The 71435-nt window shown below is 47.7% G+C and overlaps 1 protein-coding gene and 1 long non-coding RNA gene across 3 annotated transcripts; both read right to left on the reverse strand.

Moving 5' to 3' along the window:
- Nucleotides 1-7601: 7601 nt before the first annotated feature.
- CD83 (CD83 molecule) lies at nt 7602-26551 on the reverse strand. Of its 2 annotated transcripts, none has more exons than XM_045497340.1 (5): nt 26371-26551; nt 26148-26263; nt 12713-12926; nt 10046-10152; nt 7602-8732 (listed from the first exon to the last, which is right to left on the reverse strand). In XM_045497340.1, exons 1-5 carry the CDS (start codon nt 26405-26407, stop codon nt 8607-8609), a joined length of 600 nt encoding a protein of 199 aa, XP_045353296.1. In that variant the 5' UTR covers nt 26408-26551; the 3' UTR covers nt 7602-8606. The 2 variants fall into 2 exon arrangements, with proteins under 2 accessions (XP_045353296.1, XP_045353294.1); XM_045497338.1 differs by having other exon boundaries at nt 7602-8735; nt 26371-26548.
- Nucleotides 26552-32338: 5787 nt separating this feature from the next.
- Nucleotides 32339-34003, reverse strand: LOC123609688. Its single transcript, XR_006717900.1, has 3 exons — nt 33840-34003; nt 33025-33188; nt 32339-32737 (listed from the first exon to the last, which is right to left on the reverse strand). It is a non-coding gene; the product is annotated as an uncharacterized LOC123609688 (long non-coding RNA).
- Between the last annotated feature and the right edge of the window lie 37432 nt (nt 34004-71435).

The following is a 71435-nucleotide window of genomic DNA, read 5'->3' on the forward strand; positions in this document are numbered from 1 at the left end:
CATGCTGTCTCAAGAGGGGTCAGACAGCAAGGGTGGGGAACTTCACTAAGCTGAGTTTATAGGATGCTTGCTCAAACGGGATTCTGCAAGAATAGAGAGGGAAGCCAAGGCCTGGCCTAGACCAGCAGAAGTTTCCGAGAAGCCTAACTAAGGTTTGGTCGAAGGAGAAAGTCTTTGTCAAGTTCCTGGGCCCTACTGTGGGTTTTAGCTCATCGCAGGGAGACAAGATGCCTCTGAACATAGCACTGCAGTGGTGCAGTGAAAGGTGTTTCAAGAAGTTAACTTATTTAGGGAGCTTTTATGGGCAAGAGGGGCCTCTCCAGCTTTCCTGGGCTCAACAGCAGCGAGAACAGCCTCAAAGAGCCCCCGTCGACCTCTGAAAGGTAAGCCGCCCCAATGGGGGATGCAGTTGCCGAGCAAGTCCACTAGGTGGCAGAGCGAGAGTCGCATCGCCACGCAAGGGGAAAACATGGTGGTGGCCAAGGGCAATGGTGAGCCACTCAGGACCCACCAGGAATTGGGTCTACGTTTGGAATACCAGCCATTTTGGGTGGGGGACACTCGACATTAAAGATACTTTTATTGTTTTTAAGGCTGACACCGATGCCTTCGGAAGTATAGACCTCGGGGGAGAAGAAGAAGTTATACTCAAAACTTGTTAGCATTTGTAATGAATGAATGAATGAATGAATGATATAATGAGCCACTTGGCAGAGATTGTTTCGGTTTAGGTGAATTAGAGCTGACGACACATTTAATCGGGTCCCGGAGATCACCATCCAAGGAGGTAAGATTATTGGTTTCTCCCTTGGTCCCGTCTGATGGAAGCAACTTCTACTTTTTTTCTTTGCACCCCTTGGCTCCCAGCCCGTGAAAAGGATTCCACTGACCGTTGGACCTGCCTCCAGTGGCCCGCCATCTCCAGCTTCTCAGACGTGGGCCCTGCCTCAGAGGGCAAAGGCAGACAAGGAAGCAGCCCCATTGCCCACGGCTGGCCCCGTATGGGCAGGGTCCTGCTCTCACTGCCGGCAGCTCTGGGGGACCCTAGACGAGGAGGAAAGAAGAATCCTGGGAACAGGGTTAACCCGAGGCCAAGTGGACAAGGAAGCAACTTCTCAAACCACCGTCCCATGGCAGACTCAGATATGCGGGAGCGGTCAACAGGGCCCTCTTCCCCCAGTGTCCCCCTCTGCTTCTCCCCAGCCTGCCCTCCCCCTTCATCCATTCTCCATGGGAAAGACAGCCAATTCTCGAGCGGTAGCAAACATTGCTAGGAGTATAGTAACACTCACACTCTACCGCAGGTTTTGGAACAAATATCAACTCATTTAATTCGTTACACTCACTTAGCAGATAAGCAATTCGAGGCACCAAGAGGCTGCCTGACTTGCCTGATACCACAGAGCTAGTAAATGACAGAGCCTGGATTCCAAATCACATCTGACTCCGAAGACCGTTTTCTTTCCAGAAGAGTGTGTAGGCTGGCGTTATTGTATCGCTTTCCGTGTTGCCCCTCCCAGGACTGTTGGCGTTTAAAAAAATTTTAAAAAGGAGGAGCCCAAAAGGGGCAACACTGAAGCTGAATATAGCCGATGATCTCTTGCCCCACACGTCAACAACCTCACCCAAGCCGCACTGGGTTTCCCAGTTTGGATCTTAATTCCTATAGATTATTTTTCCTTCTTGCTACACTCGATCTGGCTTCTGCATCTGGCTAGATGCATTCCTTGGCTTTCTTTCTATTTCATTAGAGGGATTAAGAAATGGGATGCATTGGGGCGCCTGGGTGGCGCAGTCGGTTAAGCGTCCGACTTCAGCCAGGTCACGATCTCACGGTCCGTGAGTTCGAGCCCCGCGTCAGGCTCTGGGTTGATGGCTCAGAGCCTGGAGCCTGCTTCCGATTCTGTGTCTCCCTCTCTCTCTGCCCCTCCCCCGTTCATGCTCTGTCTCTCTCTGTCTCAAAAATAAATTTAAAAAAAACGTTAAAAAAAATTAAAAAAGAAAAAAAAAGAAATGGGATGCATTAAATATAGTTGCACAATTGCAATTCAACAAATTGTAAGAGGACTTACCTGCCAAGACATCTAAGTGTCTGAGAACCATCGGCGTGTGCCATGTCAGAGGACACGGAGATGTCACTGTCACTGACATTACAATGTGCCCACCTTATCCTCGCCTCCACTGTCAGGACCCCATCTCTCCAGGAAACCTTCCTTCACTTATTACAATGGTGGAATGAGTTTTCAAATGAACACCCTAAGTAAATGACCATTTTATGATCCTACATTTGGAACTTCCAATGTTTAGACTCTTTTTATTTTTTAAGGTTTATTTATTTTTGAGAGAGAGAGACACAGAGTGCGAGCAGGCAAGGGGCAGAGAGAGGGGAAGACACAGAATCTGAAGCAGGCTCCAAGCTGTCAGCACAGAGCACACGGGGCTCAAACCCACCAACCGTGAGATCATGACCTGAGCTGAAGTCGGCCGCTTAACCAACTGAGCCACCCTGGCGCCCCAATGTTTACACTCTTGTGTTAATTTCTAAGGGCTGCTGTCACAAAGCACCACGAACTGGGTTGCTTAAAAACGATAGAAATTGATTCTCTCACAGCTCTGGAGGCTGATAGTCTGAAACCAAAGGGTTGCAGGACCACACTCCCTCCGAAGGCTCGAGAGGAGAACCCTTCCTTGCCTCTTCTAGCTCTGGCGGTTTCCAGCAATCCTGGTCATTCCTGGGCTCATAGACTCATCACCCCAACCTCAGCCTCCGTCCTACGGCCTTCTCCTCTGTGTCTGGGTCCAAATTTCCTTTTTCTTGTGGACCCCGTCATTGGATTTAGGGCCCACTCCAATCCAATGTGACCGCATCCTAACTCGATTACATCTACAAAGGCTCTCTTTCCAAATAAGGTCACATGCACAGGTACTGGGGGTTAGGAATTCAATGTATCTTTGGGATGGTGGCGGGGGGTGGGGGGGGGGGACAACTCCACCCACAACTACCTTTTCCCACATGCAGGGCAGGTACCAATCACCGATCATGGGATTTTCTGCTGGGCAGAGGAGACATCACCATCCTGCTTCACACAGCTGTCCTGGCTGAAACTCAAGGGGATCGGAGCCAGCACCTCTGGTGACCCCGACTTGCCGTCATGCGTGCCACTCAAGGGATGACTCGTGGTGACGAGCGCGTACCGGCCGCACCTTCCGAGCCCAGGGCAGGTGGGTCACCTATCCACTTTCTGCATACGGTGCTCCTCGAGGCCGGCCCAGCAGGTACCACGGCCCGTGACCCTAGCCTTGGCTGCACAGGGGACGAGGTCCTGTTGTTATTTCTGACCCCACGGTCCACGTGCACCATAGCATGGCTTGGTTCCAACCTCACTCGGGGCGCACGTCTCTCCTCCCTCCGCCCCCAGCAAACTGGCAATAGTGATACGCGACCATCTCACGGGGCTGCGGGGCAATTTAATTAATGTCTCCCAAGCACTCTGAGGTCTTCGGATGAAAACCGCTGTGTAAGAGCAAAATTATTATTAGTTCTCAGCCTCCTGTCCCTTGACTTCTGACACGGGCTTTTGTTGCTCCTGAGTAGGAGCCGTTTATGGGCTGCCCAGCCGGCTCTTTTCGGGTACGTAGGCAAATACGTACGCGTTTGCAGATTTTTTTCCCCCCTTTAAAAAAAGCATTCCAGCCCTGTGGGATGTCTTGAAGCTTTTCAGTGCCTGAATTTCTCTCTCCTTGTCTCTCCTAAGTACCGTACTCTGCAAGAGTAGCTCATAAACAGGCTACTTCGGAAAAGAGTGTGGGGGGAAAACGGTCAATTTGAAGAAATAGCCCCTCTTGCAATGAAGAATGAAACAATATCTTCTTCTCATGCAGAATCTAAATGAACCACTAAGTGAGGTCTGTCTCCCTTGCCCAGAGGGATTCTGTACGTGTTTATGCATGGAAAGGAGAAAAGAACAGAAGACTTGCTTGCAGGGCCCAAGTTTTGCCTCCTCCCTTCACCCTAACTTCTCAGGAACCATGGAAACAAATACACCCCTCCTAGATGATGTTTCCCTGATAGTCCTTTGTTACCTAACCGTGCGCCTGCCTGGGATCCCATGGGGAGAATGAAAGGAAGAAGTGGAAAAGAAAAAGTATGTCTGCAATGAAATGCCTGGTCTCTGAAAACAGAATGGGGCTCGTGTGTAATTTATCAAGCTCTGGGGCAACAATGTTCCGGGGCACCATTTTCCTTTTCCCTGAGACAGGGTCACTCCTCCCCATCTCACGCTAGCCACACACAACCTGTGAGGCTCCCTCAAATGTATCCTTTGGTTCATCATAACGCTTGGTTGGCAGGGTCTGTTAGTCACCCAACGGCCAGAAGACCGTATTTGTAAAATTTGCTGAGGAGCAATTATGTAACCTGTAATCAGCCGGACCAAAGTCTAAGGGCTCAGAACCAATGAAAGAAGCAAATGTTCGTTGTGTGGCTGTAAACGCAGGAAAACATAAACACAGAGAGCTCGGATGATGCCCTCCATGTTTCCTGAATCAACCAACCGTGGACCAAATGTTGTACCAGATTCTATAAGGGAAAAACCCAGGAATATTCGGCTCGGACAGGGAAACTGAGGCAGGAGTCAGAACAAAGATGCATGAAACCAGCTTTCCCCATGCTGAGGACAGAACCAGAGTCCTCTTAGCTACCTCAACGGCTGGGACACATGAGGGCCTTTTCTGCGCTCTAAGATGACTAAAGTTCAACCTGTTACAGAGCGATCAAAGGGATAGCTTCTTTGTTCCCATTCTGCTATTTTAAAAAAAGGAAAGCAGATCTAATTCCAAAAGAAATATGTACAAGGGCACCTGGCTGGCTCAGTCAGTTGAGCGATCAACTTCAGCTCAGGTTCATGATCTCATGGTCTGTGAGTTCGAGCCCCGCATCAGACTCCGTGCTGACAGCTCAGAGCCCAGAGCCTGCTTCGGATTCTGTGTCTCCCTCTCTCTCTGCCCCTTCCCCGCTCATTCTCTCTCTCTCTCCCCAAAAAATAAACATTCAAAAAATAAAAAAAATTTTTAAAAGGCTCCAACCAAAGAACTGATGGATATTTTACCAATCAAGCAGATCACATCAGGCTCTGCAAACGCTCAGTTGTAAAACTATGAGGGATAATTGCTGTTGAATTAAGGAAACAGCTCCTGTTCTAGGAGTTTTAAGGTGTGGGCTATTTTACAAAGGAAAGATGGAGTACCAAACAATCAGCCGTTTAATCCAGCCAAAGAAAGTTGCCAATGAGGAAAGGGCAGGGGAACCATACAGAATGATTCTGAGACTCCCACTGTCTTTCAGCTGTGGGGTCAAACACATAAGACTCACACACTCAATGTCTACAGGCTGTTACTGGATCCCTCCTCCTACAACTCCAGCAAATAATCAGACTTTGTTGGGTTCTGTGAGCACAACTTTTTTTATGTTTTCTATGATGAAACCCGCTAAGAATTTTTATGAAAACAAAAACCATCGGCCTTCTTTTGGAAAGATGTGGAGCTGATATTCATGTCTGTATTTGTGTCTTGGGGTATCCCAAGGTAAAATTTTTTTTAAGTTTATTTATTTATTTTGAGAGAGAGAGAGAGACGGAGGGAGGGAGAGAGAGACAGAGAGCATAAGTGGGGGAGGGGCAGAGAGAGAGGGAGAGAAAGAATCCCAAGTAGGCTTCTTCTCACTGTTAGCACGGAGCCCGACGGGGGGCTCAAACTCACCAACCGTGAGATCAAGACCTGAGCTGAAATCAAGAGTCGGCCACTTAACCAATTAAGCCACCCAGGAGCCCCTGAAGATGAAATTGCTTTAACTGCGGAGCTGACTCCATAGACAAAGGAGCGCCCTGAGAATAAAGCTTTCCACGGCAGTGGTGAAAAAGAACAAATATGGTCCGTGATCATCTACTTTCTTCAACGAAGGCAGTTCACTCTCCTTGATGAATTCTGCCCCACCCACCTTACCCTTCTCTTTTTCACACACACACACACACACACACACACACACACACACCCCTTTTCTCATGCCAAAGACTAGGTGCGAAATGTCAAGTTGGATTTCAAATCTGCATTATGTTTTTAACTTGTCAGTTCAAGCTAATGAAAGGCGGCCCCCTCCCTGGTCTTTCCTGAACTATAACCTTAATGGCCATGAAAAATTTGGTTTCATTGGGTATTAATCCTTTGAAAGCAACGTAACTCCCCCACCAATTCAATTCCTTCCTGTTAACAAAACCACTTTGTCTGTTCAAGATTCATGGTCACTGGCACCTTCTGTGTTGCCTCTTTGCTCTTTCTTGTTCCAAGATTATTCAACGGCTTACTATTTGCCAGATATCAGGCTCAGCCTTTAGATATATTATCTCATTTAATCTTCACAACAAACCTATTAGGCAGATACTGTCCTTATTCTTATTCTAAACATCTGCCAACTGAGGCTTAGAGAGGTCTGTCTCCTGCCCAGAGTGGCAAAAACTTGAGTGATGAATCTAGGCTTCAAACCTGGCTGAGTATGAACTCTGAGCTCTTAATGGCCATGCCAATGGTCTCCCCAGCACTTCTGGTAAAGCATTTGAGAACGGAGTTAATTCCACTGAAGGGGAATCTACAGCTTTTACAGAAATTTTATAAGCATTCATCTTCATAAAGAGCCATTTTCCAAAGAGGATTCATCTATGATGAAAAAAAGGATCTATGATACTTTTATAACTATTATAAACCACTTGTCCTGGATTGTTCTTATCATTTTGAGGCTAATGGACCTATTTGAGAATCTTGAGTGAAACCCCACGAATCCCAGGTACAGGGACCCTGATTGTACACATCCTTCTGAAGTCACAACCCTCCCTCTTTCCACCCCCTTCTCCACCCCCGTGACCGGCAGTCACACATGTGGCCAAGCTAATCATGTACTACCCAGTGGCATGATGCAGGGGCATCCTTGGGCAGAAGGGGGCGCTGTTTCATAGAGGTCTACCTGCCATAAGGACTCAGCCAATGTTACACCTCTAGAACTTCACCTTGGGTTCTGGTTCTCAAACTACTTTACAGACATCCTAGCGCTTATCCCAAAGTTCTATGAGTAGTTTTAAATATAAAAAAGAAAAACACCCCTATTCACATCCAGCCCCTTAATGGCATGAAGGCTATGACAAAAAAGCAAGAACACTGAAGCATCTTGCCCTTTCTTTCCCTCTCTAGTATCAGTGTGGACCATGCACACACTACCAACAGGATAAAATTGCTTTAGAAAACAAGTAGGGAAAGGGCCCAGTTTGAGAAGAGTTACCCAACAACTGTCAAAATGTCAATGGAACATCCTGTGGACTCTCTTCTCCCCAGGGCCCCGTGATTCCTGTGTGTCCATATCTTGGAGTACTTTTGGCTTGGTACTTCGCTGACCTGGTCTCCTCACTTCCCCAAAAGAACTCCTAGAAGACTACGGAAAGGTCTTATGTCTGGCCTTCTTTGTTTGGAATAATGGTAAACAGAGAATGAATGAAAAGCATTCTCTCATGCCCAGAACACCTCTGTAAGAATAAGGACAGTGACCCAATGGAGCTTCCAATTTTTAGGGTGCTTTATGCTTTTTCAAAGCATTTTCACATACACTGTCACAATCAACTCATACAACCACCTTCTGGTTTACGACTGAGAAAAGAGAAATCACAAAGACCCTGCTCAAGATCATACGGCTTGGCAGTGGGCCACCTGGGGTTGGAACCCAGATGGCATGATTTGCCCGGCATTTTCGTCAGGGCATCAAATAGCTCACACTCCTGGGGTCATCCTCTCTGACTTCGTTCTTTCCATACTGAGGTTACTTGTGCTGTGAGCCTTGATATCTAACCGTAGACACAGATTTCAAAAGGAGGGAAAAAAACCAGTCCTTCTTTGGCAGGAATCTACGGACATCAAAACAAATGTGGCATCTTCTTTATTGCTTCTTTATGTGGGTCTTTCCGGATGAAAAGGCTCCAGTGGGGAACAGCTCATCAACTTGTTACTTCTAGGTACACACAATACTCCTTAGTAATAGCAGGGCCTTCACACCGGGACATGATTCGCTAAATATCCCCCGCTGTCTCACGGTTTGGCCCGTCAACTTCTCCCAGACATAAAACATCTGGGCTAGCACAAGACAACACGGCCAACTCAAAGAGAGATGTTTCCCAGATGTGAAGAAGACCACGGTCCTCAAGAGTCGGTCACAGGGCCGGCTCTGGGCGTCTGTATTTCCCAAGACCCTCTTTCAGCTGCGTCTCACCATAGCTTGTGTGGGACTAAAAAGAGCTCCGGGGGGTTGACCAGGTAGCTGAAGAAAATGCTAAGAAGTTAGCTGTGAGGAAGCAGAGAGCTTCCCTGCAGGCGGCCCCATGCTTCGTGGTCCTGTACCGGTTCCCAAAGTCCTGCTCACAAAGAGCGGGCTGTGACCTGCAGTTTCCGGAAGGACCTCCCGGGAAGGACGCCCTCTTCGGTGTGGGGCTCACTCCGCTTTTGTCCAGCGTGACATCCGGGCACACCGCTGAGCTTTCTTCGACTTTAGAGAAAACCACCTGCAGAAATCCTGCTCACACCAGTTCCGTCTTGTGAAGAGTCGCTGGCTCCAAATGCTTATTTGGGGAGACGACTGGGAGGAAAGCTCGTGGCGTGCCCGGTTTAGAAAAATCTGGAAAAATACTCTGTTGTTGTGCAAACTTCTGAAAAATAAAAGAAGTTGAGACATGAACGATCGGGAAAATGCAACGGTGGACACCTCGATTGCAGCTCCACTCGCTAACAGCGGGCTGCACAGCTCGTTCGGGAAGCCCTTGTCAGCCTAGTAGCTTCGCTCGCTCGACAAGTGGGCTTGTACTATTTCACCGGCAGCCCCAAACTGTGACCAGGAGACGCACGGACTACAGACTGGGGCCATTTCCAGCCCCTACTGTTAGCTACCTGCATGGAAAATCAGTGCCCCCTGAAACAGGCATTTGCCAGCAAGAAACTCAAGTCATTCATTTTTGAAATTTACCCTCCAGTAACTCTAATCATCTTGTGTGCAAATGACCCTAATGACCCCAAATCGTAAGCGGATGCCTTATGTCCTCCACCGTGCCTAGCTTAATGCCTGTGCCCAGTAGGTGCTCACTGGAGTCTTTTTGACCGGCGTCCAAAACAGCAACTAGAGAGATGAGTCCACGGCCAGAGAGGCAAGGAAGCGAATACAGGGGGCCAGTGAGTGACAAGGCCCCGGGATAGCTCTTGGGTGAGATCTGTCCTGGCCCCTAAGTAGCCAGTCCTTCCTGATAGTATCGAGACATATGGGACAGATCACTTCCTAGGGGGTCAGGCCCAAAGCTGGCCTCGCTCCCGATAACTTTGGTCTACCCAGGTAAGCAGCCATGCACAAAGAGGCTCAGGGTCTGTAAGCTGGAGCCTGCTACCAACAGTTCAAGGGCTACGGTCAAGGCCACTTCAGCACCGGCCGGCCATCTTCCACCCTACGACGCTGCCTGTATACCCCACTCCTCTGGCTTCTCAGGGCTAATTCCCAGGGAGTGGAGGCAAGTGCCAAAACTCTTAGAGGAGACCCCCCCCAGGAGGAAAGGGTTCAAGGTCAAGAGAAGGAGACTGATCTACCACCGTGTGGTGGGGCTGCGTCACTCGCCTACAGGCAGAGTCGTGCCTTTGCCCCAGGATGATGGCAAGTCAGAGCCACACTTGCCACCACTGTCACCACCAGGGCCTCTGGCGCCCTGGAAGGATCCTGGGGCAGGTCTCGAACTTCCTTCACACACCCTACTTCGTCTTCTCTCGGCAGCTCTCTGTGCAGGGCAACCCGACTCAAAACAAGCCGGGCGCTTCCCGCACCGATCCTCACAGCGCGGACGCCTCAGCAGGTGCCCGGTTCACAGAAGAACATCTCTCGCCAGCATTACGGATTCACGCTATCTACCAAATATATTCGGATTGGCGCCCCCGGGCGATCTTTTAATCATAATACGTGTTTTTTTACGAAGATACTTACACAAGTGAAAATAATGAGTGTTAAGTAGAAAACGACCAGAGCCAACAGCAGTACAATCTCGGCTCTGTATTTCTGAAAAGTGTCTTCTCTGCGTTCCTTAGGGCATCCTTAAAAAAAAAGAGAGAGAGAGAGTAAAAATATGAAGCTGTTTAACAGAACTTTCCTACCGTGATAAAAAGCTAAGAATGCTTTGCTCTGGCTTTTCTTTTTTTTCCCCCAAGTCCTTCTTGTCTCCCCTGCCTAACCGCACACGTCTGTGCATTCGGGAAGAACAATGCTAGTGACAGCGGTGACGGCGGTGGCCGGTGCTCACTCGCACCTGAGCCTGGCTGTGTGCGATGGGCCCGGCATACGGCGTCTCGCTCAGGCTCTATTTCCTGGCTTTTCTGGTGCCTTCGCATCAGATGACACGCCATTTGTTGAAGCGTGAGCCTGCTTCATCTGTGCTGTGTAGAATGCTGGGTGTTCTCACCTCAGGAGGACTGGGGGGACGAAGGAACCGGGCAGGTGAGATGCCCGGCTATTACTGAATGAGTCAACACGTTTTTGTAGAATCGTGAAATCTCCACCAAGGCTGGCGGCAAAGGTGGGCTAAGGGGCTCCCCGAGGGGCCGTCGAGGGCTGTGGCTGCGGCACTTGGGGACGCAAAGGCAGGAAGAGACATGGAAGGGGACAGCCTCTTCTCACTCAGACATGACATCCGACGTGCGCTGTCTGGGATAGCCAGGTTGCTAAGCCTGCTTGAAGGCCCAGGCAGGGGCAGGTGGAGTGCAGGTGACTGGGGGGGGGGGGGGGGGGGGCGATCCCCTGGGGCCACGAATGGTCCTTGAGAGAGCTGGCAACCTCTAAAGCTCGATTCAACATTTCACAAGTAGTATAGGGATGGGTTCTCAGTAGGGTCTGTGACTCGAGAAAGGGAAGGTTGAGGGCCTAACATTTATCCAGCACTCCGTGTACCTCAGGCACCGAACTAAGCATTTCAGTGCAATATCCCATTTAGCCTTCACGCGAGCCCATGCTGGAGAGGTTATCGCCCCCATTTTAGAGATGAGAGAACTGAGGTTTAGAGGCTGTGAGAGATGTGCCCAAGGGCACACACTAATGAGCCGCAGAGCTCTTAAGTGAACCAGATCCAGGGGACTCTGGAGGAGTCTAACCACTGAACTTGTAGGCAACCTTGTCCTCAGCAGAGGAAAGGAAACCAGCCATACTCTGTTCCTCTCCTCTCTGCTCTTCCCTGCAAGGTTGCTCTCATTTGTCAATCACCTCGATGCGGATGCTGATTGACAGCCTGCTGTGTGCCAGCTAGAGCGGAGAATAAAACAGATGCCAGGTCTGGGAGGTGCATGCAGACAGACAAAGCAGCATTAGGGGCTAGAGACTGAGAGGGGTGTAAGGTGTCTGTGTGTGTGTGTGTGTGTGTGTGTGTGTGTGTGTGTGTGTAACAGTGAACCAGATCCAAACACTGAGCTCTAAACAGTGATCGTGTTCTTGTGAAAAAAGGAATATTATCCTAAGTCAGATTCCCTTCAGATTCCCAACAAAAGGAGAAAATATTCCTGGTATAAACATCAGGAACTGTGTGACAACAACATGTTTGTCATTTCAAGCCCCAGCCACTAATGAGCGCTGGGCAAAAGTCAAATGCAAGGCATATTTTAAGCTACATAAAGAAAAATTCTGGGGAAAAACCCGAAGAGATAATCCTCCCCTTGGAGCTCAATTCTTGCGATTACTGCATAGAGCAAAAATGTGTATTCTGTCACTGGAACATTATTTTCTTGCTGTGCCCTTTTTCTTCGGCCTGAGTTGAGGCATCGGGCAATGGAGCCATCGCAAATGGGAGGGAAATGCTGCGGCTCATCAGTTAAAAAGGTGGAAACATGATGCGGCCCCTCCTGGGCCAGATTAGAAAGATCCAAGGAGCAGAGTATCATGGTCACCTGAGGTATTCAGGACTACACAGTTTCTCTGTCCTCCGAAAATTCATCTCGGATACTTCCTATTCTTTGTAAATTTTTTTAAAATCTTTATTTATTTTTGATAAAGAGACGAGTGTGCACAGGGGAAGAGCAGACAAAGAGGGAGACGCAGAATCCGAAGCAGGCTCCAGGCCCCAAGCTGTCAGCACAGAGCCCCACGCAGGGCTCAAACCCACGAACCATGAGATGATAACCTGAGCCGAAGTCAGACGCTCAACCGACTGAGCCACCCGGGCGCCCCTTGGATACTTCCTATTTGCTTCAAAGGACTCTTGTATGAATAAACAACACCCAGATTGGTGGTTTGGCTACATCTGGCATCTACACAACTAGGGTGGATCTGTCTTTATTGGGAAGGAAGGAAGGAAGGAAGGAAGGAAGGAAGGAAGGAAGGAAGAAGGAGGGAGAGAGGAAGGAAGGAAGGAAGGAAGGGAGGAAGGAAGAGGGAGGGAGGAAGAGAGGAAGGAAGGAAGGAAGGAAAAAGGAGGGAGAGAGGAAGGAAGGAAGGAAGGAAGGAAGGAAGGAAGGAGCAGAAAAAGTCATGACATTCTTCTAGGAGAATTTAGCTTTTAGCCACACGATCCTAAGCTTCCAGTTGGACTCCAATCGAGAGGACGGAGCTTAGAGCCTATGCAAGTGCACACGCATCTTGCAAGAAGGAAACAGGTGCAGCAGATCACCTCACCTGTCACTTTCAAGGTCACAGTGCCGCTTTGGTTTCTCCGCCCTTCTGGCTCCTCCAGGATGCACCTGTATGTCCCTGAGTCGACACTGGTAGTGTTTTCAATCTTCAGGGAGTACAGCCTTTCACCGGAGGCTTCTAAGGAGCCATCCTTCTGCTGGTGGTACCACAGACCCTCCGGGGGCATCTCTATCCTTTCCTCGCCGTCGTCTGTAAGCTGTTGAAAAAGCATCACGCTGCATCAGGTTCCACTAACAGGACTTGGAAACACCGTCCTCACCCGCATCAAGGTTCTGCCTCTTGTTTTCATAACATCCGTCCTCAACTTTTTTTTTTTTTTAAACAAAACAGTATGTGTATGTGCGACCTTCAGGGGAGGAGAAAATGTATGAAAATTCTGTAAGGCTGTATCTTTTCTGGCATAAGATCAGGCCTGCACTTTACGATTCGGCGTATCCCAGCTTCCACCCCCTAATAAAGGACAGAGTGCTGTTGCTGCTGACAATAATGATGCGTCGATGAGGATTTGCGTGAATCACTTTGCGTCATATGTTGCTGCTGGTTGTGCTGTATTAAATGTCCTCTTGTTTTCTGCAGATACCCACTCACCCCCTGAATGATTCTTAGTTTTGTATCTCAGCCTCCCAACTCGAAGACCACTGCCAGACGACTCGGCAAAAAGCACAGACATGCATGAGCAAATGCCTCCTGTAAACGGTCACCTTGTTCTTACAAAACAGGGTGTCTGTGGGGCCACCCATGATGTCACAGGGTGACCACACTGACGCCCTAGCAGGGCAAGAAGACAGGCGACGGTGGTGCCCCGGGGAGACTTTTTGTGCCACATCACGCGGCAGTCACACCAAGATGCACACAGAAGGACCGCGACCGCTTAAATCTTTGGACCCGGGACAGACCAGCCCGACTGGGGCAGATGCGCGATTCAGCCAACCGCCCCCCTGGCGGGGGTTCTCTGCCTGCACTATCTTCTTTGTTACGTGGGTGGGGTCTCTCCCTCACCTCTTACTTGACAGATTAGGCCACACCCCGCATTCCCCATCAGTTTTTTTCCCCCCAGATATATTTTTAATCTGCCCAATTAGCTCGCCTGTGCATCCTCCACCGAAATGTTTTCAAGCGTCCAAACCGGATTGACACAAAGGGAAGGCAAATCATCATTCGTTCTCGTTCTCGGCGCTCAGCCCTCGCCCTTTGCTTGGATGGCCGGGACGCCAGGGAGCCTGGGACCCGGCCGCATCCCTCACCTGCCCCCAGAATGTGAGGGCGCCAAGGAGCCACCTCAGGGAATGACCCAGCGATCAGCAGGATTCCCTGTCGCTGCAGAATGTCATCTCCTGTCCTGGGAGCCGCCAGCTCCTCTCCCACTTTCCAGGCGAATCAGGGCAGGGGACGCCCAGGGAGGCCGAGGCAGCTCAGGCAGGGGCGTGCACACACGCACACACACCGCACGTGTATTGTGCACGCGCACACACACTGCACACAAGCGCTATACACACACAACACGCTACACGCACACTCCGTGGCTTCCCCTTCATTTACTACGCGAGGGAAGCGCGGAGCCCACAGCAGGCCGGCTGGGCCCCGGGCACTCGCGGACTCGGCGGAAGGACGGACGGACGGGCTGCAGAGACACCTGGCGGCGGAGCCACCACCGCTCCCGCACGAGCCCCGCTCCGTCCCCGCCGCCACACGGCGCCCCGGCGGGCGAGCGGCTTTTCTCCCGCACCGCCTAGGAGAGTGGATCCCATTGCTGGACGGTTCTTCTGGTGTCGAAAGGTCCTTTCCTAAATAATCAAGGATCTACAGCCTCGGGGCTTCAGGGCTTCAAAAATGGAGCAGAGAAACAAGGAGCGGCGAGGAGGCCGAGAAAGAGCTAGAGGCATCCAATGGGCGCCAGAACGCATCTCCTTTAGCCCGGGGTTCTCCCTTCAGGCCTAATTACACCGCGAACTGCAGCCTCCCGGCGCGCTCCCGTCCGCCCCTCCCCACCCCTCCCCTCCCCTGGCCGGGGCGGTTCGGCTCCCCCTACGGGGCTGGTGGGGGGCTGGTGGGGGGCGGGCGGCCGGGACCCTCGGGGCGCCCGCTCGGCCCTCACCCCGCCACGAGGCCTCTCCTCCAGCCTTTCTTTTCAGAATTAACCTCTAAATATGTCAATTGCAGAGTTATTTCTAACACAGTTCACCGGACTCTGTCTTGCTAGAACTCCTGCGTCCGAAAGCGCAGAAACTTGGTGGCCGCAATCATTCTGAGATTACCTATCTCCGGTTTTCTCCTTGGGGGCCTCTGGTCGCGTTCAGCGATCCCTCCCTCAACTCGGAAAGATCCCATCTTGAAAGTCAAGATCAAAACCGCAGACCCTTCGGGAGGGGGTGGGAACAGAACCTGTGGTCCCGTTATCCTGCTGGCTGCCAAGCTGGCCGAAGCCAGCGTGCAGGTGATCAGAACCTGCGGGCGGTGGCCGCCTGTCTTTTGGCCGAAAAGAATTTCACTTTAACATTCAGTGGTAAGGAGTGCCTAGGTGGCTCAGTCCGTTAAGCGGCTGGCTTCCGCTCAGGCCATGATCTCACAGTTCGTGAGTTCGAGCCCTGCACTGATAGCTCCAAGCCTGCTCATGATTCTGTCTCCTTCTCTCTTTCTGAAAAATAAACATTTTTTTTAAAAAAAATCAGTAGTAACAGCGAGAAGTAGTTTATTTGGTGGTCAGATTTCCGTGGGCCTCTGGCAAAACCTCCAGTGGGTCTCCAGGTACTTTTCAAATAGAAAAACAAAGGCAGAGCGAGGTCATGAGAAAGACAGAGATAGAAGTAGGGGAAGGAAAGGCAAAACAAAGGACCCCAAAGCAACCTGCAGAATTGTGATTTACTGACCCATCACAGCCATCAGCGGGATCATGGCAAAACACCTCAAATGTCGTGGGGCCATCTTCCAATGGCCTCTTCCTGGGTCTTCCTGAAAGACCCAGAACACTGGGAGAACTACTCGCTGAACTTGGGAACTCTTGCCTAAGTAATGAGCATGGCCTTTGCCGATGACTAACTATAGCAAAAGGAACCTTCTGTGAATTCACACCGTGCACCCGGAAATATTTCAGAACGCCCCCTCCTGGCTTCAAGTTGTAGATGCAGACACAATGCCTATTCCCCCCTCTCTATGCCATTTCAAGATAGATCTTGTCATGTGACTCCATCTGGGCAGTGTGGGATTTGCCTACAGCTGCAAAAATAGTTGTAGTTTTTATGTTAATGTAGCATGCTCAAAATGCAAGCAGGCATTAGCAGTACCAGGAGACTTTTTACGCAAAAGTTCAAATCATTAACTTCAGTTCTGGGGCCCGGCAGCTAGCACACCGCGGGATCAAGGGGAGTCCCTGGTGGCAAAAGCAGCACCGTTCAAGAACCAAAGGAGAATTCCAGAAAGAGGTAAACTGACCAGCCAGCAAATGGGCCATCCTCAACTGTGTTTCATGAGTTCTTGTAAGCATTTGAGCTGGCTCGAAATCAACCACTGGCAAAGAACAGCTCTTTAAACATTCCAAAGCTGAAAGTGTTTCATTGCCTCTCTGCGAAGGCATTTTAGGAAATAGTAATTTATAACAAAAGGAACCCTCGGATTCATTCACAGCCAAGCATAATTGATGGGAACTATTTAATGCGCACTTTCCAAAGCTAATATTGTAGTGTGCTAAACCACAACACGATTTGCGCAAATTAATTCCTCAAAAGAGTCATCCCAATTATGTTTTAAAAATCCACGCTCCGTGCATTAACTCTGATGCGGACAATTCTATAGTTTTGATTGGATTAGAGAAGGGTAAAATATAGGACATCTCATTTTCAGAAAACCTAGGGACTTTTGATTTGCCTCAAGGCCTTCAATGTGACTAAACAATTTAAGTAACCCATTCTTTCCCTAAAATGGAGATTTGACCTTAAGGCAACCACAAGCCCCAAATTAAATAAACTCTTTAATTTGCTGAATACTAAAGCAAGCAAATACAAGTATGTACTAATTTTAAGGGCATGTGAATTAAAGTTTGTTGTTGTTTTTTTTAAATGACGGACAAATTGGAACTAGAACAAAAGAAATGAAATAATTAATATGTTTGAACTGATATTTCTGTCAAAAACCCTTCTGTGGAAAATGATGTTTTTTAATTTAAATAATTTGATCCAAATATATGCTCACCTTCTAGATTGCCATATTTGAATATAAGAGAGCCAACAGTTCCGGGGGTGCCTGGGTGGCTCAGTTGGTCAAGCATCCGACTCTTGATGTCGGCTCAGGTCATGATCTCCTAGTTTGTGAGTTCGAGCCCCGCATGGGGCTTTATACTGACAGTGTGGAGCCTGCTTGAGATTCTCTCTCCCTCTCTCCCCCTCTCTCTCTCCTCCCTCTCTCCCTCTACCCCTCTCTCCAGCTCATACGCATGCACTCTCTCTAAAATAAAATTAAAAAAAAAAAAGTTTTTAAAAAGGAAGAGATTTTCTTGAGGGGCAAAATGTGTGTGTATATATATATGCATATATATATATTTAATCCAACAGTTTGATTAAACATATTTAAAGGTATGGACCTTATGTATTTAAAGGTGGTATGAAAGTAATCTGATATATTCCAATCACATTGAACAGCTTTTTCTTTATTGCATTTCTCATGCACTAACTTTCATGTACCTTGGTTTCTAACTCAATTAAAGTGCCAATATAATCCCCATTCATCATAAAAACAGCTCTTTATAACGTGCAAAATAGTTTGGCTCGGAGGTTGATGTCATAATGAGGGTAGAATGTATGCGCATTAACATCGTTTTTTTCTAAGTGTAGTTTTATTGGAAAAATGATTTTCCACTTTGAAATTTACTGGGTCTAACAGACAGAGTTGAATTTATGGCTGCTAAGAGAGTTATGAGTACGGCAGAGGCAACATAATTAAGAGCGCAGGCTTTGGAGTCGATCAGACCTGGAAGCAAACCCCAGCCTCGCCACGGCTAAGATCTGCTCTTGGCCAACCGACCGAACAGCTCTCGGGCTTCCGTCTGCTCCACAGACACGGGGTGGGGGGGGGGGGGAGTGGGGGGAATCGTATCCCCCAAGGGGGGTGAGAAAACACGCATGATGAGGGGCGTGGATAGTACAAAACAGTGTCTGTCGATCGCACAGAGAGCCCTAAATGTCTTACTCTTCTCTCTCAGGTTCCCAGCCCAGGTTTCACTCAGCTTCTAAAGAGTTCCCAGCACACTGGGATTATTCAAAAAGCATTTGCTGAGTGAATGAGTGAATTAAAAAAAAAAAAAAAAATGAGAGTTATAAGGGCACTGGCTTTGGAATCAAAGGCGTAAAGTCCTTCAATTTGTGGTCCATTAGCTGGGTCACCCGTGGTAAGCCACCCGCTCTCTGGGTCTTGTTTCCACACCTGTAACTTTCTCACTTGCTCCGTGGAGCGATTTAAAGTGCCAAAGGAGAGAATATATGAAAGCACGTTACAAATGGTAGTGTGGGTAACGGAAGTTGTTATTATACCTGAGAGTTTTCCACTCGTCCATGCTCTCATTCTTTACCGCTGATACGTCCCGTCTCCTCCCTGGCAAAATTGTTCTAGGAGCCCCAACATCTGCTCTAGAGAGGAATGATTTTTCTAGCCCCCGTGTGTCCACAAAATATCCACAACACTCCGAATTGTCTCCAGCATCGTGACAATAAATGCGGCAACACCCTTCGGCATTGGGATTTGACCAGTGTCCGTGCCGAGCGTCCTTCATCCACGTGCGTCCTGTGGGTCCCGCTGGGCCTGGAAGAGGCCCTCTTAGGAGCTCCGACTCACATCGTACACAGGGATGGCATCTGGTTCTACAGGAGGCACGCGTGACTCAGGCGTGACTCCCGTGACCGGAGAGACTGGCTCTGACCACCACATGACCCCACCAAAGCCACTTAAATATAACCAGACATTCGTTGAGCTATTAGAAGAGAGGCACAATCTTGTCCTTCGCCCATGACCCTGAGAGGGTACACAGGACTGCCGTTACTGGCTACTATCTCACTGCCGTGGGGAGGCTGACGAGAAAGCCAGTATGAAGAAAGGAAGAGTTGAGGGACAGAAAGACACCATGTCCCGGGGATATTTAAGGACCCCTAAATCCAGCTGTCTTTGCTTCTTATGCTGCCGAAACAAAGCACCCCAAACCGAGGGACTTAAAGTAACAGGATCTTTTCGGAACCTTCCTGCACTGCTGGTGGGAATGCAAACTGGTGCAGCCACTGTGGAAAACAGTGTGGCGGTACCTCGAAAAGTTAAAAATAGAAAGATCACATGCGTCAGTAATTCTACTGCTGGGTATTTACGTGGAGAATGCCACAATGCCAATTGGAAGAGACTGATGCGCCCCCGTGTTTATTGCACCATTATTTACAGCAGCCAAATGACAGAAGCAGCCCAAGTATCCCTCGATAGATGCATGGATAAAGCAGATAGGATATAGATACACAATGGAATATTATCAGCCATAAAGAAGAAGGAGATCTTGCCACTTGCAGCGACACGGATGGATCTGGAGGGTATAATGCCAAGTGAAATAAGTCAGTCAGAGAAAGACAGAAGACCATGTGATTTCACTCCTATGTGGAGTTTAAGAAACAACATGAACGAACAAAGAAAAAAAGAGACAGACAAAAGAGCCGACTCTTAACCATAGAGAACAAACTGATGGTTACCAGAGGGGAGGGGGGTAAAACAGGGGTAAAATGGGTAAAATAGAGGAAGGGGATTAAGGGTACCCTCATCATGAGGAGCACTGAGTCATGTACAGACCTGTTGAATCATTCTATTACACACCTGAAATTGATATGACACTGTAGGATAACTAGACGGGAATTGGAAATTTTTTAATAAAATTATAAAAATAAACAACTGTATTCTCTCACAGTTCTAGAGGCCAAAAGCCGACAAGCAAGGATGCTGACAGGGCTGTGCTCCCTCTGAAGGCTCTAGGGAAGAATCTGTTTCATGCCTCGTTCCTGAAGCTTCTGGCATTGCTGGCCATCCTTGTCATTCCTTGGCTTGTGGACACACGCACTCGTTTCTGCCTGCACCCTCACGTGGTGTCCTCCCTGGGTGTCTCTATCTGTCTATCCGTTTTCTCTTCTTCTAAGGACACCAGTCACTGGATTAGTGACATCAGTCACTTAGCCAGTGTGACCTCACTTTAAATTGCTTGCATCTGCAAAGACCCTATTTCCCTATAAGGTCACCTTCACAAATACCAAGGATAATCTTTCTGTGGGATGCAATTCTACCCACAGTACCAGACGTAACTGGAGTGTGAATTATCATTTTAAAGCTTTTTCCATTTCAATTATATAAACCAATATCTTCCCTTTATATGAAGCTAGATTTTTTCATATCGTTGATTTTTATTTGTTTATTCTGAGAGAGTGACTCAGACAGCATGAGTCAGGGAGGAACAGAGAGAAAGGAAGAGAGAGAATTCCAAGCAGACTCCTTGGGGTCAGCAAGGAGCCCGGCGCGGGGCTCGAACTGACGAACCGTGAGATCGTGACCTGAGTCGACATCCAGAGTCAGGTGCTCAACCAATTGAGCCACCCAGGTGGCTACTCGAAGCTACCTTTGACGGGATTACAAGGCTTTGCAAGTAAAGAGTCCTACCTGGTAGGGGCACTGTGAACCACCCCATAAATAAATGTGGCAGGGAGGGCACTGTCTCCACACGGCTCCAGCCTGTAGACCAGTCCTACTTGCCTCTTGGGCTCAGATGCTCCCCACGCCCCCGGGAATGAGACATCCAGGACTAATCTGATTCAGAGCCTTTGCGCCCCAGAACTGACCCAGCGTGATCCAACGTGATTACGAATTGTTTATGGCCACTGGCCTCCCTCTTTCCCCGTCGGTGTTCCCCACCTGGACCTATAATCCCAAACAACTACCCGCTCTTCTGGAATCTCTCATCTCTTAGAGAACTGGGACAAGAACAGACTGGGTGATGCTCCACAAAAACATGAAGTTTATTAAAAGCCTTGGGCTCCCAATTTTGTACTACTCCTACAGGACCCCACAGGAACGTTAGCCAACGGCATCCCAGTGCAAGAACAAAAACCCAAGGTAGGTTTGTGGGTGTTCTTTCCATCTCAGGGAAGTCCTCATGTCTAGCGCTGGTTTGAGCTAGGGCTTTTGGTAGAAAATCTGCGGTTATCACGGGAGTAGCCAGGAAAAGATTATGCAAACAATTTTAGACGGAGAAACCCTTTTTTAGGTAGAATCTCTTTTTAGCTCTGCCTCCCCTTTTCGCTAAGACCTTCCCTTACATCACTGCGACCTTCTCCTCACTTCCTCTTTTTTGTGTAGTGACATAACCAAATACAGAACTAAGAAAATGTGGTTCTCACATGACCTAAATCCCCCTTTTATTCATGGAAAACAAGTGTTTGATTTCATTCCATTCCACTCCCAGCTGCCTTCTTCCTCTCTACTCTCCTGCACACTGAAAGATTTGAGCAACTTCTCTCTGATTCATCATTGTCCCAAAGTCTCGACGAGGAACCAATCCCAGTGGGCTGAGGCTTCTATGGCCCCTATGAGGTGGCCACGTGCTGGGCTGCCCAGTCCTCTGTAGAACCACGGGGACACGACTGGTGACCACGAATGAAGGGAAGGGACGTCTCAGAAATGCGTTGAAGTCTCGGCTGAGTGTCCCTGATTGTCTTTTGCAATCGAGCGAGAAAACGCCTCCCTCGGAGACCCATCTTCGAGGATGAATCACAGCCTGTGTTTCCCCACAAGAAATAATCTTTTCTCTACAAATGCGTGCCATTACATCACCCGCTTTGCTTAAAAACTTTCAGTGACGCCTTGCTGCTGAAAGGAGTTCAAGGCATTGTAACTGGGCATTCAAGGTCCTTCACCATCAGTTCCAAGCCTTCTCTGTAACATCTGCCAGTCCTCTTTTATATAACTCTCCCTTCCAGATCACTGGTCACCCCACTGGCTCCCCCAAAATGCTTGTGGATTCCTTTTCCATGCCTTTGCTCAAGACGGTCCTTTGGCCAAAGTCCCATGTTGATTAGGATGGGCCAGCATGAGGCCCAGGACTTGGAACGCACTTGGGACCCAGAAATCTTTACTAATGAAACTGTACATGTAAGGGCCATCTGAAAACCAACTTTAGGTCTTTCACGGTTTGGCCGAGGGTAAAGGCCATCGAAGTGAGTCAGCCAGGTCAACTGGTGTAGGTGCCCATGTGGGCAGCATGATTTTTCTGTGACCCTGACACACTGCTTTCACGTTTCAATGTTTCAGTGCTTCTGTGTTTACTATAGGAATGTTTCCTTCTCCTCCCAAAGACACGCTCTTAAATCTCATCTTACAGCAGATAAAATTCTAGAATCAAGGAACTGTGGTGAGCGGCACACCCTGGCTCCTTCACGGGTCCATCCGCATTTGTTGGCTGCACGGGTTACATCCGCCCAGACCACTCATCCGCTCCAGCCCCCACCAAGGGACCCCGGTTTCCTCAGCGCCTCCTGGCTTTGTGGTTCACTATCACACAAGCCGGCAGAGACACAAAATACAAATACACTGAATGGGAAGTCAGCAACCTACACGGACGGCAGCTTCATCACAAAACAAGGACAAGCAAGATGTGCGTGGTGACTAGCCTGGAACTTTGGAAGTAGCCTCACACAAGCCATTCACCTGCTCTCTGCCAGCTCCCTGGGTTCAGGGGATAACCCATGATCCCTTCTCACTCTTACGAACCCAAGACCGACTTCTGAAATCCGTCCTACTTCCCCTTTCTCCCTTCCTTTGGAAATCATCTGAAAAGGGCATGTGTCTTGTGACACATCTCTGTCTCCACCCCCGCAGTGTCACCCAAGGTTGACACTATATATCCTCTTTCGTTATGCATCAGCGTAGGTCATCAGGGCTCCCGGCAGGACTCCAGATGGTACTACATCTCCCTGATAAATAACCACTCGCTATTATCAGTTGCGAACATCACCCAGCCCAAACACTGCGTCCAGGGGCATCCTCTCCCTGCAAACCTAGTGCAGCCTCATTAAAGAGAGTGTGAATCCACTTGTGCTCGGCGTGAAGCACAGAGGTAGCCCTTTCATGGATGCTACTCTTACTCCTGGAAGACATGGGATGGTGCCACGCCCTCTTACACAAGACACTCAACAGCCAGCGGGAGAGAGTGCTGGACCAAGTCTGTCTGCATATTTTCTCAAAATCCCTCCCTAAACAAACACAGTCAGTTGACGACTTTCAAAGCTAAATTCAGCTACTAGCTTGATGGGTATGTGTATTCATGTTTCTATTTCTTCCTAACCATCTACTTTGCCTTAACAGGTACAATACAGGAAAGGACAAGAGGAGGGCCCATTGTTGGATCCCAGTTAGAAGGGCACTGGTCCATGGGAAATAAAAGCTGGGTTCACAGGAAGTGGGCTATCTCAGCCCACTCTTTGCTCCACCTACAGCCCCCTGTGTTATATTAAGCCTCCTCACCCCCGCCCCTCACTGTACCTCTCTTTATCCAGAGAGGATAAAATGCACACTGTTTCTTCCTCGCTCGCCCTAATGTTACAAGCGCTAATTGGACGCCCTCTGCGTTGCGTCTTTTGGTAAAAGGCACATGGTAAGAAACACATGGTTTCCATGGGTCCTCTGGTAATCACAAGTAATCGCCGCCAGTTGGACAGTGGCAGGATGCCCTATGGTTGTGGGAGAACCAAGTGGCACAGGGAATTTTACATTGTGACTCATTATAACCGCAATTGTGATACGCAGAAGTCCTGAGGGAATGCGATTCCATCTGGTGGATGATAAACACAAAAACAAAAACAACACGCTAAGGGACTCTGCTTCACTCGCCCAGCGCATAGCCCACAACTGGGCAAAGCGGTTTGACGAACCACACCAGTGATGGTTAGACAGGTGACATGAGCAAGGCGGGTCACGGTCACCGGGTTTAAATTTCTCCCTTTACAGCCACCTCCGCGCTGAAACATTTTACAGAAAAAAAGTTGTGTGGGGGAAAAAGAAAAACAATAACCAGATGCTTAATCTTCTGGAGAACCAAGTACTTCAGTCTCCCACCACTGACCTTATTTCCAGAATACTCTATCCATTTGTGTTGTACAAACACAATCGATGCGAAAGTGTAATTACTGGGCTGGAAAATAATAAATATGTACGGAACATGCTGAGGCCTGTTAAAAAGTACTTGAAGGAACAATGCATTTCATTTTCAAGGTAGCTGAATAGTTTATGGGCAGAACACAGCTTTCCTATTCCCCCCGCAACTCGATGACTGTTTCCCTCTTTAAAAAAAAAAAAATAAATAACTATGGCATGATCTTTCAATGACCCTATTCCACGAACCAAAAGAAAAAAGAAAATGCCAAGAGACTGTTGTCATTTAAAAAAAAAAAAAAATCAGTTTTGAGAGACCTTCAGGGTAAATCATGCAAGAACCGTGTTCAATAAACAAGCTCATGCATTATAGAGTTACATCATCAGCTGACATCCAAGGAGGAGCCAAGGGTCAATGGCTACGGTTTACTGCATCATTCCAAATGACCTTGTGCAAGATTTACCTTGACAACTATTTGAACTTTACAGTCTGAAATTCCATCTACTTGTTTCATGAGTACTTTTTAATTACTCCCCTGGGGATAGTCTTTTTTTTTTTTTTTTTTTTTTTTTTTTTTTATTCCTCTCTGGAAGGGATCATGGTTTCATGTTTTGCCCCTTCTTTAAGGTAGCTAAGTCCCTGCCTGGCTAGACCCAGGAGACTTTTCTATTCTTTACCCTAAGTAACGGAGGTGGAAACCAGAGAACTCAGGCTAAGGAATCAGACTACTTGGTTCGAATCCCCCTTTCTCATTTAGCCAAGCTGTATAACAGTGAGTGGCTTCCTTCACTCCCTAAGGCTCAGTGTCCTCATCTGTAAAATGGGAACAGCAGTAGCAGTAGAGATCTCTTAAGTCCATTGGAAGGACTGACACAGATAATGGATGTAAATAGTTACCCCGGAGGCTGGCACATAGTGAGCACTCAAATAATAATGTCTTCACAATATTTTTGCTTCAATGCTGTTGTTTTTACCAGAACAATCTTGGAAGTGTTATGTTCTCTGATCCCACAGTGAATGAAGTGGAAACCAAGTAGGAATAATAACAGACGTGCTTTCCTACACGATACAGTGCTCCAAGGCAGCAAAAGTGCCTCACCATACCTCACCAAGTGCCAGCCTGAATTCACGGAACACCTTCCCAACTGGCCGGGCAAACACTGGGTGCTGCGTGGAATTCACAAAAACAGGGGTGCAGCACCGTCCCAGGGAAAGAGGCCATCTGGTCCAGAGAGGACACACACACACACACACACACACACACACACACACAAACCTGTCCTATACTGCCTTGCTAAATGGCCAGATACACGTGCAGGTTCGTAAAGCATCTTTCTTTTGGAGGGCAGAACAAAGGCCTGCATTCTGCAGAAAGCAACGAACACAGAGATTTCTTCTCGGATGCTAGATCAGAGCCGCGGAGTAAGGCTAGGATATCACGCGCCCTCGGCTGAACCTGGAGGTGCTGTTGTGGCAGAACCTCATTAGGGGAGGTGGACAAAAGACCAGGGACTGCGGGGCTGTGCGAAGCCGCTGAACGGCGGTGCTAGCCTCTGAAAATGTTCCAGTTGAGGAACTCTTTAAAGAAGCCGCGGTGCAACTCAATTCTCCTATGGGGGAAGGGGGGGGGGGGCACAGTGACGCTGGTTCTTACTTGCGTGGGTGCTGCTCACGCCCCCAGGCTGGTCCCCTCAGGACTGTCGGAGCGCCAAGCAGCATGGACAAGCTAGGGGACAGGGTAACCCAGAAAGCGGATGCCAGACAACTCCCATCTGGGACACAAGCCTAGAGCACATTGGACTATCTCTTAGTGGCCTTCCTCTCAACGTGCCTATTCCTCCCCTCCCCGCCCCCGAATTAGGGACACCACAGTCCCCCAAACCTCAGAAATCAGAAATCTGGGGGGCATTCCTACTGTCCGATATTTAAATCTGCCCTGGCTGCTTTCTCGTGGCCACAACCACAGGTGGCGTCCAGAATTCATCCAAATCAGCGAGTCTCTTGCGCTTCCAAAGCCGTCTTACTTGGATCATTCATCTCAGGCCACCTCTAGGGGCAGGGAGGGAATTAGGTCCTTGGGGAACACAATCTAAGTCGCCTTGTCGCTAGATGCGGGTGGCGCGGGGTGGGGGTGAGGAAGGCGTGTGGGAAGGCGCGGTATTCGGAGTCTAGCCGCGGTTACAGAGGGTCGCCAGCCCAAGGGAGGTGGTCCCCGCAGCCTCCAACGGGGCTGGCCGAGCCCTAGCCCGCGGGCATGGCCGCGCTTACCTTGGTCCAGAAGACCGTGTAGGGGACCTGCGGGTCCCAGTGGGCGGTGCACGGCAAGTCCACGTCCTCGGAACAAGCCACCTTCACCACCCGCGCCGCGGGCGCCAGGCTGCAGGCTGCAAGAGGGACAGAGAGAGCGGCGTGAGCCAGCGAGAGAAGGGGGTGGGGGTGGGGGTGGGTCGCCAGGACCCGGTGGGGAGGCGACAGGCGTCTGGAGCCCTACCGCAGCTCAGGAGCAGGAGCCGGAGGCCGCGCGACATGGCTGGGGACGGCCGGCCTGTGGCGCGCTCCGCGGCGCCGCTGTCTTTATACCCGCGCGCACCGGGACTTCCCCCGGCGCTGGGCTGGGGGAATCCCCGGCGGGGCGGCGGAAGCGGACGGCGCGGCTCCCCCCCGCCCCCCACCCTCCGGCGCCGGCCACCAGCGGGCCGCCCCGCCCCGTCCCCGCCCCCGCGCCCCGCCCCGCCCCCGCGCGCCCGGAGCCCGCGTGGCTGCGGCAGCCGCGGGGCAGCGGCGATCGCAACCCGCGCGGAACACGGCGCGCTGGGGCTTTGCAGACGGCGCGGGCGCGCGTGACACCGCGCCGCTGACCACCCCCCACCCCCCCACCTCTGCCGGCTGGAGCCCAGCCCCGGGGTGTTCCGTTCTGTGCACGGACACGAAACCAGATCCGGAGAAGTGGCGCCGCTTCCCCAGGGCGCGCAGCGTGGGGGTGGTGACGCCAGAGGTGAACTCAGGACCTCGCTCTCCCCCAGATTCTGTTGTAACCAAAGACTCCTCGGGCCTCCCATGGAACTGCCGGAGTCTGGTACGCGGCTCCCTGCCTTCGGACATGGGTTATGGAGCCAGCCCATCGAAATTATTTCAGCCAAAGGAGAACCTCTCCTGTTAAAAATCATACACACACACACACACACACACATACACACACACACACACACACACACACGGAGTTTTGGGGCAAAGCACCCCCCCACCAAAAAAAAAGACAAGCCAGAAGAATATAGAAATCACCTATGATTCATCCAGAAGTAGCTTCTGTTAATATTTAGGTGTCTTCGCGTCAATGCCTGCATAGGTATTTTTAGCGGGACACCTGCGATTTTGTAACCTACTCTCTTTTAGCTTAATATTTTGCGAGACTTCCCATCACATTAAAGAGCTCCAACAGCATTGTGTTGGTGGCTACGGAAGAGTCTATCACACAGTTCCGTCATAAATTAGAATCCATGAGATCGTGTTAGACATGATTAGTCTAACCACTTAGACTATCGCTGGTGATGGTACGTTGTTTCTTTATTATTATTACAAACGATGTTATGATTGCTGTGATGAACTTCCGTGGAGGTCATTCTTTGCCCTAATATTGCTTCTTTTCTTTGAACGAATACCTGGAAGCAATTGGGCTAAGTCAGCATTTACAGTTTTGTTAAATAGTGCCAAAATTGCCTCCGCTGAGGTGTTCTCGGTCTACGTTCTGACCCGCAGTGTATGAGAGTGCCTGTTTCCAACACTCTTGCCAGCATAAATGGTCATCAGACTCCCACCTTGGTCCACCCGAGGGGTTAAAAAGAACAGCATCACCTGACGCCTTATTTTGCCCTTGAAAGTGGTGAAATCAATTGACAGTCACACCAAGCTATTCCTAAGTGCCTTTTCTCCATAACCATCATCACACTATTTTTTTTAATTGAGACATTGTTAGGCAGACAAGTACAGAAAATAAAAGAATCGAGCACATCTGTATGCAATGTATTCTTAGTAAAACATCTATCCCTTGCTAGACCCCATACCTGGGCATTTAAGATGTTTTCCAATTTTTCTCGGGTACAAACAATGTTGCATGAAGCTGGGGATGGTCAAATCCTCTGGCCTAGCAATCCCACCGGGTCTTGTCCTCCAAAACACATGTGTCCATTTACACTCTCCTCAGCGGGACTTAGTAAATCATCAGATTTTTTTTTTTTTTTTTTTTTTTACATTTTCACCAATCTGATGAGTGTGAAATATCAGTTCCTCTTTAATTTACATGGCACTGATTAGAGGAGGGAGGAACAGCTTTTGTTACATTTTGAAGCCATTGTGTCGTCTTGGGGTTTGCTGGTCATACATCATTTGGCCTTTTCCATTTGAGCTGCTTATAAACTCTGGGCTAAATCCTTTCTTGGTTACGTGTATGCCAAATATTTTTTCCAAGCCAAAGGTTTGGGGGTTTTTTTGTTTTTTTTTTTTTTACTTTGTTTATGATGTCTTTAATGTACAAGAGGGATTTTTAAAAAAATATTTCCATGTAGTCAAATTTATTGGTCTTTTCATTTACGGTTTGTGCTTCTGGTGCTGTGTTGAAGAAATCTCTTCCTACCCTGAGAACATAAACACATTCTCCTTCATTTTCTTTCAAAACTTTTCAAGTCGTGCTTTTTCGTAAGCAGGTCTTTAATCCACTTAAATATGGTTTGATGTAGAGATTTAACTTATTTTTTCCATATGGAGACCTGGTTGTTCAGTGCTGCTTGGTAAAATTCCTTATTTGCCCGTTGATTTGAAATAGCATCTCTGTTATATACACATTTCCATATGTGCTTCTATATTCTGTCTCTTTCTGGACTACCGTCACTTTCTAATTACTTAAACTATAGTTAAGTCTCGCTATGGTGGTGGAATAAGTAAGCCCTCCTACCTTAATCTTCCTCTTCGTAATTGCCCTGGAATTCTTGGTTCTTTGCTCTGCCTTATACAAATTATAATCGACTTGTGAATCTCAATTCTCTTTTGAATTAAAAAAAATTTTTTTAATGTTTATTTATTTTTGACAGGGAGAGAGAGAGAGAGAGAGAGAGAGAGAGAGAGCATGAGTGGGGGAGGGGCAGAGGGAGAGGGAGACACAGAATCTGAAACAGGCTCCTGGCTCCAAGCGGTTAACACAGAGCCCAACGCAGGGCTTGAACTCACGGACAGTGAGATCATGACCTGAGCCAAAGTGGCTGATTGAGCCACCCAGACGCCCCCTCTTTTGAATTTTAAAAGGAACACATTCAAATTATGTACTGCAGAAAAATGACATCTTTAGAAAGCAATTCTACAAATCCATCAATATTGTTTATCTTTCTGTTTATTTAGGTCTTTAAGAATTTTTTAAATTTCATGCATACAAGTCTTCTCCAGTTTTGGTAGATTTATTCCTAGGTACCTTTATATTTTTGGTTGCTATTTTCTAAACTAAAACTTTTTTTTAATTGCTCATTACAAGTGAATAAAAACTTACTTTTGTACAGCCAGCAATCTTGTTGAACTTTCTGGTTACTGTTTACAATCTGTTCTTAGATTCCGCATGAAGACACTTTTTCTGGTCGTGAATTATTTAGAGGTTTTTTTTTTTCCTCCCCAAATCCCAAATATGTAGTTTGGTTTTAATCGTTGCTACTGATGTCTAGCAGTCGAGTATGCTCAAGAATGTGGTCTGTATGATTCTTGGAAGCCTCTCAAGAAATTTTTGTGGCCTAATATGTGGGCTTTTGGTAAATGTGTCATATGTTCTTGGAAATAATGTGCATTCTCCCTGTGGGTCTCTTTAATCAAGCTTGCTCGTTGTGTGATGGGTCTATCTATATCCATCCTCATTTTTTGTCGTCTTAACTTATCACTTATTGAAAGAGGTGTGTTAAAATCCCGCCTGTGATGATGAAGTTGTTCATTTATTGTTCTTTTTGCCTCATATAATAACTCGATGCTGTTTTAGGTGACGGCAAGTTATAATTATTTCTTCTCAGTGGATGGTTCCTTTTTAGTTCTATTTAGGGACGTTTTTACCCCTAATATCCCTTTTTTGCTTCAAAGAATTTTGCCTCCTCTTATTAGAACCAAACCACTTTCTTTGGGCTGGAATCTTGCTGGTATTTTTTTAAACTTTTAAGTTCAATATTTCTTTGTCTTTACGTTCTTAATGTCTTTCTTAACGCATATAGTTAGATGTTTCTAATCCAGTACAACTGACAATCTGTCTTTCTATTTGAGAGTGTAATTTTAGTTTTTTCTGAATTCTGCTATATTTGAATTTAGTTCAGTCATCTTGTTTCATGCTTTAGACTTAACCTGCTTTCCATCTGATTCTTTTTTTCTTGGCTGCATATATTTAACATTGACCAAATCTTTTGTAAATGAAGTCTAAAGTTAACCAATACTGCCACACTTCTCCCCCAAATGCCTAAATGCCCGACCTCTGCCCGTTCACTGCCTGTGACCAGTACCTTCATCCCATCCGGTTTTTCTACGCCCCAGGCTTTTTTATATATTAAATATTCGTTCAAATCTGATATCATACATCTCACTGCTGCTTTTTAGAGTCATTTTCTTCTGAAGTATATTCTTGAGCAATTCTTGCAGCAGAAACCTGTTATTGGTAAACACTCTTCATTTTCATCTGCCTCAAAATACTTGTTTCGCCCATATTCCTAAATGCTAATTTAGTTATAATGTAAGCGGACTGTTATTTTCTCTTGGGGCTTTGAATGTATTATTCCGTTGTCCTTTGTCCTCCGGCTTCTGTTGCAACTTTCTGGACAATCTGATACTCATTCCTTTGTAGGCAAGGGTTCTTTTATCTACAAATGCGTCTAAAATCTTCCCTTCCTATTTGGTGGTGTTTTCATTATGCAATGTTGTATGTCCTAGAGAATGTGGCATTATTCAACCTACTAGGTTTGCGGCTTTCATTAGTTCTGGAAAGTTCTCTGTTACTCTCTTGGAATATTGCCTGACTCCCATTTGCTCTATTTCCTTCTGGAACAGGTGATAAGTGTGTACTAGCCCCTCCCATTACCCATCCACCCCACCCCCGAACCCCTCCCCCTGCCCCCCACAGTAAGCTCCTCCCCCACATGCTGCCCTCCCGCGTTTCTCCATGCAGACCTCTGACTCTTCCTCAAATCGATCTTCCCACCTGCTAGTTATTTATTCAGTGATATGTAATCATCAGTTTAACATATTAAGTTTTAAATTATAATTTTTTAAAAACTTCTGAAGTTAGAGTTGATTTCTGATTTAACTCTAGTCTGGTCTTCTTTGATGGAGTCTTATCCTTTTTTGTGTGTTCTCTTACTTCTTTTGTGCCTCTCATGATTTTAGACATGTTTATTTTATAATCTACCTGATAATTGTATTATCCGAAGTTCTTTCATATTGGTATCTGTTTTGGAGAGCCGACTCTTGATTTTGTATGGATTTTTTTTTTTTCCGTACGTTTTGTGATTTTTACCAGTAAATCAGTCTCTAGTCGAGACTTCACACAGGGAAATGCTAGAGGGTCTGGGAGGAAGGTGAGGACTCCTAGAGAGATTTTATGTTTGTTTTAACCAGGTGCCCTAAAGGTGCTACCAGCTATGACAGCATTTTATGTTAATTTTTTAATCTTATTTTTTACTTTTTTACATGTGCATCCAAATTAGTTAGCATATAGTGCAACAATGATTTCAAGTTTTATGTGAATTTTTTTAAGTTTATTTATTTATTTTGAGAGGGAGCATGTTTGTGTGAGCAAGAAAGGGACAGAGAGAGGGAGAGAGAGAATCCCAAGCAGGCTCCATGCTGTCAGCGCAGAGCCCGAGGTGGGACTCAATCCCAGGAACCATGGTGAGATCCCAAACCCAGGTGAGATCATGACCTGAGCCGAAACCAAGAGTCAGCTGCTTAACTGGCTGAGCCGCCCAGGCACCCCAGAAGTTTAGATTAATTTTTTGGTGGGGTGTGTGCTAGACCACTCTACTAGTATGATAACTTTAAATATCATATTCCCGTGAGGACACCTCTATGACTATGAATTTTAAGGAGAGGCTTTTGTTTAAAAAACGAAAAACAAAAGCTACAAGCTTCCTTGTCATTTTGCTGTATGAGTGTTATTTTCAGTTCATCCTTATTTTGGGGGTGGGGGTGGGTCTCAGGATTAACTTTCTTACTCTCCTAGGGCCCTGGGGCCTCTTGTGTGCCTGGTGGTCATTAGAGCCTAAGCTCCTTGACTAGACAGCCAATTCCCAAGTCTGGACAACTGCTCTTCCCCACCTGCACCCCCCCTTGTCCTCCACCCCGCACCCCTGCCCCCGAGTCAGCTCATGGGAGTTCCTAGCTTTCTTCGTTCTGACCCTCCAGCTTGCCTTTGCTCTCTCGCGGGTAGTTAGACGTCAGCGAGACTTTACTCCTAGGTTCTAGAAATTTGCAAAAGAAATTTTTAATTACACAGAAACCCATACTGCTGAAACCAGAAGTACCCGAGCCATCATTTAATAGTCGACAGATGTGACTGCCCAGCGACCACCTCTCAACCCACTGGAGAACCCAAGTATATTTCCTCAGTTCCTCTTCCTCCTCTTCTAAACAGCCCCCCTCACACTGAGGTACGAACACATTTCTGAGAAGGCCGTTCCTTATGCAACGTTCTCGGGCTAACTACCGGCCGCGTCGCGATTAAAACCTGGCGTGTCCCCCAGCGAGTCTCTGAAGTGACACGGATGTGGGAAAAGCAGCCTCTCCAAGCGCTAGCTTGGGGTCTTCGCTGAACCAGTGGGAGAAGTTCACAAGTGGGTTGAGCTCCACTCTGACTGGAAGGAGAAACGAACAGTGAATGCAACGTGCTTACTGTCGCCCTGAAACCCCTGGCCGCCGCCTGGACATCCTTCTGCTCTGTACTTTCAAAAAGAGAAAACCCCTAGATCACTAGAAAACGCTGTGGTTACACACGCTCGCTGCCCTTGGCAGACATCTGTTAACCTCGGGCGAAGACCCGGAAGATAAGCAGTGCCCTTGTCACTCCTGCTGACCCTCAGGCCCTCCTTTCTTATTAGGACTTACGTCAGGGGATTCCGTCCCAGTTACGCTGTTATTTTACTTTTCTCAGAGAGCATGCCAGGAAAAGCACGTCACACCTCTGGAGCTCCGACATTTGAGAACCTCTTCGGGGACTGGAGACTGGGAGGAGAAAGCTCTGGAAGGTTCCATCAGCTCTTCTCACCTACCGCTCCCAGGGCAGGGATCCCGGGAGTGGGGAAGGGCCTGGAGAGGAGGAAATTTGAGTTCCCTGCTGAACATTTACTAAGCAGGATGGAAGTTGTGCCTATGAAAGATTGTTCTCGAGAGGCTCACGCGGGAGGATACTGCCTCTCCAGGTGGACCTTGCTTTGTCTCTCGATTCTACACGATTTCTCTCTGAAAGTCTGAGGCTGGCAGGGTGTGGTGTAAGGGGATCGAGGGCAGCTCTACAGGGAGGGCAGGAGCCAGTGAGGAGTGCATCAGGAAACCAGAGATTGGATAAGGAGAAAAGGGAAATGAGGGGAAGGCTTGCCCTTTAAGGAAAAGGCCTGCGGGAGGGGCCAGGGAACACATTTTGGGGATGGCCTTCAGGCACGTATCAAATGCTGAGCACATCACAAATTTGCAAAAGATGGCTGGAGACTGACCGCCATTAGCTCTTCCGGTGACTGCTGCTGGTGGATGGGGGGCAAAACCCCGGCTTCATACCCTGTGCACCCATCTGTCTCTCTAGTGTCTCACCCTCGGGTTGTCAGACCTGGTAGATGAGGAAGCGCTACAAAAAGGGAAGACGGGGTTCCCCGTTGCCCCAAGCGTGCCTTCCGAACCTCCTTTCCAGGGAAAGGTTGTTGAGAGAAAAGAATACACTGGAAAAAATTCTGCCAATAAACCTACCACAGCAGCTACCAATTGTTGAGCCCTATCAAGAGTCAGGGTTTGGGGTGAGCATCTTCTGAACCCGAGCCCCCAAGGCCGCCCCATGTGGAGAGCTCTTTGCCGTTGGCCCGAGGTCACTCCCACAGTCCTTCCCGCAAGCCGAAAGGACCTTCGCGCACACCCTCCATGACTCATGCTTCTCCCAACCCGGGCACCTGTGCCCTTCTCCCCACTACTGGGTGGGGGGATTGGTTTAAGAACCACAGAGAGGCTGAGAGGGAAGCCCGAAGGGTGGCTATGTAAATTATATCTCTTAATAAAATTCCCCCGTTAGGTTTTTCCCTTTGGGCTACTTCTTAGTCACCCTGTACTTTCCAGCTGTGTGTTCATTTGTTCACTTCATGAACAAAACCAACAGAAGTAGCTCATATTCCTGTACTTTCCTGGCTTTCTTTTTCATCCCCCTCTGGGAAACTAGAAGCATCTGGGAGACACTGCTGTTCCTGCTCCGTGAGGGAGGAAAGAGGCAGGTGACATGATCCCCCCCGTGTCGACCATGCGGAAGAAGCCATACCACCCAAGCCAAGTTGCGAACAAACAAAACCACAGAGAGGCTGGCCTCAGGCTTCATTTGAGGCACTTCGGGGAGGAAAGCACACAACAGTCCTCCAAGGACACATGAAGAAAATCTTCCGTGGGATGAGTTCCTCGTGTTACAGTATCACCTAGGCTGGAGTGCCCTGTTCACATGCTCCTACGTCCTAGGTCTTTGGGCCAGCTCATCCCTCCTTCTAGAACTTTCTGGCCCTGAACCGTAACCCAACTTTCTCCTTCATTTTGTCCAAGCCTATTCACATGTCACCTTTCCAGAAGAGTCCTTCTTGACCACCCTATACAAATAGAGCCACCTGCTGGGCCCTACTTTGTTTTCCTCTAAGTATGTCTCACAATCTGACATTACCTCACATGTTTGTTTGCTTTTTAGATTTTGTCTCCTCCTCTGGAATTTAAGGCTGTGTGATACTAACTTCTTTTAGTCTCAGATGCTGGAATAGCATGAGACATGTATACCGTAGGTGCTCAATCAGTGTTTGCCGAATGGATGAAGAAGTGAATAAAGATGTGCTCGAGAGGGATATTGTGGCAATTTGTATCATCAGCTTCAACCTTCATCTCTTCTTAAGAAGTTTCTGTGCTGTGGGAGTTCAGGTCAACTGCAGAGTTAGGGAACAGCTGACACAAGATGGCTGCCCTCACCTCTGACACCAATTCAACTTCAAGGGGGTTTCCCAACACCACCCTCACTCAGTTCTGATAATTCACTAGAAGGACTTACAGAACTCACTGGTAACCTTTACACTCACAGCGATGGTTTATTCCAGGGAAAAGATGTAGATTAAAATCAGGAAGAGGTTCGGGGCAAAGTCTGGGAGGCGTCCAAACGTAGAGCTTATAGGCATCCTCTCCCTGTGTGCTCATGGACAGCATCGCCCCCTCCCGGCCTCGGTGTGTGACCATATGGGTGGGATGTTACCATCCAGGGAAGCCCACCCAAGCCTCAGTGACCAGAGGTTTTACTGGGTCCTATCACATGCTACCTGCATGGCTCTAGAGGCAGCACTGCCACCACTACCCCACCACAAGTGACCATCATAAATCACACTGTTAAACCATCCAGTGGCCAAAGCCCCCAGGCTAACAGGGATAATCCTACCAAGCAGAGCCTTCCAAGGACCTAGTGACCACTTTCCAACAGCCAAAGGCAAAAGCCAGACCTCTTTAGGGGTGAGATTAACAGCTCACCATACAAATGCCTTGCAACTTTGCCGTACCCTTGAACGGTGGGCAGGAATACTCCTCCACCTCTTGACCTTGATTTTGGTCATATGACCTTGTTGGCCAGTAGAATGAGGCAGAAATCAGAGTGTGCCAATTTCACTCTCTCTCTCTCGTACCTCTGCTGTCATCATAAGAAGAACATGGCCAGGCTAACCCACTAGTCCCAGGAAGATGAGAAATGTGGAACAGAGCCACACCCCCTTCCCTTCCAGCTGAGCCCAGCCTGGAACAGCTGACCTTCATCCACTGAGCAGACCACTTGAACAAAGGAAATGCCATCTGTGATTGGTTTTTAACCAATATTATCATGGACACAGTTAGCTGGTAAAGTTATCAATCTATTGGGGACCATTAATACTGTTCTGGGGGGTTGCTGATCCAATTAGAGCTTTTTGTATTGTCACTGAAACAGGGTGGCTTGTGGAAATGGGCACAGGTTGACAAGGGTTGTAGGGAAACAGGTGAGGAGGTAGAACACTTAGAAGTCCAGACCAGATGGGGCACCTGGGTGGCTCAGTAGGTCAAGCATCCAACTCTTGATTGAGGCTCATGTTGTAATCTCACGGTCTGTGAGATCGAGCCCCACGTCAGGCTCTGTGCTGACAGCACGGAGTCTGCTTGGGATTCTCTCTTTCCCTCTCTTTCTGTCCCTCCCCCATGCATCCACTCGCTCGCTCTCTCTCTCTCTCTCAAAATAAATAAATAAACTTAAAAAAAATTAAAAGAAGACCCACAGCAGAGACTGCAAACACCTACAGGACCGGCAAGGTAAATATCAGTGAATAAAAAGAGCCAGTTGCCTGACTATAAATTTGAACTACATGAGAATGGAGGCAATAGGGAATAGTGGGGACTGCAGTAAACTGAACAGCAGCAGCCCATCTAAAAGGAGCAGCCACTACTCAGTTCCAGTCAATTGCTGCTAATCCAAAATTAACCCACGCTTGCCAAATCTTTCATTCTTTCAGATGGGGTGGGTGTGTGTGTGTGTGTGGCTAAGAATTTAGATATTTATGAAATCTCATAAATGCTGCAAATGACAGATTTTTGTCCAAACACCATGCAAGATGAACCGAATGCATCTGTCACCATGCCATGTCTCCTTTATGTCACGGAGTCCAACAGCTGGTGGCAGTGGCCTTGTCTGGGACCTTACAGAGAGGGTCCTTGAGAGCCTGGGATTTCAGTGGAGAGAGGACAAAATCACGCTAAGAGGAGAGAGGACATAACAACTGGATGTCAAAGACAAAGTTCCCCATGGCCATGGGGCCCAGGGCCCTTCCCATCACAGCTTGATTGGCGTTCCTCAAATGTTACAGAATGACTCATTAGCATTTTTCTTCTTTGGGGGTATATCACGTAAGCACCAGACAAGGCACAAAGCATGTGTCTTAGTCCTTTGCTTACATAACTCCCTATGATGCTGGACAACATTCAGTAGCTCCCAGCTACCCAGGCGGCAGCACGACTGGAATGTTCTCGGCCAGCGCGAGGGGGCAAGACGGGAGACGCTCACAGGGCCCACACGAGCTCACCCTCCCCTGGGCATCGCTGCAAACACTGAGCGACTCTCATGCCTCTGTGTCTGCAGAATTCTGCTATTCCACACAGAGAGCAAGAGGTGGGCTTCCCGCGTGGTGTGACTGAAAACCATGAACGTCAGCACCTGCCCTTTCTCCTGGAACTTAGCTGTAGACCCAGCAGAGCGATCAGTAGGTCCTGTGACTGCCTTTCAGGTGTTTATCGTCTAATATCGGGTCCTGGCGTCGCCTTCCCTCTGCTCTACATGTGCAAGGATCATTATCCCACAGACAACTCATTTGTAAGATGATGGTATTTGTTCAGTGCCAGATGTTGCTTGCTTTCCCTCATTTCCTCGCTGTTCGGAGCCCTGGGGAGGCTTGCACAAATGATGGTTCTGTGGAAGGCCAGGACAAGTCTCCCCCACCGGAACAGACCTGGGAGCAGCCGCCAGAAGAAAAGCTGCTATGTCAGATTGTAACGGCAGCAAAGGTGTTCGTGCACAAAAGCATCTAAGGTTTCTTCAGGCTCTTACGTTCAAGAACATATAACAACAGAGCCACAGGAAGCACACGTCACTAGGACTAGGAAGGGAAAAGAATGTACCACTCCTACCAAGTGGTACTCACCACACGCACGCACACATCACACCATTTAATCCTTACAATGACTCCCAGAGGTTGTATTACAACGTCTGCTTCCCTGCGGGAGAGAACTGATGCCCCGCTAAGCCTGACGCGAAAGACCACTGCTAGATACAGCAATCCTATGTCTGGAACGTTGCAAATTTTGAATACTCCTCCTGTTCCCCGGCTGGGGCTCCAGAATCTGCACAGACTCTGTTGTTCGGTCGGTAAGGAGCACCCCCCCGCCATGGCCCATGTTTCTTTCGTGCCCTATAAAACTTATTCCATAACTGCCCTCTAGATAACTCAAGTGAGCAGCAAGCCGAAAGAAAAGAGATCAGGGGCACCTGGGTGGCTCAGTGGCTTAAGCGTCCGACTTCCGCTCAGGTCATGATCTCGCGGTTCGTGGGTTGGAGCCCTGCATCAGGCTCTGTGCTGATGGCTCAGAGCCTGGGGCCTGCCGCAGATTCCGCATCTCCTTTTCTCTCTGCCCCTCCCCCCCACATGCTCTGTCTCTCTCTCAAAAGTAAATTTAAAATAATTAAAAAGGAAAGAAAGAAAGAAAGAAAGAAAGAAAGGGGATCATTCACATTTGTCTGTGGTCACTGATATAATAGAGATGCAGAGCAGCTACAGAGGGGACTCCTCTGGAGCACAAACAGGTAGCCCGCCTGAGTGCAGAGTCCTGTGGCATCCCTAAATCACAGGCTATCTTTCTCGTATCTCAGGAAGGCAGATGATGGGCATCCGGGGATGTGACAGTGTGCCCAGGGCCGAGACCAGCGTTTGGGACAGGAAAGTGAGGCTGGGAGCAAGGCCAGAGCTCTGACTCTGAGGACTCCAGGCCACCGGCCAAGGCAGGACCAAGAGCGTCCCAGCTGAGCAGAGCTTCCCACCCAGGACCCCCCAGCCTTGTTCCCAAGCCCAGAGCTGGGTGTTGTAGACACACACATAACCCTCAAAAAGCCACGGACGCTGGAGGATTTGGGGAGTCTTTATTTATCAAGGGGCGTCTCCACTGGTCTGTACATCTTAACAAACTTTGGTCCTGGGGTCCAAAACACGTTTTCTACAGGATGAGGCTCTTCTCCCTTCCCTAGGACCTCCGGCTACTGAGCAAAGAGAGGGTATGCAGTCGCTGCTTGTGTCTGTGTGGGGAAAATTACAACTCCGAGTCCGTGATTTGAGGAGGTACCTAGGTAGGAGTGCGTGTGTGTGCGTGGCTACAAGATCTGAGGCATCCCTTTCGGATGGGGATCCGGGGCTAGGAATTCTGAGTCTTTTCTCCAAACAGAGGAACCTCCCCCTCATCCCTCCCTCTCTTCTCCCCAAATCCGGGCTCTGTCTGTCAACCTGAGACCCCGATCCCGTTGGCCAATCACAGCCTGAGAGTACCAGCCGATTGGACCTTGTCCCGCCCCCCCGCCAGCACAAGGGCCTCCTGGGACATAGCGTGAGTGCAGAGAGGAGTTCTCACCTGTTCCCTCCAGTCGTGTGAGCATGAGCCCGTGGCCCCAAGACCGGTGTGCGCTTTTCTCCTACCTCTACACCGCCTTCCAAACTGCTGTCCCTAATGCAAAATAACATTGACTTGGACTTTCCTTCTAACATCTTAACTGGTCACAGACCATAATCTTTCATTCTTGACAAAGACCCAGATCGCACATGCCCCTTCTCAGACAGGGACCCTATCCTCAGTCCTTGAACATGCCTGTTCCCTCAAAGGTTGATTGTCTGGACGTTACCTATTTCTCCCTCACGGACACCCGAGGCCCTTCCTGTCAACAGGCTTCAGGTAGAGTGAGTGAGCCTCAGCTACATGAGCGAAGCTACACTGGGGCCACCTCTTCAGCCACGGATCATTACAGCTTGGGTCCTTTCGAGGTGCTGAGGCCCAGTGCACTGGGCCGGGACGTGTCATCTTTCAGGAGTGACTTCGGATGCTTGGGCTTTCTCAGGAAGTCTGGATGGGAAAGGAAGCTTGGAGCAGGAGGGTGGTTTGGGCACTTAGGAACTCTTGAAGAATGAGCTAAGGAGCCCGGGTTGGCTGTCCTGAGGGTGTACAATACCTCCTCGTGTAGGCAGCACTCCCCGGGCCTATTTGACCCTTTGAGCGTTTAAGCTCATCACCCCCTTGAGTTCCTGGATGACAAGTAGCATCTCCATTCACCTGGTCTACACTGCAGAGGAACCCCAGAACCCATGATGAAACTCATGCCAACCCTTCAGAACATGGCCCACTTGGCTCTCCATGATCCCCCCCCAAGGCTCCCTGGTTGCCTCTGAGTTTCAAGAAACAGCAGCCTCTACAAACTTGAAGATAAATCTCTCAGGCAAGCCTCTTTGACTTCACAGCTAAATCCTACCCTGGAAGGTGGCCAGGGGAGGGAGCAGACTGCAGAGGAGCCTGAGGAGATTCTCTAGGGGTGACGGGGACCAGAGCTTCCCCATGCTACGGTCCTACAGGTCCCTGAGGAACGATTCATGGAAACACCACCTGCTACCCCTCTCCCTGCAGCCATCTCCAGCCTCCCAGCCACCGTCCCTTATTCACGAACATTTCAAGATCTGGCTCACTGTCTCTCTGTCACTATCACGACGGCAAAGACAACCTACCCCACGTTCTGGCCTTCCAGCCTCGTTATGTCCTGGTTGGTATCTTTTCTTCTATCCTGACTTATCTACCCACTCCCGAGATCATAGGCGTAGATCATTACCTGGGATCATGGCCTGCCCTTCCAAACACCCCAACATTTCCTAGACCACTTCCGTCTTCTCGTGTCCCTCTCCCACCCCCCGCTGTCCTCATTTCCCTCTTACCCCGCTTGGATCCCTGGCCCGGCCTTTGGCTCACTTACATCCAGGCTCCCCGTCCTACTTAACCCCCTGTTTCCATTTGTCACATCTGGTTGGCTAAATCCCAACTTTGCTTAAACTCAACTCTTTGCCCACCCAGCTCCCAAACTCAAGCCATTGTATGAGGCTAGAGAAGAACACATAACTAGGCTGTTGCATTCTGCCTGGTATTCGTGACCACAAACTTCAGGTGGGTCCTCTGCATCGTCTGAGTAATTCCCTAGTCGCTCGGCAGCCTCCGTCTGCAAGACAACTCCTTCTCTTCTTCATCCCCTTCCCCAGTCCGGGCTGATGACCTTGGTCCTTGCTTCACCAGAAAACAAAATCAGAAGGGAATTCTTCTCCTCACCAACAGATACCAACTTCCAGAATCTGTATTGTCTGGCTCCTTTGAGACTTCTCCACTCATGCCCATTCAAGGACATCAGAATTGTTCCCTCTCTCTCCTGACTCATCTGTCTACATGGTCATTCCCGTCAGCCTGCAAATATTCTGTAATAACTATTCCCTTAAAAAAAAAAAATCTTCTGTGAAAGAGGAGTGGTCCTATAAGATATTAATACACACCACGAAGCCTTTGTCATCGCAATAGTATAATATCAGAACCTAAAAAGACAGACATGACTGGAATCAAATAAGAAGTCAGGAAATCAGCTCAAATACTTGTAAAAGTCTAGGTTATGGTAAAGGTGATATCCCCAAATCACTGGGGCTAACTGTATTGGGCTGACCGGATAGTCGTTTAAACAAATAATAAAATAGGGGCGCCCAGGCAGCTCAATTGTTGAAGCTCCTGCGTCAGCTCAGGTCCTGATCACACAGTTTGTGGGTTCGAGCCCCGCGTCGGGCTCTGTGCTGACAGCTCAGAGCCTGGAGCCTGCTTCTGATTCTGTGTCTCCTTCTCTCTCTGTTCCTCTCCTGCTTGTGCTCTGTCTCTCTCTGTCTCTCGAAAATAAATAAACGTTAAAAATTCTTTTAAATAATAATAAAATAAAATTCAATCTATGTCTCGCACTATCCACAAGAATAATTGCCAAAGGAAGCAGAAATCTAGATGCACAATGTAATTGCACACGTGCCAGAAGCGAGCAAGGATGAGCTTTTATGTAATCTGTGTAGGAAAAGATTTCTACATATGACTAACAATCTGGAGGAGAGATCAATAAAGCTGACTATAGAAAATGTTAACAAAAATTTTGTAAAGCTTCAGACTAGTCAAAACACAAACAAAAACTGACAGAAAAAATATTTGCATCACAGACCATTAAGAACCAACATCTAATGTTGTAAAAACTTCTCAAAATTGAAGGGAAAAAATAAAAAATCCAATAGAAAAGTGGGCAAAAGACATGAACAGACCATTGACTTGAGGGATGTAAAATTGGTCCCAAACATGTAAAACTATGACCAGTTGTACTCCAAATAAAGAACTGCAAATTGAATTCATATTGAGCAACATTTTTTACCCATCTGATTAGCAAAAAAAAAAAAAAAAAAAAAGGAAAGAAAGAAAAGAAAAGAAAAAAATCAAAGGTTAACAATACCCACTGTTGGTGAGGCTGAACAAGAAAGCCCTTGGGTCCATTGTTGGTAGGAATGTGATATGGTGCCACACCCGTGGAGGGGTTCTCGACAACATCTAACAAAACACATATGCATTTATCCTTCTACCCAGAAATCCCATTTCTTTTTTTTTTTAAGTTTATTTATTTTGCAAGAGACAGAGGCAGTGCAAGTGGGGGAGGGGCAGAGAGCGAGGAAGACAGGGAGAGAATCTCAGGCAGGCTCCGCACTGCCAGCACAGAGCCTGATGTGGGGCTCGAACTCACAAAACTGTGAGATCACGACCTGAGTGAAAATCAAGAGTCGGACGCTTAACCAGCTGAGCCATCCAGGCGCCCCCAGAAATCCCATTTCCAAGAATATCCTCCAAATGTATACCTCTCACAATATAAGTGTAGATACCTGAGGTTATTCATTGTAGCGTTATTTAAAATTGCACAACATTGGAAACCACCTAAATGCCCAAGCACAGCAGATCAGTTGGAAAAAATATGCTTGTACATATAATGAGGTGCTGAGATATAAAAAAGTACACAGAGGAACTCTACGGCCCTTTTGGGATACGGTTTGGGATACGATAGGGAGTGACTGTTGAGCGAAAAAGCAACGTGCAAAAGAGCGTATGTAGTCTGCTATCTTCTGTGTAAGAAAGAAGGGGGATGAGAGTAGCATCCATTTTTCTCTTTACAAAAAGAAACACAGGATGAACAAATAAAAAAATATATATGTTGCTGGTTTCCTACAAAGGAGTGTGGGAGAAAAGGGGTGAGGCTTCTCTGAATATACCTTTCTGTATAGCTCTGACTTTGGGTAGACTGTCAATGTTCTACGTATTTAAAAAAAAAATCATATTCAATCACCAATGGAGCTTAACACCCGGTACCCTTTCGTCCTGCTTTGGGTGGCCGTGCCCTGATTGCCCTTGGGGAAGTGCTCCTCCCACACGCCAGCCCACAGATGTTTCAGGTGGTGCAAGTCTGGCCATAGGGGCAGGTGCAGGGCACCCAACACAAGCTAGTGAGTCAGTGATACGCCACAAGCCTTTAGCTGCCTCTGTTCAAAGGCCACCTTCCTCTTTTCCTCTGGGCTTGAACCCAGGGAGCTGTAGACCTGGGGTAAGTGGCAAGCCTCTCGCCACCTTGAAATGAAGCCAAAATGGAGGAGAGCAGAGCCGAGAGAGGTAAGAGAACAATGTATGGAGATACCGTTTAGGCACCTGCTATTTGTACCGAATTACGTGAAATGGTTGCATTTCAAGTGTTAGCCTTGGCCTGCTTGAGTTGGGTTTTCGGTCACGTGCATTCAGTCTCAACCGACCCACTTGGTTCAAGCCGCATCTTTCGTGGATGCGGAATCTGACGCCCAACGAGGTGAAGGGAGAGGTCCAAAAATCACACTGGAAGATTATAGGGAAGGTGGTGCTCGCACTCAGACCCCACCCCCGCCCCAGGGTCCAAGTGCAGATGATGGAGTCAGTGTGGTAGAGGGGCTTTACCGCAGGCTTACCTGAGGGAGAAACCGAGGAAGGGGTTACATCCCAGGTAGAAGGGGAGGCCAGAGGAAGAAAATGTTGGCTTCCTCCACCCGTGGCCGAATATGCCCCAGACCACCTTCAGCGTGCGGTCCACCTGCCCCTGACTGCTCACAGGCAGCGGATTTGATCCGGGGCCTCTGCTTCCCTTTGAGTGGAGACAGGAGATGCTCTGAGGCCGTTGTACATGGCCACCAAGTCTCCGGCCGTGCTGGGACGCACTTCACTGGAGAACGCTGACGTCTCAGCCCAGACAGACCTCTGGGGGCGAGTAGACACAGCGTCCACGAGAGTAGAATGAAGGTTCTGTTATTCCAATAAGCCCATCACGGTGTGGGCTGAGAAACTCACCAGCCAGGACAACAGTTGGCCACTGTGGCAGCAAAACCCACAGCTGGCAGATGTGGGTTCAGATCCTGGCTTTTCCACTCACTTGTGCAGACGTGCGGCCTTCCACCTGTGAAAGGAAGGTGCCAATAATGCCCCAATGGGTCAGAGAATTGAGCCAGAGTCCTTCAACCCGGTAGCTGGCACCCCGGAACACAGCCCACAGGTGGTCTTAATTGGCCGGCACAGAGCTTTTTTTAAACCCAACCAGCCAGTATTGAAAAATTCTGGTATCTTCCATACCAATCCAGATTTTTGGCCGTCTTCTTGGATAGAAGCAAACAAGATTGAGAACACTGGCTAGAACCGTGACACAGATACCCGCTTTACCCAGTCATGCGAGGCTGATGGGCCCTCCAGCTCCCCATCACCCACCCCCATTGGAACCTGAGGCTGGGTTCCAGTGGCCATGTAGCATCTCGCACCGCTATTGGTCTCATGGCAGAGAACTATTGCTCTGCACCCATGTGTCCCCCAAAGTGGGAAAGGAATGTAAAGGTCACTGAAGGTCTTGTCGTCCCCACCCCCACTTACATGCTGCCCACTATCTCCACTCGTGACCTGAAATTCTGGGAGGCATCTTGAGTTTACAGGTAGAGCTGTGAATAAAAATTGCTATAGAAAGTTCATAGACTAAAGAAAGGAAAGGAGAATTGGGACCCAAGTTCAAGTTCTTTTTTTTTTACGTTTATTTATTTTTAAGAGAAACGGGGGGGGGGGCAGTGGGGGAGGGGCAGAGAAAGAGAGAGAGAATCCCAAGCAGGCTCTGAGCATTCAGTGCAGAGACTGACGCAAGGCTGGAACCCACAAACCATGAGATCACAACCTGAGCCAAAATCGAGTCAGACACTTAATTTTCTGAGCCACTCAGGCACCCCAAGGACCCAAGTTCAAGTTCTGTTCGTTGTGATAGAAAATCTAGGCTCTGAACCCAGAGGGTGATCGGCGAGTGATTGGCAGGTGGATTGGTGAACTTGGTATGTCAGTGTAGTAACAGGGTCAAGGACAGAGAGGAAAGCAAGTGCAGAGCTAAGAAGAAATCCAGCCTCCGGGTACCTGCAGGGGAACCAGTGACACTGGTGGCTGTCTAGATCAAGCCTGGTCTCCTGGTAGTGGGAACAGGTACAGCTGGCTGGGGGACAGGAAACCCAGTGAAAACTTAAAAAAGGCTGGGTGACATTCTCATGGGTTCCCATGTGGAACCCACAAGAGTCTGGGTTTAGTCTTAACACACTGATGAGGAAGTTCCCCTGAATGTAGTTTTATGCTTTGACAGAGGAAATAGAAGTTCTCAGTAAATTTCATGAGGGGTCTATCAAAGCTTAATGAAATTTCACCCAGAGGCCCGTGGCCGATGAGCTGGCCAACGTTCACTGTGCAGCTCATTCAACACGAAGTCTTGCTTCTCCAACTTGGCCATTGGGACAGTCTCATGAGATAGAACATCCCCTATACCATAAGGTGTGATCGTATACTGGATTAAGTTTTAGCCCATGATTTGAAAATCCGTGAAGCCCCGGCTGATGTGAGAATGTCGGTTGGCTCTGGATGTACTCACTCAGCAAACGTTCATTAACTGAGTACGTGGAGTTTACACTCCGTGACACCTACCCCTATGGAGCCCCCAACAACGGATAAGACGTCACCTTCACCCTAGAGCAGGTTACAAGCCCGTGGGGTCAAGTGTGTGCCTGGGGGCAGAAAACCGCTGCGGGGAGGGGAGACCCACCCAAATCACCTACCACACTTCTGCAGTGTGGCCCAAGGCCAGATAATGTTGCCTATTGATAAACAATTCTTGGTAAGGGACTTTTTTTTTTTTTTTTTAAACCAGACTTCCCTCCCTGGGGGCATCTGAGGATTTTTTTTTTTTTTTTTTTAAACCAGGACCTCAACTTGTAGCTGGTGGTATTGCCCAAGGCCAGCAGTGCCTGTATAAACACCAAACTGAGTTTCAAAGAGAAAAAAAAAAAAAAAAAAATCATCCAATTGTTTTCAAATAATGGGATTCTCTTGGTGTTGTCTTTAAACAAACAAACAAACAAAAAAGCTCTTTCCATAAGTTGGCTATTGTTGACAGTGCTGCTATAAACATTGGGGTACAGATGCCCTTATGCATCAGCACTCCTGTATCCCTTGGTAAATCTGGCCTTTGGAAGCAATGTGGATGGAACTGGAGAGGGTTATGCTACGTGAAATAAGTCAACCAGAGAAAGACAGATACCATGTGTTTTCACTCTGAGGTAGATCCTGAGAAACTTAACAGAAGACCATGGGGGAGGGGAAGGGGAAAAAAAAGTTAGAGAGGGAGGGAGGCAAACCATAAGAGACTCTTAAAAACTGAGAACAAACTGAGGGTGGATGGGGGGTGGGAGGGAGGGGAAAGGGGGTGATGGGCATAGAGGAGGGCACCTTTTGGGATGAGCGCTGGGTGTTGTATGGAAACCAATTGGACAATAAATTTCATCTTTAAAAAAAAAGCTATCATCAATAGATATTTTCTCTGTGCTGGACACCATGCTGGGACCTTCACATATATTTTCTTGTTTCACCTGCAAAAGGCTGTGAGGGGCTGGTGCCGTCCCGCGGGGCACACTGGGAATGCCGATGCAAAGCGGGGTTCAACAACACTTGCGTTCCACTTGGACCTGAGGGCCCTATGATCCGCGTGAAAGCTTTGGACGTGGAACCTGGTCTTTGATGAAGTCCCGCCCGCGCAGATCAGGCATCTGTCCTTCCCCGGGCACAACCCTCTTCAGCACAGGGAGGCCTCCAGAGGCTGGCACCCAGGGGTGCCATCTCGGTACCAATTCGCCAGCCCCCCGCCCCCCCCCCCCCCAGACCACAGTCCCAAAGCACGCCTCTAGCTGCTGCTCCTCCTCCTTCAGCCTCCTGGCAGGGAAACCAAAAGAAGAACTCACCAAGACCGTCACGGGTTTTGTGAGCTGTGGCTTCTGACATTCGGCCACTGCCGGGGGGTTTTGGGAGAGGAAGCAGCACTGACATCACAGAAACACAGAACTGGAAAAAAGACTTGAAAGGGTCAGCGTGTCCAGGCGTGTCAGCAGGACGAGGCGCGGCCCCCTCTCCCTCCCTGAAGGGCCAACATCGGATACTCCACCTCGTCCAGGAGTTTCTGCCGGCGTTGTAGCTCCCCAGCAGGGAAGGTCCTTCACACGGGTCAAGTTCTTTAACTTTGGCCCACCGTATGAAGTAAAAGCCTCTGAAGAGTGAATCTTCACTCCCAGTTTGACAGCTCTGTATTGAGGAATTGTATTCGTTTTATTAATTTCTTAATAATTTATTTATTTACAATTAATTAATATTATTTATTAGTTTTATTAATCATTTATTCACATTATTTATTAGTTTTATTAATTTATTAATAATCGATTTATATATATTATTTATTAGTTTTGTTAATAAAAACGAGCTGCTGTGTATGAAAACCAATAATCTTTGATTTTCATATTCTATATTTGAGAGCAGAGAAAATTCTTCAGAATCACATTTTTTTTCCACGGTTTACTTTCACATCCGATCTAGTTCCTCTTTTTATTAACGTAAGCAGAAAGAGTTGTTTTATAATAAAGCATTCAATGAACCGGGGGTTTTTTTTTTTGTTTTTTTTTTTTCTTTTAAGACACGTATTTACTTTTCATGTGCAGGAACTTTCCAGGTGACTGGTCAAATTGTTACATTCACCTAGTACATTGATCTGGAGTTTAAAAAAAGAAAAAAATTTAACAACGGTATCAGCTAGGTTTTCCTCCAATCTGTGGACAACTGCCAGAGCACGGTGGCTTACTTTGCGATGTTCCAGAAATTATGCTACAAAATGAATGCTGTTCCTTCAAATCAGTCACCTTAACCACTTATTCCAAAGAATTTCCAGGGCCCAAAAGGGTGCCGAAGGGACGCCTGGGTGGCTCAGTCGATGAGGGTCGACTCTGGCTCAGGTCATGATCTCTCGGTTTGTGAGTCCGAGCCCCACATCGGGCTCACTGCTGTCAGCCTGTCAGCACAGAGCCCACTTTGGATCCTCTGTCCCCCTTTCTCTGCCCCTCTCCCACTTGTGCTCTCTCCAAAATCAATAAAATATTTTAAAAAAATTTTAAGTGAGCCGTAAACCTTTTTTGTGATTTCTTTCAGTCTACTGTGCACTTTAAGAATTGGTATATCAACTACAATTCCATTACCAAATACATTGTTAAAGGAGGCAGTCTCTCTCCCTTGAGAATGCATGTGATTTTGGAATCAGAAAAAGGCTTTCAAAGCAAGTTTAGTGAAAAAGAGATGAGATTAAGCTGAGTGTTGGAATGGAGAAATTCAAATGTGCCCATAGTCTCACAACCCAGGGAGAACCACCATCAACACGTTGGTGGATGTTTTTTCAAGTAAGTTGTTTATGTATATAGTTTAACACACACGGGGTATGCCGTATAGGCAGCTTGGAACCCCCCTTTTATCTCCAGTCAATGTTCCTATTATTCCCATTTGATGAGGTTCAGAAAAGCTAAGTAACAAGCAAACAGGGGTGTCCTAACTTCCAACATCTTTCAAAATGGGTAGATATTCAAAAAATTGAACAGTTATACCACTAGAATGTTGGTCTGATTTTTCTCTTTCCTTGGTGACGTTTTCTTGCAAGAATATTATTTGGGTAGGGGCGCCTGGGTGGCTCAGTCAGTTAAGCATCCCGACTCTTGATTTCAGCTTGGGGCACAGGTCATGATCTCATGGTTCATGAGTTCAAGCTCCACATCCATCTCTGTACTGATAGCGCGGGACTTGCTTGGGATTCTTTCTCTCTCCCTCTCCCTCTCTCTCTCTCTCTCTCTCTCTCTCTCTCTCTCTCTCAAAAATAAATAAATAAATTTAAAAAAAAAGAATATTATTTGGGTATACCACCACAATGCATGACAGCTAAGAGAGAAACCAGGAGTGAAAGAGAAGGAAATTATGTGGTTTTAACAGAGAATAAAGAGAATGGGGTGTCTTGCCCAAGTCAGTCAATTGTGTAGATGTGTGTGTGTGTGTGTGTGTGTGTGTGTACATGGCTTTCATTACAAGTCACAAAAATTTATTTTCTGGTGCACAGAAATGGAATCAAATCTCTTGTAATGGAAGAAGCAGCACCTGTAGCAGAGATCAGAGGAGATGGAATGACTGTTTACATTCACCGGGTCCTTTCCAAAAGTGGGAGGAAATCGCAGTGCTCTCTCAAAAGCCTGTTTTCCAAACCCCAAACCCGAGCAGTTTTTGACTCAGTGTGGCCCTCCACTATCCTGGACACTTGAGTATCACTTCTAGGCAGAGGTGATCTTTACCTCCTACTCTCTCCTTCTGGACTGAGTTCTGTAGACTTAGATGCTGAAATGGCGCCATCTTGAAACTTTGGAACTTTACCCCAACAATGGAGGCGTCTCCTGCCACCCAATAGAAGATCCTGAGTTAGAAATGCTGTTTGATTTGGTCCTGCCCATGTCATTGCAATCTTTATACTGGAACTGAGACGCCAAAAGGTTCCCATTTTGCTCTTTTTTTTTTTTTTTTTTTTTTTGCTTAAAAAATGTCTTTGTAGAACCAGTTTAGCCTGGGGGAGGGAGTGGCAGCCTTTGAATCCCACGGACCCTCCTTAGCTAACTTTGGGAAGCTACCTCATTTTCCTCAAAATCAATTTCTCTACCTGTGACAAAGGTGAGGGAATCAGAGCATAAAATGATGCCCTACACGCTACATTTGGGAAGACTCTCTAAAGTTGGGTCAGCCCAACTGGACCTAGACAAAAGCCTGCAGGTTGTGAGAAGAAAGAAACTGGTAGAAGCCCAGGGAGTTGGACATTGCGATATGGTTCCAGAAGGAGTCCTGCCTCCTCCTGCTTGACCCCAACCTCATCCCAGGCCATGCCCAGGGAAGGAGGATGACCGAAGGAAACCCCAACTAGCCTTAAAGACCCAAGAACATGTGTAAACAATTTGAGGTCCATGAGACCTCAAAGTCCTCTGAGCTCAGCATAATGGGAAGTAGGAAAGCCAAGATTGGTAGGTGGCTATCAAGGAACCAAGGGATTATTTTCCATGTTCCCCCAAAAGGCAGAGGAGTGGCTGCAGGGGAGCCACACGGTAAAAGGCCTCATGAAGTAAGACTGATGAAGTGATAATGCCATGCATGTCACTGACTGGAGGCCACGTAGGAATGAAGACACTCGAGAGCGTGCCAGTGCCGATAGGTGATAACCCACCCACCCCCACGCCACCTGCGTCACCCCCAAAGTGACGGAGATTAGGTTTCTGCAACTCTTTGGAATGGGAGCGCTGAACCGGGTCCTGAAATAGAAATTAAGTACAGACATAAACATCGTTGCATTGTTCGCCAAGCCTGACATGAGTGCTCACTACGTGAATATACATAAAGTACCCACACACGTCGTGGTTGCACGGTAAGTTCTAAGCATTACCATGATTCCTATTGACTAGGTGTATTTCGGTCTGTCTTCTTTCCCTGCCAGTCAAGCCCAGTGGAGCCCAGCCAAGTTCAAGCGAGACACGCTGAGCCTCAGCTGAACCACCATCCCGCGATGAGAAGTTAATGTTTGTTTTCATACGCCATTAAAAGCTGGGGTTGTTCGTTACTGCAGAAAACTCTAATACCCTACCGACTGAGACTACCGTATGGAAGCAAAGGCAAGGATGATGAATAAGTGAAAACAAGGGCGAGGGAACCACTTTAAGAAATGGCGGCACCTTGCCTTTTCAGGAACCTTGTCCAGAAATTTTTGTATGGGGTGGATCACAGTGTGGCTGGTAAAGTGAAGGGGTGTGGGGAGGGAGAGGAAATAAAAGGTCCTGAAGACGTGTGAGAGCCTCGGAGACCCCAAGGGGAAGGATGCGTTCAGGGAAATACATTTCTTTCCTCTCAGGCCTCTCCTCCTTTTCTGCTCAGCATTACAGACCATCCTCTCCATTTCAGGGAATTGAACTCCCTTCTGAGCTTTACGCTTGGTAAATAAACTTTAATGAGTTGCAATGAATTCGACATCGCTAGATCTCCTATTTCTATTTAAAATGCAGCAGGATGTACGTTTGGTATTGATTTGGGCTTGTGATTTGAATTGTTCCTGTGTAGGTATTTGTCAAAGAACAGATGTTTTCTCCATGTGTCATTTGAGATGGGTTAAGTACGCCCAGGAGGGTATGGTGATAGAGAGGTCTCTCCCTGAGCAGACGAGTTGGCTATAAATTGCGCTGTGGTTTTTCCTAACCCTGTAATGGCTGAAGTAAAACCTAGCAGCTGAACAGTTAACCCGTTTATTTAATTTGCTTTTGATTTTCCATTAAGCTCTCGTGATTTATTTAAATAGGTTCTGAAATTCCAAATTGAAATGTGAGGTATTTGGCATAAAAGGGGATTAAGAACCAAAATATGAACAGAATAAAATCCATTTTGCAAATCTCCAGACCCGTCCAATAAATCGCTTGGGAAACCTGCGCAAAATTACTCCTTAAGTGGCTCCAAGCATCAGTACTGCATCTGTGTTTCATAAAACATGGGCTTCGAGTAATAGCTTTTTTCTTGGGCCGTGCTTCAAAACTTCACAATTAAAGCCTGAAGCTCGCTAAGGTGTAAATCCAAAAGTCTCCTCGAGAAACTTCTGGAATGTCCTCTGGCACGAGGTCCACCTCAAGCGGGACTCTCTCCATTACAGCTTCGTCTTACTCTTCCTCCAGAGGCAGCCCTGGACTGGGCCCTTCTCTGCGTCCATCTTTCTAAGGGCACAGGTGACAGCTTAGTTACTTTCCTCATTATCACCCATGGTTTCCAGTTGGCCGGACCTCCCTTCAGGCTGCCTTTTCCACAGCCCAGCCCCTCCCTTCCTGCATACACCTTAGGCAGGAAGTACACTGAGTGGCCACTGAGACGCCACTTTCTGTGTCCCCGTCCTTTCTAAATTCAGCTCTGGGTTTGCATAGAAGCAGGACTGGGTTGCGGTTATGAGCAAGGGTCTGAAATCAGGATATCCTGGATTTAAGAACTGGCTCTCCTCTTTGCTGGTGGTGAGACGCGGGCCCTGTCATCTTACCATCAGCTGTAAAATGAGGATGATAATAGTAATCATCTCACAGAGTTGTTTTAAGGAAACACAAAAGCAGTTCATGATACACCCCCAATGGGTGATAGCAACTGATTCCTAAGTGCCACGCCCCTCGCTTAGCCGACAGAGATATTTACTGACTGCTGTCCACGTGCCTTGCACTGTACAAGATGATGGGACCAAGGTGGGGACAAGGTCCAGTCCCTGTCCTCGAGTATCTGACAGACTAGCGGGGAGAGCAGCAAATCCTAAGGCACAGAAGTCCTACCCCAGGATTAACCCAAGGGGGCATGGCAGGTGGCCAAACCAAGCTTGGCCAGGACCAAGGGCGTGGGTGGAAGAAGTGAGGTCTCCCTTGAGACTTGGAAGATGAGTTCGTGTTAGGAGAACAGTAGCCCGGCAAAGGGGCCAGCACGTGCAAAGACCCGGCGGTGGGAGGTGCCCGTCTAGGAACCGGAAATAGCTTATAGTGTTGACTCAGATACAATGCACAATAGGAGAGAGAATGGGAGCCAAAGCAGGAAGGAAGGGACCAATTTAAACCGAAGACACTGGGTTTGGATTTTCCTGAAGCAAATAGGCACTGATTTCGTCCTAGTTCCTTCCTGCAAAGCTCTCCAGCTGGAGAGGGGAGACAGGATTAGAATAAGACCAGGGGCTGTCAGATTGTGCAAGGTGTGCCACAGTGAGGTGGAAGCCAGGACAGTCAGTGGTGCTCAGCAGGCTGGGTGCCAGGCGAGGAAGAAGTCCCTGGGGGTCAGCCACTCTCACAGGGAGGAAGCCTGAGTGAACGCAGACCTATTTCTTGCACCATACGCAAGGAAAGGTACACATGAACGCGAGATCTAGATGCAAAAAGAAATTGCGTGAAGTCCTAGAAGAAAGCACGGGTAAAGAAAGGCATATGACAGATGACAGAAGAGCCTGAAAGCCACATGGTGGCTGTGGGGACGGTGACAAGTGGGCGGCTTCCATACAGGAAAGCTAGAAGTAACAGGATTTAATGGTTGATTGCGTGCGGGAGAAAGAGGAGGGATCAAGTACGAGACGCACTCCCCGGGTTGTGCAACTGAGCGGGTGACGGTGGGTGTGGTGGGTTACAAAAACAAACTTCAACTGACTGGACACCTCACTGGCTTTGTTCAGCGATTCACGAACGGAGCAGCACCCCATCGAACAGGTAGAAGGGAGCTCTGAGAAGCCGTACGAAGAAATGACTTTCATAGGCAGAAGGGAGTTATACCATGCAAAAAAAAAAAACGGCTGGTTATTGCAAGATTACCTTTCTTTAGGGGACGGCAGGGGTCTACCAGGCAGGTGACGGAAGCCGTGCTGATCAGGTGACTCCTGATTTAAGACTCTATTTCTGGGAAAGCCAGAACTATGACTAAGTCTCAGTTTGCTGATGCGGGGCTGAGCATAAGTGACCCCATTGGGGCCTGTTGTCTTGCTTTTAACAGGTGTAAGGCCTAAAATTATTATGGGCTGCCTTGACGTCTGGTAAAATTTGGGAGGACCTCGAATGCTCTAGGTGCAAGTTTCCTTCTCCGCTCTGCTCCTGGATAGAAGTTCCCCGAGCTCAACAACCTCCTTTTCAAGGGGAACAGTGCATTTCTTTGAGTAGGGGTCCTCAGTGCCCTGCCAGCCTGTGGAATTATGCGAACAAGCCAATCACATTCCCCCATGGCAACCAGGGGGCACTCTGTCCTGTCGCCACTATAAAGTCTGTAGGGGGCGCCTGGGTGGCTCACTCAGTTTAAGTGTCGGACTCTTGATCTTGGCTCAGGTCATGATTTCACCGTGGTGGGTTCGAGCCCCGCATCGGGCTCTGAACTGACAGCCCGGAGCCTGCTTGGGGATCTCTCTCCCTCGCTCTCTGCCCCTCCCCCACTTGCATGTGTGTGTGTGTGTGTGTGTGTGTGTGCACGTGCACACACATATGTGTGTGCTTGCACACTCTCTCTCCAAAATAAATAAATAAATATTTTTTAAAAAGCCTGTCCCCAGAGCCCCTGGCTGTTCATTCTCTTCCCAAGGGCAACCACCAGTGATCCCGCGTGGAGTGCAATGTCCTCACCCAGGCTGTGAGTATAGGCGATTTATAAACTGCTATGGATCTCACGTACCCCGTGTCTGGTGGTGTATGTTTTGCCCTCACTGTAACCGGAGGGTGGGAATCCCTCTTCCACCAGTGGAGTAAAGAGGAGGTGATTAAAACAAGTAAAATCTCCCATTAAATCAGATAAAATGGGCAAACGGAGAGAGAACGGGAGCCAAGGCAGGAAGGAAGGGGCTCGTTTACCAAGAGCTTCCAACCAAAGACAATGGGTTTGGATTTTCCTGAAGCAAACTTAGACGGTGATTTCGCCACAAAGGGAGGAACAGGGGTTAAAGAGAAGATATCATTTCATTCTGGACAGCCCAGCCCTTCACACCTCCCCCGCCCCATGCATCTGGCGAAATCCAGAGGCTTCTAGCTCAGCGACACTTACCTGCTCCCCCAGTCCGTGAGGTTCTCTTCATTCAAACTCTGCACACACCTCTGCTACAGAGCTTGGAACAAGGCACAGTTACGGAGTGAGGTCTCTCCCCTTCTCGGCTGAAATCCTCACGGTTGGGAGCTTCGGAGATTTTAGGAAGACAGATGCGCGGAAAATTGTGGGTACTGTGAGCAGAAGATAAGACGGGCCGAGCCACTCTGTCTCTTTGTCGGGAAACCGGGACAAGGGCACGGGTGCCCAATGAGTGAGGACACACACCTGTCCCGGGCTGAGCGAAGAGATAAGCGGGGCTGTGCTGGACAAGCCGAGCCTGAAAAATGGACTGAGCAGTGTGGCTAGCATTGTCTCACTGCGGCCGCTCTGTGTATCCACAGAAGTGTCAGGCATGTGAGTGCAAACTGGGAAAGTGAGCTGTTTGAATGGAAAATGCCCAACCTGAAACCTGGTTCTCTCCCAGCTACAGCGGGGGGGGGGGGGGGGGGGGCCGTCCTGACGTCACCTCTGGGGCCGCATGCCCGCCTCTGCAATGGGACGGTATCTGGATTTTGGGGGGAAAAACACACAGACAAACAAAAGAACCCCACTGATATCGATGGAGTATTTTTTTAAGTTTATTTATTTTGAGCGTGAGCGGGGGAGGGGCAGCAAGCTCTAGGGAGAATTCCAGGCAATGTCAGCACAGAGCCGGGCCCAGGGCTCGAACTCACAAACCGTGAGATCATGACCTGAGCTGAAATCAAGAGTCAGACACTTAACCGACTGAGCCACCCAGGCGCCCCTACAGATGGGAGTACTTTTGAAACTTTACTCTGATCCCCGGGAATCCGAAAGAATTGTTGTTAAGGTGTCAATCATAATAACAGCATTAACATTTACTGAGAGCATGTTAAGTGCCTGATACTGTTTTAAGTGGCTTTTCTTTTTTTTCATGTATTTATTCATTTGGCCCTCCCATCTCCAGGAGGGAGATTCTATTAAATTCCTCATTTCATCGGTTAAAAAAAAAAAAAAAAAACACCAATGCACAGAGACATCAACTCACACGTCCAAGGCCACACAGCGGCCGGGTTCTAGACACTATGCTATGCTGCTCCTTACAGTTGGGCGCCGTGGTCTGTGTCCCGGAATCGCTGGTGTCTGTGTCAGTGTTCGTGAGCTCGGGTGTGTATGAAGTCTTTCTTTGATTGAGTGAATGAATGAATGAATGAACAAATGAATGAAAGGAGCCTCCTTTGCTAAGGCATCCACAGCCTCCGGGTGGCCCTTCGCCAGCCTTACCCAAAGTTGCGATCTGAAAGGGGCGGCAACGGGGCCTGGGCCCCAAACCATCAGGCCCCTCTCCTGGCACTGTGCCATTATAGGTGGGTGTTTGGGGTTTTTTGTTTGTCCCGGAAGCCTTTTCCTTCTTTAGAAGCCGCTTATTAAGGGGAGGGGAGGGTTTAAGTGCCACCCAAGGCTGGGGAATTGATTCGTTCACTCCCATCCGCCCGCCTTGGGCTAGAAGTCACGCGGCAAACAGCGCCCCCTGTGGTGGTGGCAGGTGGCGCCTCGCACAGAGGTCCTTCCGGCGCCGCTCTCTGGCCCTGCTCTCTGCAGGGAAGGTGCATCTTAGGAGAGAGGCCGGGCTTCAGGGGTTCGTGGCTCCTCACCCTAGAAAGTTCTCTGTCCAGCATCCACTTTGGGGGTCTGGGAGCCGTCTTTCCACTCACAGGGTCCTTCCTTTGGGTAGGGGTCTTGAGAGGAGGAATGCCAATTCCAGACTGTTCCCCGTGGTGTCCATCCACACGCACACCCTCTGCTTCACACCCAATGACCCCTCTGCACACCCGTGCGGATGGGGAGGGTAAGTCAGGGCTATCTCCAGGGCCACGGAATGGGGGTTCTCCTCGGGGAACAGGATGGGATTGCAAGCTGAGGAAAGGAAGAAAGGACTTTCTTCTTCTCTTTTATAATTTTTTTTTGAGAGACAGAGAGAGAGCATGAGTGGGGAGAGGGGCAGAGAGAGAGAGAATCTTAAGCAGACTCCGTGCTCAGTGTGGAGCCTGACACAGGGCTCCATCCCACCACCCTGGCTGGGCTCATGACCAGAGCTGAGATCAGCAGTCACTCAACCAACCGAGCCACCCAGGCGCCCTGAGAAAGGAACTTTCTTACTCAGACATGCAGCACCCAGGCAACATGACTGGCTTGCGGTCCCCTCCTTCCATTCCCCGTCCATCCTCCACCCCCACCTGACTTCAGAGTGACTCCTTTGCCCAGCAGGGATGCTCACGCTTCCTATTCTAACCTGATTGCACTCCAAGGCACTGGAGTGTGTGTTCGGTCTGTTGCGTTGTAGACGGGAGTCGTCCATACTGCCCTCTTTGCCTGCCCCACTCTGTGGTCCCGGACGGTACTTTTCCATCCAGGTTGCCCCCATCTTTTGGCCTTTCATGCTCCACTTACTCAAGGCTCCCTGCTGTCACCGCCTTGTGCCCCACAGTCCCAAACGTCCTTGCCACACAGCCAAAGCCGTCATTAGGGATTTAGAAAGAGGGTCGGAAGATCCCTTTAGAAAGTTCTTGCTAATGACTCCGTAATGGTTTTATGCCTTTCAAGGGATTGTACAAAATTCTAATTGCTGTCTACTCTCAAGGCTTCATCTCATTTACTTCCTTTTAGTCTGTGTCTGATCATCAACAACAATAATTACCATAATAACGATACTTGACATTAAAAACACATTTGTTTATTTATTTATTTCTTTCCAGAGAGACAGAGAGCACAAGCGGGGTGGGGCAGAGAGAGAGAAGGAGAAAGAGAATCCCAAGCAGGCTTCACGCTGTCAGCACAGGGCCCAACGCGGGGCTCAATCCCACGAACCGTGAGATTGCGACCTGAGCCGAAATCAAGAGTCGGACGCTTAACCAGTTGAGCCCCTCCCGGGTGCCCCAATACTTGACATTTCCAAAAGCCATTTGTCCTACTTCGGGTAGTCCTCACAATGACTTTATGAGAGAGTATTTTTCTCTGAGGAACCAGGCCCAGAGAAATTAAGTGACCTACCTGATGTCACACAGCTAGTAAGTTGTAGAGTTGAGACTCGTTTGGGGACTTCCAAGACCAGATCCTGTTTTCTAACACCAAACTCCAGGATGAAATGAAGAGTAGAAATGTTAGCCAGGTTGTGGTCCTGTTTCAAGAAAAAAATGATGGGAAATTTCACATTAAAAAAATAAAATACAGCCGTGGTGCAGTGATAGGCTGGAGCCGGTTCCTACGACCAGCTCCCACGGTCTGAGTGTTGTTCGGAAATTTTGCGAGTTGTCCGTGAAACCATCGGTAGCTTGGATTCCACCATGATGGGAATATCCCAGAAACTGGCAAATGCTTCGAATCAGGGTTACCTGCTTGCTCAGCCACTTTGCTAACACATCCTTGCCCGTCCCTCCTGCCCTGCTTCAAGACTGACCATCGACTGGTTAATCTGGCTTTATCTACACTTCTACTCATTCACGCAACCCTAATGGCTCGTCGTGATGCAAATCCCAGACGTCTTACTGTTTCTATATACAGGTACTTCGATATATATTTCTAAATAATAAAGACTCTTTTAAAATATCTCCAAAATAGCATACCCCCAAAGACCCTATGCTATCTCAGCATCATCAAATTTCCAACTGAATATTTTTATGCAGTTGGTTGGCTTGAAGCAGGATCCAGGCAGGAGTTTTTGTTAACATGTGTCTTGAGTCTCTTTGAATCAATAGGTTTCTATTTTAGTTTGCAACAGCTGCGGCGAGAAGGTACCACAATATAAGTGGCTTCAACAACAGAAATTCATTGTCTCACAGTCCTGGAGGCTGCAAGTCTGAGATAAAGGTGTTTGTCTGCAGGCAGAGTCGGTTGCTTGGGAGAGCCGTGACGAAGAATGTGTCCCATGCCTCTCTCCTAGCTTCTGCTGCTTTATGGCAATCTTTTGTGTTCTTTGGCGTGTACAAGCATCCCCCGCTCCATCCCTGACCTCTACCTTTATCTTCCCAATGCATTCTCTCTTGCGCATGTCTGGATCCAAATTTCCCCCCTTTTATAAGGACACTGGTCATAGTGGAAATAGGACCCGACCCTAATGACTTCATTTTAACTTTATTATAAAGACCCTGTCTCCAAATAAGGTCATATTCTGAAGTAAAAGGAGTTAGGATTTCAACACATGGATGGGAAGAGGGGTTGGGGCATAATTCAACCAATAATAATTTCCTTATGTCTTTTTTTCCCCTTGTGATTTATTTGTTGAACAAGCCCGGACATCGTTCAGCTTCTTCTGTATTTTGCTGATTTCTTCTTCATGACCCCATACACCATGTTTCTCTATCCTGCCGTATTTCCTGTAAACTGGGAGACAGACCTAAATCCATGACCAGATTCAAGTACAGTTATTTTAGCGAGAACACACCTGGTGGCCCTTAATGGCCATGTGTCTCTTTTGTAATGTTATGACTGACCACAGGCTCAAGGATAGCAGCCTGATCCATTCGTGGAAAGGTATCTACCGGCCTTTCATTCAATGAATTTAATAGACATCGATGACCATTGTTTAGAGACGTTATTCTGTTCGGGGTCGAGAAATGTAATCTTGAATTCTCTTCATTTTTCTGCATTTAATATCTGAGATGATAAAACTTACCATTATCATTATATATCATTATCAAAAACTTATCATTATATATCATTATCAAAAACTTATCATTATAAATTATCAATATAAAGAACTTTCTGACATCAGCTACTTATCCTGAAGTATAGTTCATTCAAGCAAGACAGAATCAATGTTTTACTCATGTCCTTTATTAATTGGCTTTCAAAATAATGAGTTGGCTCCTGAGCAACCTCAAAAACAACAAAAACTACCCATAGGGATTATTATTTTACTATTATAGTTAACTCATAGAGTTTAACATATATGGAACATCATTTTAATGTCATTGTCGTTAATTTTCTTTTTGAGCTCAAAATGTACCATTTTTGCACAGTGAGAGCCCCTTCAAGTTGGCTCTGAATTCTTTTGGCATAACTCCAAAAGTTTTTATGATCTCCTTGCTTTCTGGTTCACCAATGTGTTCTAGGTTCATCTTATACATTCTTGTCCCAAACTTATAATCAGCCTTTTCTCCAAGGAACGCTCATTCCTTTTATTGGAAATTGGTACTTAGACACAAATATTTGAGTGCTAGGGATGCTCACCTCTAGATTATTTCTAGACTTTTCTGTGGGCAGTGGTAGGAAATACTTTTAAAAAAAATTTTTTTTAATGTTTATTTATTTCTGAGACAGAGAGAGACAGAGCATGAGTGGGGGAGGGGCAGAGAGAGAGGGAGACACAGAATCAGAAGCAGGCTCCAGGCTCTGAGCTGTCAGCACAGAGCCCGATGCGGGGCTCGAGCTCACGGACCTCAAGATCATGACCTGAGCTGAAGCCAGAGGCTCAACCGACTGAGCCACCCAGGAGCCCCAGGAAATACTTTTTTAGGAGGAAGTATATAGGAGTTCATATCTGTATTTTCAACTAAAATTTAGAAGCCAAGGGTTTCTACTTATTTTTTTATTTTAGATTTGCATCTTTTTTATACTGAAAGGCTTTGTTCCTAATGATTTTATTGTTAATTAGCCATCTTCATATATGTGCACACACACACATACATACATACACACACATGTTTCAGGTAAACATTACCAATTTATTACCAAATAAGCCTATGATTAGTAACTGTTATTGCTAATACAATGTGAAATATATTTGCAGTTGTCTAGTACCTTAAGATATAACCCACTAGGGGTGACAATTAAGTCACTGTGCTTTAGAGTCACATGAAATAGGTCCCCTTGGTGTGGATAAGCCACCTACTCAATACATGGTCCTGTTAACTTGCTTCACTTTGCTTTTGTTTTTAAGAGTTGCTGTCTATTTTTTTTTCAAAAATTTTTTAATGTTTATTTATATCTGAGACAGAGAGAGACAGAGCATGAACGGGGGAGGGTCAGAGAGAGAGGGAGACACAGAATCCGAAGTGGGCTCCAGGCTCTGAGCTGTCAGCACAGAGCCTGACGCAGGGTTCGAACTCACAGACTGCGAGATCATGACCCGAGCCAAAGCCGGACGCTCAACCGACTGAGCCACCCAGGCGCCCCTGTCTATTTTATTTAATTGTATTTTGTAATTATATAAAACATTTACATAGGTCCAAAGTCCAATCATCAAAACCAGGTAAATTCAGAGAGCCTGGCTTCTGTCCCTACCTCTCCAACCTGCCCCTCCTTCCAACAAGAAACCATTTTTATTAGTTTTGGCTTTATCCTACCATATAAAAAATTAAGCAAATAGGACTCTGTGTGTGTGTGTGTGTGTGTGTGTGCGCGTGCGTTCCCTTTCTTTCTCACCTATTGTTTAGCATTCTATCTTCTCTAAAACCTTGTGTTTTTTTTTACTTAACCCATCCTAGAGATCACTCTGTAGAAAGAGTTGAAAACTGAGCTCTTGCTTTTAATGACCTTCATCCTCAAACACAAAAACATTTTCTTATCATAATAGCTCCAAGGTTAACAGAAAGATGGAATGTCCCTATTGATGTCCAAAGATTTTCATAAGTGAGAAAGAAACTGTCAGCGCATACTTCCTTGGGCAACTTCTTAAAGTTATCAAGGTCTCCCAAATAAGCCTGAGAGTAACTTTCTAAATTCTAGAAGGACATTGTCAGTCTTATAACAATACCATCCAGTTGGAGGGCCCTCAGGCACAGCAGAGTTTCTGGGAAGGAAGTGAGGGTGAGGCAAACCTGGGTACGTTCCTGGTGTCACCGCTTCCTGGCAGTGTGGCCGTGAAGGAGGGATGAGCCACTGCCTCATGAACAGATAGGATCTGTTTGGTGCACATTCACGGGTCTGGCAGATAGTCAACATGTGGAATGTAGTGGTTATAATGGTTATTTCCAATGAGCTCTTTTACAAACATTACCCCACCTCGATTTTCAGAATCATCTTTTGAGGGAATTTTCATAGTCGGCATTATTTAGCCTCAGGTTAAATTTATAACACAGTGGGGTTGCATTTTTATGTCCCAACTCTTCATTCAGTGGATGTTCGGGTACCTCTCATATACTCTGTGTGTACAACACATTCTGTCCGTGTACTGGACTTGAATGGTAGTTTACTATATAAAGTAAGGACTTTACTTTATATAGTAAACTACCATTCAAGTCCAGTACACGGACAGATATTTAGCTAATGAACATCTGCTTTTCTGATAGACAACTACTCGTGTCTCTGATTAATTTATATGCTGCTTAATCCCTAATCAAGAGTCAACCAATACTCAAGATACGGAAGCAACCCAAGTATCCTTTGCGTGTCCATCAAGGGTCAATGGACAAAGAAGATGTAGTGTGTGTGTGTGTGTGTGTGTGTGTGTGTGTGTGTATCCACACAGTGACTACACTTACTGTAGTGAGCATTTTGTAACATACATATAATAGTTGAATTACTATGTTATACACTTGAAACTAGTATAATATTATATGTGGACTATACTTCAATTTTTAAAAAATGAATAGTGTAGGGGCACCTGGGTGGTTCAATCGGTTGAGCATCTCATTCTTGATTTTCGGCTCAGGTCATGATCCCAGGGTCATGGGATCAAGCCCCACGTTGGGCTCTGTGCTTAGTGTGGAACCTGCTTGAGATTCTCTCCCTCCTGTGCCCTTCACCTCCACTCTTGCACTCTTTCTCTTCTTAAAAAAAAAAAATGATGGTGTAAACATACATGCAAAACTCACAAATACTCCAAATTTCCATGATAAAAAAAAAAAAAAAGTCAATCAACAATGAGAGCAGGGTCCCTGGAAGAAAACATTGCATTTGTGACAATCTATTATGTGATTTTAAGGGCAAGATGGAACTGGGTGGGGGCACGGTGGGGGGGGGGGGAATGGAAGTACAAACCTCACTTACAAATTAGATGGTGACTTTTACGTTAGCTAATCCCTTTAAGTTGATCATTCTCATGATTCAGAAGTCATTTTCCTTTGAAGCAAATATTCTGCCCGTGACCTTTTATACAGTGAGAGATGAAATTATCGAATGGTAGTTTTGAACAGGTGCATTTCAAGACATTAAGTCTGATGTGTGTGTGTGTGTGTGTGTGTGTCTTTCCCACTCATTTTCTCAGTATATTTCCTTTAGTCTGTTGGTTCTCAAACCCATCTGGATGGCAGAATGCCAGGAGTGAAGGACCCTAAAAGCTGGACCAATAAAATCAGACTCCCTGGGGTGGCACTTGGGCGTCAGCATTTTTCTAGCCTCTGTTCCGGGGGCGTTGCAACTGTAAGCAGAATTAAGAACTGATGTAGTTGGCCAGCTTGTTTAAAATTATAGGGAAAGAGGCACCTGGGTGGCTCAATCAGTTAAGTGTCTGACTTCTACTCAGGTCATGATCTCACGGTTCGTAGGTTCGAACCCCACATCAGGCTCTGGGCTGACAGCTTGGAGCCTGGAGCCTGCTTCGGATTCTGTATCTCCCCCTCTCTCTGCCCCTCCCTTGCTCACGCTCTGTCTCTGTCTCTCTCTCAGAAATAAACATCAAAAAAATTTTTTACGTAAAAAAAATAAAATTGCAGGGAAAGATAGAGGTGACAAAAAGTCCACTAAAAAGACCAACTTTCCATTTTGTTGTAACCCCCACAAACTCAGGGGCTTCAGACAATGGTAATCGATCTGGCAAATTCCAGCCTGTAGGGGTTTGCAGATTTCAGTCCTTTAAAGAGGACTCCGCAGGAAACAGTGCCAAGAAAGCCACTCCCATGAGCTAGAAGCAGCCTTCCTGGTCTTAAAATGTCAATGTTCTAAAAGCAGCACCACCTCAGAAAATCCCCACTTGCAACTGACAGGGTCACCAGCTCCCCTGTGGCCTCCGGGAGGGCCCCGGGCCGCGGGCCAGGGCTGGGCTTCCCCATCAGGCCCAGCACCTCCCACAGCTGGACTCAGGCCAGGCTCTCTGAAGGGCCACTGGGGAAAGGCACTGGTAGGAATGGTCAGAGCACCTGGGAGTCCTGGGGACACACAGTGAGTGACAAGTCTCTTGTCTACACACACCCCTCAGAATGAAAAGCACTGTGCCACCTTCCCTTTTCTCACAGCCACAGATTGGAACCTCAGAGAGGTCTACTCCTGTGGCTTCTCCTGCTTTTAAGGCCTGGACTCCTTTCTTCAAAAGGAAACTTCCAGGGTACCTGGGTGGCTCAGTGGGTTGAGCTCTCTCTCTCTCCCTCTCTCTCTCTCAAATAAAAAAAAAAAAAAAAAAAAAAAAAAAAAGGAAGCTTCCACACAAGCCCCCGTAAAGTGAAGTGGCTTGTTGACTTATGCCTTTCTTGCCTGGCCCCCCAGGGTTTGTGAAAAGACCAATTTGCAGAGCCCTGAGCCTATGCAAACTTGTTTTCTTCACAGAAGAAAGGGTTGGTCTCAGGGCCCAAGAAAGTCCCAGGGTGAGTCACCGTTCTGAATTCCTGAGTGATGCGGTGAGGACCAGAAAGCAGGGTTCTGGTCCCTCTAGAACCCCACTAGAACCCACTAGAACCCACTAGAACCCGCGTCAGGACTCTGGTAGTCTGCTGCAGGCTGCGTCCCCTCGAGGAAATCACCCCAGCAAATTGTATGTTACTATGCGAAGCCAGTGGCCAGCGGGACCCGGGACCGAGCCAGGAGGGCTCCCACGGGGTTGCTCACTTGGGTTCCTTGCTTCTCGAGGCTTCCGGAGACACAGAGACTTCCCGTGACGCTGGAACCTTGGATTCAGGCTGTTGCCCCTTCAGGGCCTTCAGACCTGGCCATCTCCCCAGGAAATAAAAACATCGTCCTTAGTTGTTCTTCCTTGGCCTCTCATCTACAAAATCGTTGTTCGTGGGGTTGGTAGGCTAGAGGCCACAGAAACCTATTGAAACGCCTCCCTTTTACCAAGGAGAGGGTTACCCCACATGCACACGACATACCACTGAACACCCAGATGATCCACGTGAGTCCATCCCAAGTCCTCTGGGTAAAGGAGGCCTCAAGTCTGGTCTCCGGGCCGCCCTCGGGAGCAAGGAAGATCTGTTTTGCCCCAGTGCCACAGCAGGTACCTCGAGGGCAGGGACGGAGTGTTCCTTACCTTTCCATCCCTACAGACAAGGGGGCACAGGAACAGACAAAGCGTTTTTGGTGTCAAATGAGTGAATGAGAACAGTTGCTCACACCTATATGCCAGGCTCTACTCCCTTGACAAATGAGGAAACGGAGGCTCAGAGGGGCTTAGGTCACTTGGTCCAGGGCCATCCATTTGGCAACTGAGAGAGAGAAAGAGAGAGAGAGCCAAGATTCAAGAGTCAAAGTCAGTCTGCACTTTCCGCGGCTGGACATTAACGGGCATCATCAGGTCCCTGCCTAGTGAGGCTAGAGAGAGAGAGCAAAACATAGGTCCCTTCTAACATAGGCTGGAGAGATTTATTCCTCTGGCGGGGTCAGGGTTAGGAAATGCATTTCAAAAGACACCATTCTTTTTTTTTTTTTAAGGTATAATTCACATGCCATAAAATCCACCCTTTGAAAGTATACAGTTCAGGCGTTTTTAGTGTATTCACAGAGCTGTGCAATAGTCACCACCTTCTGTGTCCAGGACACTTATCACCCCAAAGAGACAACTGTGCCCAGGAGCAGTCCCTCCCAGTGCCCCCTCATCACAACCCCGAAATCGGCCTGTTTTCTGTGTGTCCGGGCCTGGCCCAGCCTGGAAATGTCACCCAAACGGAATCACACAACAGGAGTCACAGGCAGTGACTTAATATCTTAAGTCTTTCCAGGGGCACCTGAGTGGCTCAGTCAGTTGAGCATCTGATGCTTGATTTCGGCTCAGGTCATGATCCCAGGGTCATGGGACTAAGCCCCATGCTGGCTCAGCATGGAGCCTGCCTAAGATTCTCTTTCTTTCCCTCCCTCTGCCTCACCGTCCCCCCTAAAAAAAAATACATAATAACTAAATAAAATAAAAAAGAAGTCCTTCCAATGTAGTGGGAAAAGATGAAGTACCCACTAGAAAAAATGGGCAGGTAGGGGCAGATAATTCCCCAAAAAAGAAAACACAAATAAGAAACAGATATTTGAGAAAATGTCCAATCTCATCCGGAAGCAGATGTAAATTAAAAGAAGAGCTATTTCATACCCTCTGAAATAGCAAAGAATTATTGTTTTGGTTTTGTGTTTCTTTTGTCTTTCTTTTTGTTTCTTTCTTTCTTTCTTTCTTTCTTTCTTTCTTTCTTTCTTTTTTTGTTAGAACATTGTGCTGGTGAATTTGTGACGAAGTTAGAACATCTTTCATTGCTGGCTACATCATCAAATTGTACAACTCTTTCGCAAAGCAAAATGGTAATACACATTGATTTTAGGCGAAATATTCAAATTCCATGATCTGGTTGTGCAATTCTTAAGGATTTATCCCAAAACTTTATCCTTAATTCAAATGAAGAAATAAAACCCTACAAAGGAAACATTTCGAAATAGCACAAAAAAAAAATGGAAAAGAGATACATATGCAATAATAGCATGATTAAAAAATAATGGTATACTGGGGCGCCTGGGTGGCTCAGTCGGTTAAGCGTCCGACTTCGGCTCAGGTCATGATCTCGCGGTCCATGAGTTCGAGCCCCGCATCGGGCTCTGGGCTGACGGCTCAGAGCCTGGAGCCTTCTTCCGATTCTGTGTCTCCCTCTCTCTCTGCCCCTCCCCCGTTCATGCTCTGTCTCTGTCTCAAAAATAAAAATAAACATTAAAAAAAATTTTTTTTAAAATGGTATAGTATGTCCATACACAACGAATGGAGACTTACAAAGACAGCAGGCCATCATGAGACAATGCACATAATGTAATGCTGAAACAATAAGAATTACATAATAAAAGGTGCTATGTTTAGATGAGCATAAAAATACCTGTGTCCACACACAAAAAGGGTATTTGTCAAAATTAAATGTTGAAATTATAAAAAGTTTTATAGCCTCGGATCTACTCTTCATGTACTCGGTTCAAACTGCTTTTGTGTCCACCATCTAAAAATAAAGGCACTTAGGGGCGCCTGGGTGGCTCAGTCAATTGAGCCTCCAGCTTCGGCTCAGGTCGTGATCTCACGGCTCTTGAGTTCGAGCCCCGCGTCGGGCTCTGTGCTGATGTCTCGGAGCCTGGAGCCTGCTTCGGATTCTGTGTCTCCCTCTCTCTCTGCCCCTCCCCTGCTCACACTCTGTCTGTCTCTCTCTCTAAAATAAATAAACATTAAGAAAAAGGAGTACAGAGATGCAGAATCACTATGTTGCACACTTGAAACTAATGTAACATTGCGTGTCAGCTATACTCAAATGAAATTTTTTTTAAAAATAAAAGAAATAAAAGAAAAAATGTATTAAAAATGTTTTTAGGGGCGCCTGGGTGGCGCAGTCGGTTAAGCGTCCGACTTCAGCTCAGGTCACGATCTCGCGGTCCGTGAGTTCGAGCCCCGCGTCAGGCTCTGGGCTGATGGCTCGGAGCCTGGAGACTGTTTCCGATTCTGTGTCTCCCTCTCTCTCTGCCCCTCCCCCGTTCATGCTCTGTCTCTCTGTCCCAAAAATAAATAAACGTTGGAAAAAAAAAAAAAAGAAAGTGCAACTAAACCATCTCCCTGGGTGTTGTGATTACACGATAGAGACAAAAGGAATGGCTTTCAGATATTGACTTCAGAACTGACCAATAGTTTTCCCTGAGGGGGAGAAAGGATCTTTTGGTCCATCTTTAATTCTTTTAGATATCGATGAAAATTTGCCTCTAGCTTCCTAAGATATTCCTATTGAGATTTGACAAGCTTCTGACTGATTCCACCTCTCCCTCCTTTTTAATTTTAATTTTTACTTTACTTACAAAAGGGTTCTTTGGGACTTAACCACTAGAAACACAAGCCATTTCCCCCAAGGAACACCAATCAGTGGATACCCTAATATATTTCCTAATATATACCCTAATATTTCCAGGAAGGAAATGAAAGAAAGAAGAACTCCCTACCAGGGTCAGCGATGCGGGGCCAGAAGGTGAACTCGACCTGTTAATATTCTCCTTCCCCAGGTCACCCAAGACCAGACAGTGAGAAAAGAGCACTGGTCTTAGGTCAGACTCTACAACAGCCCCAGGTCCTCCATTTCAGAAAAATAATGGGGCCGGGGAAAGATGAATATTCAGGGCAGCAGTGTCTCGTGGTGGCTCAGGCATTCTCCCTGTCTACACCATCACAATTGCCCAACCAGGCACGCTTGTAAAGGGCTATTTAATGCAGTGAGTTACAGGGTGTTTCTCAACCCCTCACAATCCAGTGAATACAAGCCCGTGAATTTGCTGAGATACGCGAAGGTAGATGGCGTAGAAACTGAGGTCCGTGGATGAAATTGAAGGGCCTTTGACCACGGATGGGGAAAAAAAATGCATACTTATCTTTACTAAGTGCCTGTGACCCCGTCACCAATGGAGAGCACCGACATGTTCATACCACATAGCGATTATGCTCATTACCTCTTGACGAGTGTAGTGGTGATTAGGACAGCCACTGGAACTTGCTGTGTAATGCCTCGATAAAGAAGCACACTGTTATGGACAGTTTCTGTCCCTCCCCCATTTCTATGTTGAAGCTCTAATCCCTAAGGTGATGGTATTAGAAGGTGGGGCCTTGGGGACGTAGTTAGGTTTAGGTGAGGTCACAAGGTTGGAGCTCCGCGACAAGACCAATGCGTATAAGAAGAGGAAGAGACAGGGCGCCTGGGTGGTTCATTTGGTTAAACATCTGACTCTTGATTTCCGCTCAGGTCATGATCTCACGGTTGGTGGGATCGAGTCTCACCCTGGGCTCTGTGCTGACAGGGCGGAGCCTGCTTGGGATTCTCTCTCTCTCTCTCTGCCCCTCTCCCCCACTCATTCTCTCTCTCTTTCTCAAAATAGATAAATAAACATCTTAAAAAAAGAAAAAGAGAAGAGGAAGAGACACCCGAGCTCTCTCTCCACCATGTGAGGATACAGCAAAGGCAGCCATCTACAGCCTGGAGGCAGGCCCTCGCCAAGAACGGAATCTTCTGTCGCCTTGCTCCTGGACTTGGAGCCTCCAGACTGAGAAATAAATGTCTGTTAGTTAAGCCAGCCTGTGGTCTTTTGTCCTGGAGGCCCTAGCAGACCAGGACGCACATACAATAGGCTCTCCCACACTTCGAAAGAATTTAATAACTTATTTCCTCATAATTGGTTTCCTTTATAAGCCGGTGGATTTCTTTTTTATGTAGTTGAAAGTGTTATTCTAAGAATGGGTCCACATGCATCACCAGAGGGGCCCATGGCACAAGACACATCACAGACCCCTGCCCGAGGAGACCCCACCCCCCCTTTCTGTCGGCCCTGCTCCTAACCGGGTCGCATTTCTGCTTCTGAAGGACAGGTCCCTCCTGCCCGCCAGTTTGAGAAGTGATACGTTAGAACATGGTGTTAGTGGGGCCTCTTTTGTGGTCATACGTTTTTTTTATTTTTGGGAGACAGAGAGACACAGAGCCCAAGTGGGAGACGGGCAGGAAGAGAGGGAGACACGGAATCCGAAAGAGGCTCCAGGCTCCGAGCGGTCAGCACAGAGAGCCTGACGCGGGGCTCGAAGGCATGAACCACGTGATCATGACCTGAGCTGAAGTCAGATGCTTGACTGAGCCACCCAGGTCCCCCACACCGGTGGTCTTTGAGCAGAACAGCACATTGGCATCTCCCTCCTGGGACTGTGGGGGTCGTGGGGGAGGGGGTAGCCGTTGAAAGGCCACCCACCCTTTCCTGAGAAGAAATTTTAAGTTTTACGTTGATTTGATGTGACCAGTTCATCTTGGAACCAAAAAACCCAGACAAATCCTGCATTCCAATCCTGCCAGCATCGCTGACTAGCTCTGGAACCATGAGAAACCCACTGCCTCTCGGAGCTTCAATTTCCTGTCTGCCGACGATGATGATGGATACAAACATAGAGGTTTAGTTTTCAAAGCTTGTCATCTCCCTCTGTGGGTGTGTGTGTGTGTGTGTGTGTCTGTATCTCTCTCTGTCTCCGTCTCTCTCTGTCTCCCCTTCTTTCTTATTTTGAGAACTGCCAAACTTGAGTTTTTCCACTTTAATAATTTTATTGGACGATGGCGCGCATTCAGAAGTGCGGCATCTTGAGGAAGGGGATCTAATGTGAAAGCGCATTAAACTGTCGGGGAAAAAAACCCCATCAGATCAAATCATCTTGCTTTAGGACAGGGCTGGGGGTTACTTTTTGGCTTTCTTTGTTCTCGGGTTTGCCGCGTCCAGGGTCTGTTTCAGCCTATGAGCTGTAGGTGGCGGTCGCGTACCATGGAGACCCGGGGTTCGCTCGGCAACCGCCTGGCAGGTGTCTCCAGTCTTGAGTCTGAAGAAAGGGGAAGGGACACTGAGAGGGGATAACTGGGTGCCAGAGCTGTCCTGTCTCTTCTGGCCGTCTGGGTGGGAGGAAGGAACCAAGGGAAACCACGGGCTCCTGAAGACATTGGAAGGGTCCAACACATACACACACATCAGACACACACACACACACACACACACACACACAGAGCACACACACATTACCCACACGTGCACATCACATGCGCATCTCACACACAGAGAAACATGTAAGCCTAAAGAGAGCGCATTTGTGGGACAGCTTCTTTTACTTCCTTGGATTTACTTACAAGAGTTTCTGTATCGGTGTCCTTCTATATAAAATGGGGCCAATAGTTCCAACTTGATAGGGTTATTGTGGTGATTCAATGAGTTAAAATCCAGAAAGAGAATGAGTGGCCTGACGCACACTGAGCTCCATATAAATATTACTACCACCTTTAGTATTAGCCGAGGGCTTTGCTTTTTATCCGTAGGAGTAGGGAGGAGATCTCAGCATGGCCGCCTAGGGGAGGAACGGAAACGGATAACAGAGAAACACACACACATCACATTCAAAGACACACACGTACACGTGCGAGCCCCTGTCCCGGACCGCGGGAGCATCATGAATGGAGATGGGCCGTGTGATCACAACAGATTTGCTCTCTGGGGGAGACTCATCCAGTGCTCACATATGGCTTCGAGGTCATGTTGATTTAGGTGTCTTACTTTGGGGCAAATAGATGGAAATCCAAACTTAAAAGTCGAAAGTTGGGGCACCTGGGTGGCTCAGTCGGTTAAGTGTCCGACTTCAGCTCAGGTCACGATCTCGCGGTCCGTGAGTTCGAGCCCCGCGTCGGGCTCTGGGCTCATGGTTCAAAGCCTGGGGCCTGCTTCCAATTCTGTGTCTCCCTCTCTCTCTGCCCCTCCCCCGTTCATGCTCTGTCTCTCTCTGTCTCAAAAATAAATAAACGTTAAAAAAAAAAAGTCAAAAGTGAGTGGAAGAGTCTTCAAAAAAAAAAGATTCTGCACTTCCCAAAATAATTCACCATGGGTCTGCTTTAAGTCACCAATAGGATTCGGATTCTATCTCCATACCACCTCTCAGAACTGTATTAGGGGGTCAGCAGATCTGAGGACCTCCTGCTTGAAGGCAGATTTATTATAAAGCAAAAGGGTTTATAAAAAGCATTAGTTTCCATTCAGATTAGTTGGTTGGCATAAGCC

Source organism: Leopardus geoffroyi, chromosome B2 (assembly GCF_018350155.1).
Source record: "Leopardus geoffroyi isolate Oge1 chromosome B2, O.geoffroyi_Oge1_pat1.0, whole genome shotgun sequence".
Classification (NCBI taxonomy): domain Eukaryota; kingdom Metazoa; phylum Chordata; class Mammalia; order Carnivora; family Felidae; genus Leopardus; species Leopardus geoffroyi.

Bases quoted from the DNA above. Each gene is read 5' to 3' on its own strand.
- CD83 (XM_045497338.1), bottom strand. From the start codon at position 26,407: ATGTCGCGCGGCCTCCGGCTCCTGCTCCTGAGCTGCG. The intron at 26,264-26,370 runs GTAGGGCTCCAG...TCCCTCTTGCAG, and splicing joins GCTCCTGCTCCTGAGCTGCG to CCTGCAGCCTGGCGCCCGCG. The intron at 8,736-10,045 runs GTAAGTATCTTC...TTTATTTTTCAG, and splicing joins CACTCATTATTTTCACTTGT to AAGTTTGCACAACAACAGAG.